The sequence below is a fragment of the Sarcophilus harrisii genome, chromosome 2 (assembly GCF_902635505.1).
Source record: "Sarcophilus harrisii chromosome 2, mSarHar1.11, whole genome shotgun sequence".
In the NCBI taxonomy this organism is placed as follows: Eukaryota; Metazoa; Chordata; class Mammalia; order Dasyuromorphia; family Dasyuridae; genus Sarcophilus; species Sarcophilus harrisii.
Window position 1 is genome coordinate 648,956,050 of NC_045427.1, and position 72,089 is coordinate 649,028,138.

General features: G+C 40.1%; 1 long non-coding RNA gene across 1 annotated transcript; it reads right to left on the reverse strand.

Moving 5' to 3' along the window:
- Window positions 1–6,861: 6,861 nt before the first annotated feature.
- Window positions 6,862–46,984, reverse strand: LOC116422001. Its single transcript, XR_004232608.1, has 3 exons — window positions 46,580–46,984; window positions 34,072–34,136; window positions 6,862–7,148 (listed from the first exon to the last, which is right to left on the reverse strand). It is a non-coding gene; the product is annotated as an uncharacterized LOC116422001 (long non-coding RNA).
- Window positions 46,985–72,089: the final 25,105 nt, after the last annotated feature.

Here is a 72,089-nt window from a genome sequence, read left to right on the forward strand (position 1 = left end):
TAAGTATAAGACTTTTTATTTATTCTTTTAAAAATTCACTTTATTTAAATAGGCACAATGTATTAGGCTCTTGATTTTTTTTTGTTGAAGCAATTGGGGTTAAGTGACTTGCCATGGGCCACACAGTCAGGAAGTGTTGTGTCTGAGACCAGATTTGAACTCAGGTCCTGTCTTCAGGGGTGGTGCTCTAGGCTCTTGATATTTTTTTTGAATTCTGACTGCTCCTTTGTATGTTAGCTCTCCCTTCCAAGACTGTATAATCTATAAATCTGATAAACTTGCCATTTATATTTATATCCAAGTCATAATAATAAATGACCCAGCATCAAGTCCAGGTCTCATGGAAACTACACTGGACACCTACTTCCAAACTGGCATCAAAGGATTTATGATTATCCTTTGGGTCCTTCCATTTAACAGTGGCAAATGCATCTTCATTATGTCCTAATCCGTTTGAAGAAATCTATACCTTTTGGTCAATCAGCTATAGCAAAGTAAAGAATATTTTCCAGATATTACTTGGCAAAGAAGAAAAGCCCCCAAGTTTGACCTGAATGCAACCTTCCTCACTGCCCTATTTTAAACCTTGGTCCAAGCCCTCAAATCAGGATGTTTCCCTCTGCTCTGCAAATTGACTTTTGAGGGGAGATGAAGTGGAGACTCTCGGTTTGTTTCCTGTTATGTTTCTGCTAAGACATAATAACAGCCCATTTGCTCCTGCGGCTCTATGGTCTAGTGAGAATTTTTCTTATCAATCTTCTAGGGGAAAAAAATCATACAAGAGTTTGTTTTTCCAATAATTATGAGGGAATTCAACATCCTACATTCTCACAGATAGCAGGAAATAAACTCCTTGGCCACAGTCCTAATCACTAATCTGCAGATTCCTTAAAAGCACTATTATTTTAACTACCATCACCCCACACACCCTCCCCCCCAAAAAATGGCTAGTTGTAGAAACCTCAGGAAATACAGGAGAATCATACAGGAGAACTGCCACTGAAAATGGTTGACAGAGTAGAGTCTCAGGACAATTGATTAAGGCATCATGAAATTATGTTCACAACTTAGTTTTTTACTCCTCAACTTTTCTTTGTTCATAATTCAATGAATATTTATAAAGAAATAATTTCCTTTACAATACAAATTAAAATGAAATACTATTACCCCCATACACACCTGTCTACCACACGGATACCTAGGCACATAGCTGAGACAATCAGCTGTAGTTCAACTATATAAAGATAAAAGAAAGTGGAGAATTGAATCAAAAATATAGGTGATTCAGATTTTTAAAAATTGCTTCCAAAACAGACATGGGAGGGCCCTTGATCTTGAATTCTCTATACTGATGAAGAGGTGACTTAAATGAATAAAATCTCCCCTGAAAAGAGTCAAACATTGAACATATAAATGAAAAGTAAAATCTTCCATAAGGATTAGTAAGAGTTTGCAAAGATCAGGTTTTGCATCAGGTCATAACTAGAATGGCCATAACTAGATATGGGGCCACAACTAGATATGACAATGAGGGCTTTGCCCCAAAGTCACAGAATTTGAAGTGTACCATTGAAAAGTACTCAATGGCCACACCACAAGTAAACTTATCCTTATCTGCTTCCTTCCATCTTTGGCAAGACCAGTGCCATTGTGGGTACACTTTTCCCCTTTGTACTCCATTGACCTTTCTCCAACTCCCTATGCAGTTCCAGGCACAAATCTTAACTGTTTCTTCAGGCAAATGAAAATTTTGATTAACTTTATGTGCTCTATGTCCTGAAGGATTTACTAGTAATCCTGTTTATAGCTTTAAGTACCCAAGAATATGAGTCAGGTGACCAAGTTATCAAAAAGAATTAGTCTCATAGGATCTCCCAACTTATCTTGTACAACAACTCCAAATGGGTTAGCGTCGATAAAATTGTCCATTCATTCTGTAAGTGTTAAATGGCTCCCTGTCTCCCTAACTAACCCAGCACCTCCTGCAATTCCATACTATTTGTCCTGTGCCCTTATGGGCAAGGACTCCCCTACACTCCTTTCCAGCTCACTTGTTTCTGAGCCCCTAGAGACAAAGCTGAACTATATGAAAGTAATGCTCAGTGACTAAGGTACTCTCGTCCCATCAGTCCCCCATATCCCAGTGATTCTAGCTGTCATTGTTCCGATCCCTTTCTTTGTCTCTCATTGCCCACTCCCTTTATTTCATTACCCTCAACTCACCCCGCTCTTAAAGCCTCTCCCTCTTCCTTTGTGTTCTCTGGAATGCCTGTTCCATAAGTAACAAGCATGATTTCATCTTAAAATCTTTTCTATTCTCATTTCTTCCATCTTCTTACACTCTCTGAGACTTGGCTCCCCACCCATGTACAGCCTCTCTGGCCACCCTTTCCCACACTGACTGCACTTCCACTCATACCCATAATTCACTAGTCATGAGGGGAGAGTTGGAATTCTCTTCACTTGCCATTTCTGCTTCCAGGATCTCCCTCAACTCCCATTGCTCTGTAACATCTACTCCTAGGAAGTTCATTCAATCCATATCTGTTACCCAATAAAGATTTTGAGAGCTGCTCTCCGTTGACATCCAGGATATCCTTTCCTCAAATAGCTCTCTGTATCACAGTCTCTCTCTCTTTCTCAATTCCTGCCTTCATACAAGGGCACTTCACCTTTATATTGATACCATATTTCTTCATACTAGGGGATGTCAAGTACATATTGATGCTATATTTCCTCAAACAATTCCCAGCTCACTAGCCTCCTATTCCTCAACTCCCTCATTTTTCATGACCTACTCCTTCTATATACCTTGATCTTGCCATGACCCACAAAAGTTCCCCTTCTATTTTCGTGAACTAGGGAATTCCTTTATGTGATCATAATCTGTTGTCGTTCCATCTCTCCCCGTCCTATAACAGCAAACCCTGCTCTTCATCACAGTGATTTCTAATCCCATCATCACTAGTTCTTCCCCAGATGCTCCCCTGCCCTAGCTACACTCCCCCCCTTCCTCATGAGGGGAAAGTACTTGGAGAATCAGTTCAACTCTACATATCCTCATCTCTCAAATTCCTTGGGCCTCCATTTTATTGAAGACATAGACTTGCTAAACTTCAGCTTGGATTACACCCTCCATCTATGACCTCTTCTCCTAGTCATATGCTACTTGATAAATCCAGAGGAAATCCTGCAACAGTACAAAATGGGTTGACTGAAAATGTGTTCCATAATTTCAACTGGGTTCTGATTACAACAAAGCAATCCTTTTATACCTCCCTAATCATTTCACTCCCCCACTCACCAAAGCATCTTTCCCAAACCTGCCGTGGCTTGACCCATACCCTCTCTTTCCTACCTGAAAATCTCTTCTCATATTTCAACTGAAAATATTGAGGCTATTCTAAGAGAGTTCCATCTTCTTTGTTCATCTCACAACATTCAGACGCCTTTGGCCACTATCCTCTCCTTCCCTTCTGTCACACATAATAAAGCTGTTCTTCCTCTTGTCAAGGCAAACCCTTCTACACAAACACATGAGCCCACTACATGTCGTCTTGTCCAGCAGACTCTCCTTCTACAATCTCCATTCTCTCATTTATCATCTCTCTCTCCCTGTCTACGGGCTACATCCATACGGCCTATAAATTTTCCTGTATTTTTCTATCCTCCAAAAAAAACTCTCTCCCTGGTTCTCCATCCCCACTAACTGTCATCTTATATCTCTCCTCCTGTTTGGGGTCAAACTCCTTTAAAAAGTCTATCCATAATCAACATCTCTATTTCCCTTCTTTTTCTTTTCTTCACTTTCCTTGCAGTTTAACTTTCAACTTCATCATTTAACTGAATCCACACTCTCCAAAGTTACCAGAAACCTCTGAATTTCCAAACCTAATAACATTTTCTCAATCTTTATCGCTCTCTGGGGTCCTTGATGGTGTCAAGTACTCTCTTCTTATTTCTTCTCTCATCTATATTTTTTTTGTTTTTCCCAAACAGTAATCTTTACTGCTTCACTCCCTGCTTCACCCCTTGGCTACATGACCACCCGCTCCTTCTCAGGGTCCTCTGCTAGATGGTTACCCAGGTCACATCTACTAATGAGAAATGTCTCCTAACTCTCTTTTCTGTGCTCTGGAGGTGAGTCAGAGGACTAGGAGAAGTCAGTGTCATAAAAACCTGGAGAAAAGAGTCTCAAGCAAAAGAAGGTGATTGATAGCATTAAAGACTACACAGAGATTAAAAATAAAAACAGGAGATATGAGGAGAAGAATAGTTTTGTCCAATGAGAGTTCATCACTAATTTTGGAAAGAGAGTAGGGACTTGTTTGTTTGTTCACATTTCTTTGTCTTTCCAACACTTAGAATAGTGTCTATCACATTATATAGACTTAATAAATAAATACTTAAGCTCTGGAGATATGAAGAAAAAAAGAAGAACATCTCTCTATTCCAAGAAACAATTTATATGATAGATTTTTTTTATTGGGATGGACAGTCCATCATAATGGACTATGATTTCATTAGTTAAGGGAATTACCAGGAAGGAAATCCCCTCTACTAAAGGCAGCGCAGACTAATAATTATTCTGAAATATTAGTCTTAGAGAGACTCCTGGGGGAACCAAATTAAATGGATTTCCTTGGAGTCACATAGCTACTATATGTCAGAGCAAAGACTGGAACTTTGGTCTTCCATAAGCTGAGACTAGCTCATGGTCCACTACGTCAAATTATAAAAATATAAAGTAGTTTCAAGGTAGAATAGATGTTAGCACTAACATCTGGAAGGATCAATAAAGCCTTTTGTAGGAAAACCGTCCTCCTTCGGCATAGGGAGGGAAGGCTCTAGAGAGGGATTGATTTACACAAAGCAAATAATATATAATGGAAACAGGAAGGGCAATGATTTGAATAGGTTATTGGGTACATGATTCACATACAAAAATCACATCACTCTGTAAAGGAAAGTTAGAACCAAAGAGAGAAAGGCTTTCATTCTAAAGGGGAAGTTTGCCTTTATCGTAGAGGTGATAGGGAGTCACGAAAACCTCTTGAGAGGTTTTGGCAGATGTGCATGAAGGATTCAACTCTGGCCACGGTATCAAGGATAAATTTGAGAAAGAAGCAACAAGGGATGGCAAGACCAATGGAAAGGCTGAAACCAGAGGAAAGGAGAGTAAAAGAGGGATCGTGATTTCATGCTCAGTTCTATTGTGATTGATCACACCCTTTTTCCTAAGGGCCCAGGATGGGACAAAACAAGCCCAAGTCCCCTTGACTCAGAATTTCTTCTTCACTTCTAATTAAAGATTAAATAAGCTCCATATCTGACTGTAACAACAACCTTACAAACTGTTCACACTTGTGGACAGTGAAGCGAATTCATGACGACTCTCAGCTTGAATCAATATTTCTCAATCACACCATCCAACTCAGGGGCAAAGCTCTCTTATGGCTTCAATTTTTCACAGATTTCTTTTTCTCTTGATCAAAGAAAAACACAAAGAACTACCAAGATCTCAGCCAATATCTCTAATAAACCACCCTCTACTGAGTTAAGTTTTCATTTTCCTCCAAACCTAATTATAATGATTAGCCATACAATGTGGTTTACATGGTGGTAGGAGAACTGAAGAGCAAACATCAACACTCAGCAAATTCATGAAAATCCAATCAGAAATCTATTGAACTAACACCAACAAAGGCATATTTAGCACAGAAGGCTGTCAGCTGGCATTCGCAGCTTAACCATTCATTTTCATAATTGCTGCAAAAAATTAAAAGATTTGGTTTAAATATGTGGTGTGTAATCTGTTCCTTATTTGAAGTTAGCTTCAAACAAAGATAACTAATATCTACAACTACAAGAATATCTATATATATTTTATTGTGTTTTTTCAGTCATTTCAGTTACGTCCAACTCTTCATGACCCCACTGGGAGTTTTCTGGGCAAATTTACTCGATTGGTTTGTCATTTCCTTCTCCTGCTCATTTTACAGATGAGGAAACTGAGGCAAACAGGGGTAAGTGATTTATCCAGGATCACACAGCTTGTTAGTGTCTGAGGCCAAATTTGAATTCAGGTCCTCTTGACTCCAGTGCCAGCCCTCTACGTACTATGTCCAAAGTATATGCCAGGGCTTCTTTTTTTTCTCAATAGCATTTTATTTTTCCAAATAAACAAAGATATTTTCAACATTCATTTCTGTAAGATTTTGTGCTTCAAATTTTTTTCTCCCTCCCTTTCCTAACTCTCCCCTCCCCAAGACAGCAAGCAATCTGATATAGGTTAAACATGTGCAATCTTTTAAAATATATTTCCATATTTGTCATATTGCACAAAAAAAATCAGACCAAAAGGAGGGAAAACCACAAGAAAGAATAAGAGGAAAAGAAAAGATCATATCTATGCTTTGATCCATATTCAATCTCCACAGTTCTCTCTCTAGAACTGGATGGGATTTTCCATTCCAAGTCTATTGGAATTGTCTTGGATCACCACATTACTGAGAAGAGCCAACATAATCTTGTTGTTGTTGTGCATAATGTTCTCTTGGTTCTGCTCATTTCACTCAGAATTAGTTCATGTTGATCTTTCCAGGCTTTTCTGAAATTAACCCGATCACTTTTATGGAACAATAATATTCCATTACATTCATATACCATAACGTATTCAGCCATTCCCCAATTGAGGGGCGGCCACTCGGTTTCCAGTTCCTTGTCACTACAGAAAGGGCTGCTAATCCATATCAGGGATTCGTAAACTTTTTCCACTCAGGACCCCTTTTTGCCTGGAAATTTTTAGGTGTAAGTATATGAAGTAGGTTTATGATAAATCATAAAGCAATTTATTTTAAAAACAATTCTTTGGTATACACATAATTTAGTCAGTTGTGAGAGATGAAAGCAAACTTACATATAAATGAGATTGATGTGCTTGTCTATTTATACACAAAGAATTAAATCTTGTCAGGATATTTGCTACCTTTTACTGTTACCACATTTTTATGAGCTCCTCCCTCATTCAGTTAACGTGCTCCACAATTGAAGAATTACTGACTTGGAGTGCAAAGATGAGAGGCTGTTGATGTTTGAATCATAACAATATTTTCGGACTATTCCCCCAGCCTTCTGGCAGAGCTGATCTAAAAATAAGCAGAAAACTCAGGCATAAAAGGGCAGAACTTGAAAAATTGGTAGAATATAGAAAATAAAAAATAGTGGCTGCAAAGAGGGATCTTTAGGCTTGAGGAAAAGAAAAACCTTATAACAGTCAGATAACTCAAATGGAACGGACTAGTTAGAGAGACAAAGGATGCATCCTCACTTGAGAACTTCCTAAAAGGGTTGGTTGACAAGGATATTGTAGTAAGGATGGTAGTTCAAGTATAAGATGGACTTTGTCAAAAGTCCTTCCCAACAATAAAATTCTATTATTTTGTGAAAAGTGTCCCCATAATTTCCATTCCCATTAAAAATAACAATTAATTTATTATTAAGAATTACCCCCCCCAAAAAAATTAAAAAACAAGGTATAGAGTTGTTGATCCAGATTCTAGGGGCAGCTAGTCGGCACAGTGCAGAGTGCTGGATCTAGAATCGGACCTCAGGCATTTACCAGCTCTAGGACCCTGGACAACTCATTTCATCCTGTTTCATCTTCTTTCTTTAAGGATTTTTAAAAACCGAAACGAAAAAGAAAGGAAAGATCTTGATCAGGGTCAATGGGAAGGAAATGGAAAAGGCAGAAGCTGATCCCTTTAAGCACACTGCTCCTCCTACAGCTTCCCCTTCCTTTCTGCCCTGGATTTCATTAATGCCATCCATATGTTACTATTTATTTTTATTTAATATTTTTAAATGTTTAATTATTTTAATATATTATAACATATAATATGTAATATTATTATATTTATTCAGTAGATATATACATGTAAATATATATGTTATATAATTATACATATACACAGTTTCCCCTGGCAGAATATATGTTTCTTGAGAAGATTCTCAGATTTTACAAAAGTACTTAGTATACAGTAGGCACTTAATAAATGCCTATTGACTGACTGACTGGTTGCTAAATTATCTTTTTTGAGAGCATGTTTACTGCAGCTTTCTCCAGTGAGAGGCAAACCACGCGTCTGCTTGTCATGGAGCTGAGATAATCTGAAGGAGTCATCTGGGAAGACGGAGGATGGGCTAAGGTACAACATGCTCAGAACAAATTTGAGGGGCTGGGTAGGAGGAGCCTGTGAATAGTTGGGTGGAGGCAGCACTGGACAAGGAAACGACCTGACAGGCAGGAAGTACTGTTCATGGTCCTGGACCAGTTCTTACTTGTGAGGGAAGGGGCCGAGGAGGTTAACCAGGGAAGAGCAGAGAGGGATGACGGCCAGCCCAAAGAGTGGGGTATCACTCTGCCTAAGCCTGGGGGTAGCAGCTTCAGGTCCAGATAAGGAAGCAGGGTCGGGGCTATATTCTGGAAGCCCAGGGGTAACGGGCCGGAAGATCAGATGTCAGCACCCTGAGACAAAAGGTTGATTATCTCAGCCTAGTTCCATCTTGGATCGCGTTTTCAGATTGTACACTTTACAAATATAATCCTCAAACTCCCCTGTGGGATAGGTGCCATTATCCCCATTTTACAGATGGGAAACTGAGGGAGATACAGGTTAAAGGACTTGGTCAAGGTCAGACGTCTAAGAAGTCTCTTAAGCCCCATTTAAGGTCAGGCATTTGTGACTCAGGCCCCAGTCTCCATGTACTGTGCCATGTAGTAAAAAGAGCTTAACTTCTTGCCCACTCATTTACCCAAGAGAGTGGGCAAGATGCATCAGAGGACCCCTATGACCGTGGGCTCCTAACTGTGATAAATCCGCCAGGGGAGACAACGTAGAGACCTGAAACATTGCACCGGGTAACTGTTAGACCCAGGACTAACGACAACTGAAAATAAAGCGCGCACATATTTCACACATTTCCATGGCTTCTTTATCAAGAAGAAAAATAAAATGCCCAGATGAAATCACTTTGTCTGCAAGAACAGAATAACAGAGATTTTGTGGCCTCTTAAAAACCTAATCCTAAACACTTCAAGTCTTTGAAAACTGACAAAAGGAGGTCCGGCTTTTTTTTTTTTTCTTTTCTGGGTAACAGCATCTCGGGGCTGTGGAGTCAGAGCAGCTGCTGGTAATGATTTGTGAAATGAAAAATTCCTGCCCACCCAGTTCTCAGACAGGGATGCGCCATCCCTACTGTGCTCTGCTCTTGGCAGGCCTTGGTGCTCAGATGTTGCCAGGACCCCAGAGCACAAAGAGGAACCAGCACATTCCTGAGCCCATCTCCTGTGTGTCACTGCACACACACACACACACACACACACACACATACACACAAAGTACACAGACCCACCCGTATTAAGCACGGAGCCAATCATGCAAGCTTATTTACCCATCAAACAACCATATTTTTTTTCCTTTGGCCTCTGTCTTCCTTTCCTTTCTACAGCTGATGCCCAAAGGACTGGCTAATGTCACTTAAAGTGTCCTCCCTCCCCTCCAAGCCTTCCAAACCTCCTCCCACTCCTACCCTCCACCCTGCAAATAAATAAATAAAATAAATAAGTCCTACCCAGGTGGTTGAAGGAGCCATTTTGCAAGTAGCTCCTCACTGGAAGTGAGCAATCATGCCATGGGACTGGATTATTAAACACTGAATTTCTTTCTCTCACTGGATTCTTCTTATTCTGGAGAGGGGAGCCAGGACCGATCCACGATTGTCAGACATATGGTTGTTGGGTTTGTTTGTCGGGTAGAACTGAAGCTTTGCAAGCATAGGCTACGAATGAACTGACTGTGCAGGACAGTGCTGGTCTTAAAGTTGGGTAGATCTGATCAGAACTCTACCTCTCACACTTTCCAGCCATGTAACCCCGGTATATCCTCATTTGTCAAGTAGGAGCGATGCTTAAAAGCACAGTTGGGGACTAAGGTAGCCCAGGGAACAGAATGCTACGGTAGAGTAAGGAAGTCGAGTTCAAATTTGACTAAGCTGTGTGACCCTGGACAAATCATTTGACCTGTTTGCCTCAGTTTCTCTACTTGTAAATGGGGATCATAATAGCACTACCTCCCAGAGTTGTGGTAAGGCTCAAATGAGAGCATAATTGTAAAGTGCTTAGCATAATGATTGGCACAAAGTATTATATAATTATATTACTATTGCTATTGTTTTCCCATTTCAGGAAAGATATAGATGCTGTGTAAATGTCCCAGAATCACAGAATCTCAGAATTGGAAGAGAGGACTTCAGCCCTTTTTTCCTGGTTCAACCCATCCCTGAGAGAGAATCCCCATTGCAACCCCCGATCTTCATCCAGCAAGTGGACTGCCCACCCACACCCTGCCCTTCTTCGGATGGCTCGTAGTTGTTCAAAGCTTTGTTCACATCAAGCCCAGATTTACGCCTTTTTGATACTGACCAAGTCCGCCATTTCTCTGGCAGGAGATGGATGTCGTATCTCATCTTCTCATTACACAGGCAAGAGTTCTAAAATCTCTCAAAGCCATTTGTCTTTCTGGTATAATCATGTCATTTATAAACTGTTCTTCTGACTTCATTCTGCGTCAGTTCATAGAGGGCTTCCCAGTTTGCTAAGTAACCCTCCATTTCATCATTCCCATGTCTGTGGATCACAGCCAATGGTGCAATAATATTCTATTACATTCATATGTCATAATCTGTTTAGTCATTTCTCAGGAGATGGCTGCATCCTTCATTTCCAGTCACTTCCTACAACTGAAAGAATGATTATAAACATCTTTTGTGCACAGGGACCTTTTTCCTTTCTTTTCTCTCTTTGGGTTATAGACTCCTCATTGTGGAGTCATTTCATCAAAGAATATTCACAAATGAATTACTTTTGAGAACTATTTCCAAATAGCTTTCCTGAATGGCTGAACCAATTCATGGCTTTACCCACAGTGCACTAGTGGAACTGTTTTCCCAAACTCTTTCCAAGTCTTTTCTGCTTTTGTCAACTTTGCCAATCTAATGGTTAGGACCTCAAAGTTTCTTTAATTTGCATGTCTGGAATAATTAATGATTTGGAGCATTTTTTCATATTTTTTGAAACCTTAGATTTCTTCAAAAATTTCTTATTCGTGTCCTTTGACCTTTTTATTGGTCAAAGACCAATATTTTGGTCTTTATTGGTAGAGCTTACACTGTAGTGGGGGAGAAGGCATGTATATGTACAGGTAAAATGACACAAAACTGGTGACAAGTCCAGGGAGTCTAGTCTGGGAGTGGCTCAGGCTCTCCCTCTTCTCCTTCCTCTCAAGAGGAATATAGCTTTGGCCTGATGGGGACTAGATTAAGTCTCCTCTAAGATGGAGGAGTCGGGCTCTTTTTGATGTTCTCTGGCTCTTTTCATCCCACCCTGGAGCTTCAGGAGAACCACTTAAAGCTTATGTTTGGCTCACATCTAAGGTCTACCCTTAAAAAAGGAGCAGAAAAGTTATAGATCAGTTTTGGGACAGTTATTTATTTTCTCCAAGAAAAAGAAATAGTTTAAATACAAGTTAATGTTAACAAAAATTTAAACATTAAGTAAATATTTATTATACTTTATAATAAATTATTATATTCTATATATTATAAATCACTTTATATTATATTATAATAGTATTACATTACTATTATAAATTAGTATTATAATATTATTATAAATACTTCCCCAAGAGGTTGACAACTGAAAACATGAAAACACAAAACAGGCTCTTGAATAGATATTCCATTCTTTCCTTCTCTCTATCCTTCAGATAACTCTCTCTCTCCTTCTCTATCTTCTGGCAAGCCAGGCCACAAGTGGTTTTGCTCATCTTCCTCACTGTGTGACAAGGGACAAATAATTTGTCCTCTGTAGGACAAATAAGAAAGACTTTGGGCTAGCTGACTTCAGAAGACCCTTTCAGGTCTCAATTCTATGATTCTAAACTACATGAATATAGAAAAAATCATTAGCTTCAATACCAAAAACTTGGAGAGTCCCTAAAGCAGCTCAGAGCAAGTTCCCAGATAGCAAATGACTTAGCTAAGACCAGAACAATGGTTCCCAACCCCCAATGTTCTTGATCTGTTCCATTCTAGGAGACATATGACCAAAGTCAGATGTCAGTGACTAATCCCCTTCACCCTGCAGACACCCAACACCTTAGCTCACTTTGAAAGATGATGTGGAGATGAGTTAAGGGAAAATTAATGTCAGTTCCTCGTAGGATTTATTTTTAAAACAATTCTTTTAAAATGCACCCACTTGTATTTGTGGGAAATATGTCCTTTGTTTTACTTCTAGATTAATATAAATTAACTTATTATACAATTCAAAAGTTGGAGAATCAAATTTGGAGGAGAGCTATGGAGAAAATCTGTTTTTTGACATGGTGGAAGAAGAATCAGAGGGAATATAATGCAGTAAAAATAGTACATATGAGTACGCCTGACTAAATGTTGCCCATCAAATTCAATCTCTGCCATTTTCTCCTAGTGTGACTTTGGATAAGTCACTTTCTCTAAGAAATATGGGAAGATTTCTCATCTTCCTCATCAGTAATTAAGAGAGTAGAACTAGATAGATTGTGAGATCCCTTCCAGCTCACAATATGAACCAATCAGCTTCCTGTTCTGGTCCAACATGTCTATGATGTCCTTCATGAAGCTTCTCTGGACCAAGTCTTCATTACACATTGTGTCTTACTCCTATCCAGAATGTACTTTTGCATCATTTCAATCCAAGAAACAAAGAATCATTGCATCATGCATTCAATAAAGTGATGGACTATGTACTAAAGCACTGGATTGGCGCTAGTGAAGTTAAAATCAAAATGAAACAGTCCCCTGGACTCAGGATTTTACATTCTATTAGAATTATCATTCCATGGAGATACTGAACTGGTCTAGTCTATTGGGGGCTGAACTTGAGTATCATCTCAACTTACTGAAGATTTACCTTTCCCCAAGTGAAATTCAGACTAGGTTTGTTCACTGTGTAGTTTGAATTGCTGGCAAAGCAATCATTAATATTAAATTAATATTAAAATGTAATTTAGATCAATAACTAAGAAAAGTCTTGATTCACTGCTGGTGCCCTTCTCATTCTTTAAAGCACAAAGACCAAATTTTCCTTTTGGTGTTTCAAGGCTGTAAACACGTGGCCTTTTTTTCCTTGTGGCTCAATCTCGAAATGAAAACCATATGGCTATAGCAAAAACCACTAAGAAAAGTAATTTTCTTATGATAAATTGTAGGAATTAAAAACTATCTGCATTAACTTAGAGATGCAGAATAGTGTTAAAAAAAACCCCAGCCCTGCCATTTGCTGAGGTCTTGATTTCCTCATCTGGAAAATGGGGGCCCTGTTACTTGGCTCTTATCCGTCTTTTGAACCCGATTTCATGTCAGCTCCTTCTCTTCCTCCTCCTTCTCCTCCACACACACAAAACTCCACTCTCTCTTCCTCTCCCTATCTCTCCTTCCTTCCTCCCTTCCCTCCACCCTCTTTCTGTCTCTGTCTCTCTGTGTGTCTCTGTCTCTTTCTCTGTCTGTCTCTCTCTTCAGATTTGTTAGAAACAAATAGGGAGCCACTGAAAACCCTACTACGGAGCAGAGATTTTGTGATTATAATGATCATGCTAGATCTGGGAGAAAAGATGTGAAAAAATGAAAGCCATCAGCCCCTGTCAACACGCTGATCAGTTTTGCTGAATCGTTAGGGTTTTTATGACGGGTACAAGAAAAGGGAAGGGATTCAAAGGGAGGAGGGAGAGATACTAAAGAGGGAGAGCTGGGTGACGCAAGTGGGACCACTAAGTTTAATATTAGGGAAGGGGGAAGGAGGGCAAGAAAAAGGGTTTTTATTCTTTGGGACTTTTTGGAAATAAATGTTACATACAAATAATAGGTATGGATAAGATTTTTTAAGTAGAAAAGAAACAATTATTACTGGAAAGACAACGGCATTGGATTATACATTCAAGGTCTAGTTGGGCAAATCTGGCTATAAAACTCCGTGAAATTCCATGTTCTAAAATAGAGAAAGAATAGAGAAAACAGGAGCTAAACATGAAAGGGATAGTGACATCTCAAATGTTCTCTTCAACCTTAGGGAAAGGAAAGGGGAAGAGAAGGAATCAGTGAATGCAATCAAAGACTCATCTTGAAGCAAAGGACTTAGAGATTGCTGCTACTCCATGGCCAAAGGGAAGGGTCAGCAACATGTTCCCACCAGCCTCCTCTCTATGAGCCAAAAGGAGAGGACAGAAAGTGAGGTAAAGAGCAAATATTGTAGAGTCCCAGTCTCCTCGGGCCATATCTTCACTGTTATGTGTACTCCAGCAGGAACCAAAGCTATGGTTCAGCTTCTTCCTTCCCCCACTCCTACCATGGGATGTCTAGGAATATTGGACCTTCCCTCAGTGAAGAAGTTAGTTAGTCTTGAAGGCAGCTTGACCCCACCAAAGCACTGAGGGAGTTTGCTTTCCCACTAAAGGAGTGGAAAGCAAATTCCCTCAATCTGATCCATGTGACGCACTACAGGCCATAGGACTAAATCAAGAGGAACTCACACCAGCTTATAATGCAAAGCCATCCCTGCCATTCTATTACCTGCTTGGGGAAACATCCCTCTCCATCCTTAGTCAGAAATATCAGTTGGCATTGATGACATTAACAAAGCTGGGAACAACTCATCATAATGGGTGATCAAAGACTCATGAAAAGGAGAATGAGTAAATGAGAAATTTTAATATGACTTGAGTGTAATAAATAATGCCAAAGCTGATAGAAGCTCATAAACGATTAAAAAAGGAGCTGGGTCATATAGCAAGAATGAGAGGTAAGAGAGAAACAGTATGAGAGCTACCGAGGTGCCTTATTAAATATTCATAAAAACCAGAGTAGCATGCTCTGTGAAGTTTTCGTAAGGGAAAAATATGACTGAAAGTTGCTTTCAGTGGGACAGTATGGATAGATGGATTACAAGATTAATTTATGGAGGGAAAACCTCTGAGATGATAAATGCCTGAAATCATTCAATCAATTATTCAATAAATATTTATTAAATGCATACAGAGTGTTTGCCAGATCATTTACCAGGTGTTGCTATACAGACAAGAGTGAAATAGTACACCCCCAGTAAGTTCAGTCTCTTAAAGTAAGGGAGCAAAAATCACACAGAAACCATCTCTAACACAATCTCAGCTCCCACTCTAAGCTGTCAAGTCAAGATCAACAAGCACTTGCCAAGCGCCTACTAAAGCTAAGCACTGGGGAACCAAAGAAAGGCAAAAATGGTCCCTGTACCCAAGGGTCTCACATCAGAACGGGGAGATAACACGCAATAGCCAAACGGAACAAGAATATACTCCTGTAAGCAAGAGGTAGTCTCACAAGGAAGGCACCAAGAATATGGAGGACTGGGAAGCTTCTTGGAAAAGGTGAGACCTAAGACATAAAGAAACCAGGAGATAAAGATGCATCTCAGACACATTTGCAGCCAGTGAAAATCCACCCCAAGTTGAGAGAGGGACAGTCTTGTGCAAAGAACAGCAAGGAGACCTATGCTGCTTCATAGCAGAGTACCGGCAGGGGAGGGGAGGACAATAATGTAAGAATACTGGAGATGGGGCCATGGTCGGAGCTTTAGAAGCTAAACCGAAGCTTTAACATCAAGGTATCTTCCAACCATTCAAAGAATACCAAAATCATTCAAGAATCCTTACAAAATATGATGATAGATACCCTGTTTAATGGCCTTCTGTCAATAAATATTAATGGAAGCATTAAATAAAGTGTGTACTTGCCAGAGGTAACTACCTCTGATGGAGATAAGGTCTCTTGGATGACAGAACTGATTCTCTTTGTGGATGATGCTGTGTTAATTACATTAATAGAAAATAATATCTATCTATCTATATCTATCACTTAATTACATTAAGTGATAGATATAGATAGATAGATATTATATATATATATGCAAATCTGGTACAGATTATATCAGATGGACAATGAGTTAGAGCTACAGTTGAAGAGGAGGGGAAGAACAGAAAACGGCAAAGCTCTGTACTGGCTCTAAGCTTCCCATGAAACCCAAAGGCCATGTTTTCAATACTGTCATTCTACCTCTGCTATTCTATTTTAGGGAGACATAGAACACCACTCTCTCAAAGGATTAAAAATAGGAAGAGAATAGGATGAGTAGGAGTGGGATACCACATATTATTGGGAGGAACTCTGAAGAACAGGAGGCAACATCAAGGAGATAAGGTCACATGCAAGAGCAGTGGAAAACAGGTGATGGCCTGAATATTCCATTCGTTCCTTTGCAATGTTCAGGGGGAAAGGCTGGCCACCAACAAGGTGGCTCCATATTCTGTCACTAGCTTGGACAAGAGTCACATTGAACAAATAAGCATGGATGGGTTGCAATCTGAAGGAAATCACAGTTCCAACTGAGGATTTATCCAGGTCTGCGAAGCCTCCAATAATAGTTCAGATCATCAGATCAAGATCCAAATCAATACATAGAAATATGATGCTGTTATTATGTGGGATATTTTCTTCATCTTCCTTACTTGTGCTCAGCAAATCTGTAGAGGGAGCTTACTTGACAGAGAATGGGGGTAATATGACCTCAACTTTCCTCATCTTGGAGACTTCCTGGACATCATCACCAAATTGCCTAATGTGGAAATTTATGTGAGCCTTTGTTGCTGGAGGATGACACGGGTCACATTTGAAAGCCAAGTCTTAGGTGAAGCAACACTGGAAAACCTGAGTCCCCCGAACATGTCCACTATTTGGACATCTGGTTCACCACTTCAAAAAGGGACTATTAAACGCTAGCCAGCTTACCTCACTGTTGCAACAGAGGACTGATCTGCAAAGCTACTTGGAATTTCTGTAATTTGAGAAAACTGAGGCAAGTCTTCCCACTTAAAAAAGAAAATAAAAGATGGGATGAACAGATTAGAATAGCTAGAACAAGGCAAAGGAGACCACTTCCCCCAGCCCAATTTAATGGTAACTGCACAGAAACCAAAAGAGCAGCATAAGCCATGGTTGGCAAACCATCAAGAATATTGTCTTCGAAGGTTTACAATTGGGAGACACAAGTGACGGCCTTCCGGGCTCATTGACCCTTGTATGAGCAGCCAGAATAAGAAATACTCTCCCGGCAGTTTGCCCATCAGCTTGAAGCAAGCACAACTACTACGATGGTGACAGTTCCTCATTCTGTGTCGTGCTCGAGTTTGCAGAGTACTTCACACACAAGAATCATGAGAAGCCGGAAATCTTATTTTTGTCTAAGAAACTCCAGGCATGGACACTCCCTCTCCACATAGATGCAGACTGACCAATCATTTAAAAAGCTGAGAAAGCTACAGAGAGTCCTAGAATATTTTCTACCTTGCCCAGGATCATGCAATTAGAAGTTTGAGTGAAAATTTGAACTCAGATCTTCCTGAGTACAAGACTAGACTTATTCCCTCTCAGCTGGAAGTATGATTATCCTTCTTTTTCCAGACGAGGAGAAGGGTAAGTGAATTGCTTATGGTAGTAAAGAGAGTGTCAGAAGTGAAGTTGGAATCCAGGTCTTTGTCACTTCTAGGCCACTAAGCTGAGAAAACTCTGCCTAAAATGTAGCTTGTTGATGGTATTTACTGTTCATCCCATGAAGAACCTTCCCGGGTGATAAGATCCTTCAACACTTTGAAGGAACCAAAATTTCACTGAGCTGGGAACTTCTTCCACCACTACACAACATTGCCCATCCCCACCCTCCCCTCCCTGGGCAAAGCTACTCCACATCCTCAGAAAACCTCCCTAAAGGCTCGATTCAGGGCCGAGGCCTTTCTACTGGTCCTTTGAATATATCATGGCGGCATGTTATGTATAGCATGTATCTATAGTATATAGCATGGCAGCAAGAGGCAAACCTCAGAGCTCAAGCAGTTCCCAAACGAAGAGAAGAGATATAGACAGAGAAGACTTAAATGATCTCCAACAAGTGAGTATAAGTGAACATGAATTTCTTGTTTTTTCCTTTTTTTATAAAGCTTTTTTATTTTCAAAACATGTGCACAGATAATCTGACAACATTGACTCTTGCACAGCCTTGTGTTTCAGATTTTCTCCTCCTTCCCCACGTCCCCTCCTCTAGATGATAAGCAATCCAGTATATGTCAAACATGTTAAAATATATGTTAAATCCAAAATGAATAAAAATATTTATACAATTGTCTTGCTGCACAAGAGAAATCAGATCAAAAAAAGAAAGTAAATGAGTAAGAAAACAAAATGCAAGAGAACAACAACAGAGTGAAAATTCCATGTTGTGATCCACACTCAGTTCCCTCAGTTTTCTCTCTGGGTGCAGATGGCTCTCTCATCACAGGATCATTGGGACTGGTATCAGTCATCTTATTGTTCGAAAGAGCCATAAGAATTGATCTTCGTATAATCTTGCTGTTGCTGTATATAAAGATCTCCTGGTCCTCCTCACTTCACTCAACATCAGTTCATGTACATCTCTCTAGGCCTTTCTGAAATCACCCTGCGGGTTGTTTCTTACAGAACAATAATATCCCATCACATTCATATACCACAATTTATTCAGCCATTCCCCAACTGATGGGCATCCACTCTGTTTCCAATTTCTGGCCACTACAAAAAGGGCCGCTACAAACATTTTTTACATGGGGATCCCTTTCCTTCCTTTAAGATTTCTGGAATATAAGCCCAGTAGTAATATTGTGGGATCAAAGGGTATACACAGTTTGATTTTTTTTTTTTTTTTTTTTTTTTTTTTTTTTTTGCTGAGGCAATTGAGATTAAGTGACTTGCCCAAGGTCATATATCTAGGAAGTGTTAAATGTCTGAAGTCAGATTTGAACTGAGGTCCTCCTGACTTCAGGGCTGGTGCTCTACCCACTGCACCACCTAGCTCCCCCTGTTTGATAACTTTTTGAACATTGTTCAAACTGCTCTCCAGAATGGCTGGATCCCGTGAATCTGAATTTCTCAATTGACAAGTTGAGCAATGCCCTAAGGAATCACAGTTTGGCTTTCATCCTGGACTGTTTTGAAATAAATGTTCATCATCTTGAATTGAATTTTGAGAATTTAATTTGGAAATTGAAATAGAGAAAGGCCGTTCTGAAGACTCTTATTTCAGCAAAAAGAAAAATCTCCCTCAAAGAATTAGAGGAAGTACAGAAGAATGCCTCTAGAAGATAAGCAATGTAAACAAGAAAATATAGGCTCGAGACTATTTTCCATCAGTAATCTTATAATAATTAATTAATAATTAAATGAATTTAAATTAATTTTAACTGAATGACAATTATAAAATTTGAGTTGGAGATAAGAGAGTCCATTGAGCTCAATCTTTCACATGCTAGGACAGCCCTGAAGGATCATAATCTCCTTGAACACTTCTAGTGATAGGGAACTGATTACATCAGGAGGCAGCAGCAGCCCATTCAATTCCTGGACAGTTCTAATTGTTAGAAAGTTCTTCCCTATAGTCAACTTCACCTCTCTTATAACTAGAAGGAGCCTCAGGCTTCCTCATCCTGCCTTAGGAAAATACACACCATATCTTAAATCTCTCTTCTATATAACAACTTGACAAACATTTGAAGAGTTATTGTGGCCCACCCAGAATCCTTGTCACACTAAATGGCCCAGCTCCTTCCATATTCAGTTTTGCATCATAATTTTCCGGGCTCTGATCATCCCAGTTTGTTGAGTTTGTCTACATCCAGTTGAATGTAAGCCCCATGCTGCCCCCGACTTCCCAGAACTAACCGGAGCATCTCAGGTGTAGTCTAAACAAAACTGATGGAAACCAATGCAATTCAACAGTTTCTAAGTACCAGAGGTGGCTCCTGCCAGAGACAGCACTGGACAGGATTGGTCTCAGGTTCAGAAAAGATCTTGATTCAAATCTTGATTCTGCTAAATTGTGGCTCTATAACTCCACAAGTCATTCCACCCTCAATGAATGAAGGAAGGGAATAAGCATTTATTAAGTACCTACTATATACTAGGCAGTGCACTAAGTAGTTTCAGAAATACTGTCTTATTTGATCCTCACAACAACACACATGTTATTAATATCCCCATTTTACAGTTCAAAAAAATCAAGGCAAACAGGGTTAGGGGACTTGCCCCTGAGTCATAAATGAATGAGATCCTGAAGCCAGATCTGAACTCAGTGCTTCTTGATTCTGGGCCTAGAGCTTTCTGCTGCCCGCCAGATGTCTCATGGAGCCCTCCAAAATGCCATGTCACTTGTCAGGGGGCTTCTTCGTGGGGACATACAGGTGGAGAAACGGAACCGCAGCTGCTAACGTGAGGCTGGGTTTGGGCCCATTTGGGATGTAGCCATCCTCAGTCATTCATGGTGTCTGACTCTGTGGCCCCATTTGCGGATTTCCTGGCAAGGACGCGGGGGGGGGGGGGGGTGTCATTTCCTCCAGTTCATTTTATAGAGAAGAAACTTGAGGCAAAAATGATTAAGTCACTTGCCCAAGCTCATAAATGTCTGAAACTGGATTCAAACTCAGGAAGACGAGTTTTCTGGGTTCTAGGCCTTGTACTCCGTCCATTGTGACAACGATGACAGCTACATAAATCTGGAATTCATCTGAACAGTTGCTGCTTCAATACACAGGAGTAAAAAGATAGAAAGACAGAGATAGAGACAGAGACACAGAGAGATAGAAACACACACACAGAGACAGAGACAGAGAGAGACACAGATAGAGAGACAGAGAGAGAGACAGAGAGAAACAGAGACAGAGACAGAGAGAGACAGCGACACAGAGAGACAGAGACACAGAGAGATAGAGACACACACAGAGACAGAGACAGAGAGACAGAGAGATAGAGAGACAGAGAGACACAGAGACACAGAGAGACAGAGACAGAGAGACAGAGAGAAAGAGACAGAGACAGAGAGAGACAGAGACACAGAGAGAAACAGAGACACAGAGAGAGACAGAGACACACAGAGAGAGACAGAGATAGAGAGACAGAGAGAGAGACAGACAGACTGATGGCATTGACCAGACCTAGTCAGAACCATGCGACCCTCAGGGGATGGGGTAGGGACTGAGAGATAAAGAGGATGGATGATGAGACAATAAAGGAGACTGGAGAATGCTCAGAATCACTGAATCCTGTATTCTGAGCTAGAATGGACTCCAGAGTTTTGCAGATAAGAAAATGGAGTTTCCAAGTGGCTAAATTGTCCTCACTCAAGGTTATACAACTAGGGAGTAGCAGAGTGAGGATTTGAACCCTCAGCTTCTCACTTTAAATGGAGCCCTCAAGAGAGCAACATCTCAAGGGCTGGTGGGGGATTAGGGGAAGAACTGACAATCCTATAATCCTATGAGTCGCTATGAGGAAAAGGGAGTTGACAGGATCAAATACGGGACAGTGAGGTCAAGTAGAATGGGAGCTGAAAAAAGGGGTACATCATCAGACAGGAGAATACCGCTAATATTCTACAAGAAAGCAGTTTCAGTAAAATGGTACAACTGAGGCCAGACTGCAAGAAGTAAGAAGGTGAAGAGGCAAAAGTGTTGATAAGAATGGATCCTCTGTCCTTCTGCCTGACTTCCCTGTTTCTGTTCAAACACCCGGGGTTCAAACCAAGCCTCACGTTAGCATCTGGTTCCACTTCTCCACCTGAATGTCCCCACGAGGAAGCCCCCTGACAAGTGACATGGCATTTTGGAGGGCTCCATGAGACATCTATCAGGCAACAGAGAGCTCTAGGCCCAGAATCAAGAAGAACTGAGTTCAAATCTGGCCTCGGACTCTCATTCATTTATGACTCAGGGCACGTCACCTATTTCTGTTTGCCTTGATTTTTTGAACTGTAAAATAGGGATATTAATAACATGTGGGTTGTGAGGATCAAATGAGATAGTATTTCTGAAACTACTTAGTGCACTGCCTAGTATATAGTAGGTACTTAGTAAATGCTTATTCCCTTCCTTCATACATCGAGGGTGGAATGACTTGTAGCGTTGTAGAGCCAGACACCCCAGACCACAGCTTCGGTCCCCTTCCCTCCCACCCCCGCCCAAAGCCAATCAGTCACCATCCCATGGCCAATCTAGCTCCACAATGCTCCAGCAACATCTGTCCCCTTCTCTCCCCTCCCTTGGCCTCCAAACCAGTATGAATCCTCATTCCCTCTGACCGGGAAATACCCCAGCAGCGTCCACTTCCTCCCAGGTCAAATCCATCCTCCACACAGCAGCCAAGATGCTGCTCTTAAAAGCACATGTTGTTCTGCCGGATGCTGATGCTGGAGAAGCTTCAGCATCTCTCCTGCTTCTGAGGGAAGGTGCGAGCTAACCCTAACCCTAACCCTTTGCCATTTAAAGGCCCCAAGACCGCAGCTTTACCCTCTCTTTTCAAGCTAATTGCAGGCCCCCACTCCTGAAATAATCATTCCCCTTATGGCCCCCACTTAGTTAGCCTCAAGCTTATTTCCAGCGCTAGTGATTATACAAAGCATTTCTTGATTCCCCTTTGTTCCCAAATAGTCAGAAAAGGCAAAATGGAAGCCCTTAGCTGCCTCAAATGAACCGCTATCAGAGCTGGATTGGGTTCAATCAGTAGAAATAATATTACAGTGGAAGCATTGAGAACCAGGAAGCTCTGGCCATCTGACCTGCCCCTGAAACTTATTTGTGTTTACTCCATTAAAGTGTCAATAGTCAATCGTCAATCAGCATTTATTAAGCACCTACTGTGTCAGGCATGGGGCCAAGCATTAGGGGTTCAAAGAAAGTCATAAAACAATCCGTATTCTCAAGGAGCTTACAATTAATGGATGACACAACACATTTAAAAAAAAAGCTGAAAGGGAGAAGGGTGGAATAAGATTCGGGGAGGGGACAGGTAGAAGGACGCTTTTGGGGAAGGGACAGGATGAAGTCCAGGAGCCAGATGGGAAATGATCTGAGGAGGTGGGACCCACAGAGCTGATTTCTTCTTGGGGAACAAGGAATTTCTGGAGATCCTGAATTTCAGGAGGTCAGTGATGGGAAATGACGAGGTGAATTCCAAGTCCCCTTTATAAAAGAAAAAAGATTTGGGAGGAGCTCTCCGATGTCCAACTTCCACTCTGCTGCCAGAGATGGGAAGGACCCTTTGTGACTTTTTGGAGGAGAAAGTCTGTCTCCTCCTTGCTTTTCTTTTAGAAACCCGTAGCACTTGTCACAGTGCTAGGTTCTTACATAGGGTGTGTGTATATATATGAACCCCTTTGAACCCCTAATGTTGGCCTCATGCCTGACACAATAGGTGTTTAATATATATATATATATATATGTATGTATATGTACATATATGTGTATATATATTGCTTCTTCCCTCTCTTCCTTCTCTCTCTCTGTCTCCCTTTTTTTCTGTCTCTGTCTCTGTATCTCTATCTCCCTCCCTCCCTTCTCTCTCTCTGTCTCCCTTCTTTTCTGTCTCTGTCTCTGTATCTCTATCTCCCTCCCTCCCTTCTCCTCCTCCTCCTTTCTTCTTATTCTCTCTCTTTCTCCCTCTTTCTCTCTGGCTCTGTGTATGTGTGTGTCTCTTTGTCTCTGTGTCTGTCTTTGTCTCTATCTCTCTCTGTGTGTCTGTGTGTATCTCTCTCTGTTTCTGTCTCTGTATCTGTCTCTCTGTCTCTGCCTATGGAGTACAGGATGGAGCAGCAGGGAGAAAGTCAGGAAGATGGTGTAATTTCTAAAGGCAGTCTTTTAAGTCATACTTAGTCCAGCCACCTCTTGTATTTACAGTAGTAGAATCAGCATCTATAAAAGCACTTCACAAATATCCCACTTTATTCTCACAACAACCTTGGTGAGTAAATGTAATTTCTCCATTTTACAAAGGAGGAAACTGAGGCAGCATTTAAATAACTTGCCCTGGTCATAACTAGCAAGTGTGTGGGTCTAGTTTTGAGCCAGGCCTTCCTGATTCCAGGTCCCTGCTATCTGATTGAATCAAAACTCATGAAATTGTTCCCCCGAATGTCTCTTTCCTGGTAAGATCACTCCAACTTTTTAGGCACCTGAAGTCAGCCTTCAGTCTCATCTGTGACTAGTCCCTCTCCAGGCCTGGTTTCAATCAGTCACTAATTCTTGCCCATCCTACCTCCACACCATCCCGATGCCCTTTTTTCCATTCACACAACCACAAGCTCAGTTCAGGCCTTTATCACATCTGGCCTGAACTCTCCTGATCACCCCACGGCTGGCCTTTGGGCTCCAGACTCTCCCAGCGCTAATTCATCCTCCCCACAGATGCCAAAATAAGCTTCCTGAGGCACAGGCCTGACCGGGCCTCTGCCCTCCTCGGAAACCTTCAGTGATGGCTCCTCATTGTTTTGTATAATAACACAGGACTTCCTAGGCTGGGCACTTCTAGGCCTCCACAATCTGGCTCCAGCCGAGCCTTCCAGCATCATTTCACACTGCTCCCCTTCATGCACTCTGCATTCCAGCCAAATTGGACTAATAACCGTTTCCTGAAGCTGACATTCTATCTCCGGCCTCTGGGCATTTGCATTTCCCTATGCCTGGAAAGCACTCCCTCCTCCGAATACTTATTTCTTTAAGACTCAGGTCATGTGCCAGACTGACCAATCTTATTTCCTTTTTTTTTGACAGAGTAAGGAGCTCGGTGCATGGAGACAAAATATCCTGTGATTTCAGTAACGCACCAGGCCAAGCACCGCCATCCCAAGCTGGTGGAATTACCAGTGTCTGAGTGGCCAGCCGCAGCTTGGTATATGGTCAGCACCTGGAGCCACAAAGACGTGTCTTTGTCACTGGACGCTCAGAATTTTGATCAGTGACTGGGGGAAGCCATAAATCACAGGCTTGTCGGAAGTACAGATGACACAAAACTAAAAGAGTAATGAATAACAATCGAAAAAGCTTCCTCTCCCCCTTCCCCCTCAAAAAAAGTGCTCAGAGCTCTAAAACGAAATATCTAATGAGATTAAATTTAATAAGGATAAATCTAAAATCCTGACTATGGGTCCAAAAAATTATTTCATCATTAAGGCTTTTAGTGATGTAGTAGATAGAGCACTGGGCATAGATTTTGGTAAACCTAATTTCAAGCCAAGTTTCAGCCACCTGTTACCTGTGTGATCCTGGACAAGTCACTTAACCTGCCTCAGTTTCCTCTGTAAAAAATGTAGATAATAATGGTAACTTCTTTTCAAATAAAGTTATATTTGTGAAGCTATTAGTGCTTCATAAATTCTTGTTTCTAGACAACGTTATGAAATGCAAAATGGATAGTTTTGATTATATTAAAAAGGTTTTGTGCAAACAAAATCAATGCAGCCAAGATTAGAAGGGAAACAGAAAACTTGGGGAAAAATTATATTTAAGGGTTTTGATAATGGCCTAATTTCTAAAATATGTAGAGAATTGACTCAAATTTATAAGAAAACAAGCCATTCTCCAACTGATAAATGGTCAAAGGATATGAATATATAATTTTCAGATGAAGAAATTAAAAGCATTTCTGGTCATATGAAAAAAATGTTCTAAATTACTCTTGATCAGAGAAATTCAAATTAAAACAACTCTGAGGTACCACTTCATACCTCTCAGATTAGCTAAAATGAGAGGAAAAGATAATAATGAATGTTGGAGGGAATGTGAAAAAAAACTGGGACCTTAATACATTGTTGGTGGAGTTGTGAACTGATCCAACCATTCTGGAGAACAATTTGAAACTATTCCCAAAGGGCTATCAAACTGTGCATAACTTTTGATCCAGCAGTGTCTCTACTGGTTCTGTATCCCAAAGAGATCATTAAAAAAGGGAAAAGGGCCCCTATGTGCAAAAATGTAGCAGCCCATTTTGTAGTGGCAAGGAATTAGAAACCAAGTGCATGTCCCCATTTGTTGGTATATGAATGCTATGGAATATTATTGTTCTATAAAAACAATCAGCGGGATGATTTCAGAGAAATTTTTACATGATTTACATGATTTACATGAACTGATGTTAAGTGAAGTGAGAAGAATCAAGAGTATGCACGGCAACAAGATTATGTGATTATCAATTCTGATGGACTTGGTTCTTTTCAACAAGGAGGTGATTCAGGCTAATTCCAAAAGACTTGGGTTGGAGAGAGTCATCTGCCTCCAGAAAGAGGACTCTGGGGCTGAATGTGGATCACAACATGGTATTTTCACTGTTTTTGTCGTGTTTGCTTGTTTTCTTTTCTTTCTCTTTTTTCCTTTTTGATCTGATTTTTCTTGTGCAACATGACAAATGTGGAAATATGTATAGAAGAATTGCACGTTTAACATTTACTGGATTACTTGCTGTCTAGGGGAGGGAAGTGAGGGGAAGAGAGGAAAAAAATTTGAAACACAAGGTTTTGCAAGGGAGAATATTAAAAACTATCTTTGCATATTTGAAAATAAAAAAACTTATTAAAAATAAAATATAGGTAATTGCAGATTTGTATGAAATAAAATCCTTTTAAAAATAAATAACTAGATAGGTAAATAGATAAATAAGTTCTGGTTTCTGTTCTTTCTAAAACACTGAGATATGGCTAGTGAAATTTTCTTGGAAGAACCCACTAACTTCTAGGGCAGCCCATTTGTTTTTTCAGAGAGTACTAATAATTAGAGTTCTTCCTGACTTTAAGTCTAAGTTTTCCTACTTCCAACTTCCTCTCATTTCTTCTGGTTCTGTCTCTGGGACTCAAATAGAATCACTCTGATCTCAGTCCCACAGGTAACCCTTCAGATGCTTGAAGACTGTTGTCCTGCCTTCTCCACTCCTGACTAAACATCCCAGCTCCTTCAATTGATCTGCATGAGACATGGCCTCCAGATCTGTCACATCCCAGCTGCCCTGCCTGGAAGCAGCAGCTTCTCAATGCCCTTCTTAAAATGTCATACCCAGAACTGATTGACCTTTGGCTCATAGTGATTCTGCAAAGCCCTAAACACACAGAATCCTTTTTTCAAATGAAATGTGTTGTCTAGCCCCTCATCCCTCACCTTACGCTCAAGAATTTTGCTTTTTGTTTTGTTTTTGAAACCTAAGTTAGGGCTACATTTTCATTAGTTTAGATCTCAGTTTAGGAAGAGTAATCAAATATCTGTTTCCACCCATCCTACTTCAATTAAATAAACATTTATTAAGAGCATGTTATGTGCAAGACCCTATGCTAGACAAGAGAATTCAAAAACAAAAATGAATCGGCCTCTGATCTCAAGGAACTTGGAGGAAAATCAATCAATCAATAATCAACCAAAAAGTGTTTATTTATTATGGTATCCACAATGTGCCAGTATTGTGCTGGATATTGGGGAATACAAAGAAAACAGTCCCTGCCTTCACAGAACTTAGTAAGAATAACTACATATCCCCAGCTAAGTCATTATGAAAAATGTATAAAGTAATTTGCTATTATGCCAGTGGAGAGATTCTGCAAATTAATGAAGATAGTTAATTCATTTGCTTACAAACCTTCATTTTGATTCCAATCACAGCTTCTTGAGTATAAAACACCTACAATAGCCTATTTATAAGACAAGCCTTCTCCCCTCCTGATTCCGTGCAGTTGCATGGGATCCTGGACAGGACACTAGATTTGGAATCAAGAAGGCCTAAGTTCAAATTTTAGGGCAACCCCTTGAGATCTGCATAACCTTGGCTTCTCAGGAACTCCATTTCCTCATATACATGTAATGTGGTGATGGGGAAAGTAAGAGAGTAAAATAGATCCTTAAACTGTCCCCCAGCTCTAAATCTATCACAATATGAGCCCATAAAAATGTGAATTACTCTTTCCAGGTTAAATTTTAGCTCAGATAGCCAAAAGAGACGCTGAACTTCACATCCAGTTGGAGAAATCCCCTTCCATAAAATACCTTTTCAAAGAGTCTACCTTTGAAAATGACATTCTTCACCTAGAAAGTAATGTTGATTTAATGATGCCAAAAAATGGAGTTTGGGGAAATACCAAGAATAATTTCCTCTTTGAGATGAAGCTATTTCCCCAAATGGCATTGATTACAAGTGGACTTGGCGCCTTAGATATTCAGATTTCTTTAAAATGGCTTCATTCCTCAATCTCTTGAGTGGGTTAAAGCAAAGATGGGGAGTGGAAAAACTTTACCTGGAATCCTTTTCTACAAAGGACTTCTGACTAGCCTGATGCTGGTCTGGCTGAAAGGCGCCTCACTACACAGTTCCCTTTATGAAATACTATATATGGAGCCCCTGTCTGAAAATTGTGGAAAGGAGGTGAGCAAGTCTTTAAAGGTGGCCAGGGGGAAAAATAATATTTTTCTGATGGATTCAGTTGGTGTTTTTCATTCAGTCTTTCTTTTTAATTCAAACCATATAATAGAGAAATAAGCCAGGATAGGAATTTTAAGGTCACCAGGACTCTATTCCCCCAATTTTTTTTTCTGAAATGAACCTATGAGTCCATTGGCATATGGAGCTCTTCTACTGAGGACTGGTACCAGTTCTGGAATTTGTCATCTAAGGAGTAGAGTGGAGCACTGAGAATGTAAATGACTTGACCAAGGTCACTCACACAGACAGTATGGGAACAAGCAAGCAACAACAACAAAAAGCTGTGAAAATCCTCTGCTTTGACCCACATTCATTCAGTCTCCATAGTTCTCTCTCTGAATGCAGATGGCTCTCTCCAGCACAAGCCTATTGGAATTACCTCATTATTGAAAAAAGCCAAGTCCATCACACTTGATTATCACATAATCTTGTTGCTGCTGTAGACCGTTTTCTCTTGGTTCTACTCCCTTCACTCAGCACAACTTCAGATAAGTCTCTCCAGGCCTTTCTGAAATCATCCTGCTGATCATTTCTTATAGAATAATAATATTCCATAACATTCATATATCATCACTTATTCAGCCGTTCTCCCACCGATGGGCATCCATTCAGTTTCCAGTTCCTTGCCACTACAAAATGGGCTGCCACAAACATTTTTGCACATGTTCAAAAGGATAAAATCATTAAAAAAAATTTGTGATGAATAATTTCATGCTCCTGGTCCATTCATAATCCACACTGAATTGAAAAAAATTAAATGTATTGGGGTTTCTATATTGTAATGTATCTCTGATCTTGTCTACACTGGCAATCCCTTCGGTGATCAGATTACACCATCCATGCCTTGCATCCTGAGTGAATCTAGTCTACGTCCATCCACGGTCCGAGGAGAGATAACGTCCTTCGGTTGTCTCTGGCTCGGTTTTTTGATCGTACATTTTACATCACTTGAATATCATTTCTGGCAAAATCCATACTCTCTGTGACTTCCAAAAAGAAAGGGTATTTAAATGTTCTGTACGTCGTGTCCCTTCCTTCAAATCTGCCTCTTCCCCAAAATCGATAATTACAGCACAGGCCCTCAATTCCGAGGCACTGAGGGCAATGACAGCTTCGTACGCTTGTGCGCTGTAGGAAGCACACATAACAGCACTTACTGTCCCACTTTTGGTCTCCACAGTGCAAAGTTTCTAGCTGGACTTTCAGCAAACAGAGGAAGGTTACAGCCTCATACTTATTTATGGACGTTCTTGACACAAGAAATAAAGGAAAGCTTGGCTGACCGCTTGCCCAGCATGCTACGGGGGGATTCTCGGTCAGGTACAGGAGGAATTAGATGTCGGCTGATTCTCTTCCTCTTTGGTGGTTTTATGGTTAGACTGTTCCCAAAGGTCACACACACATGGTTTTAGAGGCTCAACAATTGTTCCAAAAAAACGATTCCTGTGATTGAATGATACGCTTGAGTTCTGAGAGGTTTAACCACCAGGGGGCACTGCCGGCCAGCTAACCGACTTCTATGACAAGGACCCAAGTCCTTGGATGTCCCCCAATCACCTCTGCCCCCAACTGAAGTCAGAGAGCAATGGGGGGGAAGGGGAGGTTGCAGGCTCTCTGAGGCCCTTGGATGACTGGTGATCTCGAGCCCTCATCAATCATCCCCAAGATTCCTCTTCTTTAGGTCCTGTGAGTGTAGTTGACTGATTGACTGACTGGCATGGGAGCATGGCGTGCCCAGAATTCTCAGCTCCACTCGCAGGCATCCTCCCCAATCTGAGAAGTTTCAATAGGCTTAAAGATGGCGAGCAGGGCTGGGCCGTGTGTACGGTGTTACACTTGTGGCCATAGACTCAAAAGAAATTTATTCCAATGATTCAAAATAGCCACTGCCCAGGCCATGCTCCTGGATTTCTCCCAGTCATAGGGGACCCCAAATATTCCATTCAATGGGCACATTCTAAAGCCAGAATTCAGGTGTTTAGTTCACACTCTGGGCATTTGAAAAAGGCCTTTCCCCTCCCCAACACAACACCCCAAAGCAACAGTATCTGGTCTTTGGGGCAAGTGGGGCCTGAGCCCCCCATGATCACCATCTCCTCAATAGTAGCCACTGAGTTCTCCAACCTTCCCTGCCTGCTCCTAGGACCTGGCTGCTCTGCTGTCCTCAGGTGCTCTGCCCTTGAATAAAGGAGCAACTCTTGCCCTTCCTGCCTCTTCTTCCCTGGTGCGGCAGCACTTGGGGCCACTTGCAAACCCCATCTTTTGACCCCTTTCTTTTCTAAAAACACACTAAGCTTAGGAAGTTTTATGGGATGGGTTTATCGGCAGTACAGGCCCAATCTGGAGCACTAACTACATAACTACCACATAAAATCAAAACCAAAAAAAGGAAAAAAAGGGGGGGAAAAAGCTAGGTTAAGTGATAATTAAATAAATAAATGAATAAAATATTTCGAGGAAGAATAAATAAGTGATAAATAAATAAAAATTAAATCACAGATTCTCACATAATTTGGAGCTGTTTCAGAACACTCCAAGAGGTTCCAGAGTCAGAAGATCTGGGTTCTAATCCGTCCTCTGATGCTTACTGGACCTCAGTTTCCTCATCTCACATATGAAAGGAGTCAAACTAGATAGCCTCTAAGGTATTTGAATTATTAAAACTCTTTTCCTCGAAAAAGGGCAGAAAATTTGTTTCTGATAATAGAATTATGAAATAAAGATCTCATGAGTTATTCATTTTCCTGGCAATTCATGCATCATTAAATAAACGTTCATTTTTGAGGAGCTTCCATTCTTAAAGTAACTGGCTAAACTTAAATGCTCTTCAAATGTGGATCAGTAAGATAAACTAGAAATGCTTATTGGCTATAATCAATCTTTTTCAGACACATAATATGTATTCTTTTATCAAACATTCTTTTAGAGATTATTTTTGAAGCTATATTAGGTTTGGGGGAAGATTCAAAGCTTAGATAAAACAGTCTGGGACCTCCATGACCTTCTACTAGGGAAATAAAACAGTCAGAAATAAGAGGCAGTAATAAACATCACTTAAGTCAACTAACATTTAGTAAGCACCTATTATGTGCCAAAGACTGTGAATGTGTCTGAGAACCACCAGCAGGATATTTATCATATGTGATCTGAGGGAAAAGGTCATTTATCACAGGGAGATCAAGGAAACCTTCATGCAGGGCATAGCATTAAATTAAACTTTATCAGCATTAACTAATGGGCAAAGAAGGGTAGTCTAACCATAAAGCCCCAAGCAAAAGCCCAAAGAGAGAAAAGTGAAAGATTTATTTCAGGGAAGAAACAAAGTCATCATTTTTGGCTGGAATGGAGAGTGTCTAGAGGGAAATAGCAAGAGGCTCTCATGTAACAGGAGGCTATGTGTGATGGGTCTCCCATTTTTCTGAACATACATTTTTGGATGATGCTCTTTATTGCACGTTTGCTGTGAAATTCCTTGGATGCAATGTGCTTGGGTACAACGTGGCCAGTGGGAAATCTCAAACCTCTCTGAATTTTGAAAAACTAATTCCAATTTCCACCTTGGGGCTTTGGAAGAGGCCATACCCTAAGTCTATAAGAGGCTCCCACCTAAGATCTTCTTCCTGTGAGGTGCGAAATGTTCAGCAAAAACATTTTCTGCTCCTCTTCATTTGTTACTGATTGCTCCCTCTTCAGATTTCTTTGCATTATTCTGTTTATGTTTTATTTTTCTCAGGCTTATATAAGTTGTATCCTCCTGGTACCATGTAAACTTTTCAAGGGTAGAGATGGCTCCAATTTTTGTACCAAGCTTCTTAGTATTGTGCCTTTACATAAGAGGGTTCATTTAAATTAAGTGGGATATCATAGGTAAGGCACTTTGCAAACTTTAACATACCATGCAAAAATGATGGTTGTTCTTATTAGCCTAAGTAACACTAAATTATAGTTGACTGGTAATGTTGGCTTGGAATTTCCTGACTATTTGACCGAATTAACCATTTCCTGGGGCATTAGGCAGACACCCAGTCTCAGTCATTGCCTGATGGCTCAGGAAATTTGATTATAGAAGATCTAAATGGAATGTCAGATGGATTCATCAGTGGAAGAGTAATCTATGAGTTTAACAATTCTGAGAAGAGCCATGAAATCCATTCTTAGTGACTCAAAAAGCTGAGCTCATAATGGTTCAAAGTATTGTAAATTACAAAACCAGATTTCATTAACTGTCTCTTTGTTTTTGTAGAATGGGACAAAATGTAACTAGAAAACAAATATCAAAAGAAGTTAGATCAATCCTTGAATCAATTTGGGATTTTTTTTTTGCAATTCATAATGATATAATGTTAAATTATCTCTGGTTGCATCCTTCCTGATCTTTCCTTTGTTTAATGATCAAAGGTGTATCACCCTAAAAGAAACATCTTTCAGGCTATTTTAGTTACTTGAGTCTTTAAATGTATTCTCTTTCTTGCTCCATTTCTTCTCTTTTTAGGCTATCATCTCCAATCTGACTTAGATCACAAAACATGACTTAGAGTTGTAGCAGCTTTAACAGTATACAAATGAAGCACCGCTAATCTAATAAGGAAGGAAAAGTCAGAGCTATGAGTTTGGCCTTGAAAGCAATCCTTCCACGAGAAAATTTGATGTATGAATCACGCCAACTCTGTGGTTTCCCTGTATCCCTTTGTCTTTTCTTATTCTACCTTTTAACTCTGTGATTTCTCAGTATTTCTTTTGTCCTTTCTTATTTCTACCTTTTTCAACCCACATTTCTTTATTCAACCCACATTTATTAACCAAAGCCTACGATGGCTACAACTTGTTGGGGGCAGGGTTCCTGACTGCCATCTGATAAAAAATACTCTACACTAAGCAGAGTTCCCTAGGGCTCTCATCTAGATAAATCAGACAAAAATGTGTATATGTGTGTATATTCATATAAAAGTAGGGTGTATCACATACAATGTATTACACATATATGTGTTGGCTTCTTGTGTAGAGATGTATGATTATACACACGTGTGTATGATACGCACACGTACAGTGTGTTTTGTAGCTAAAAGGTTTTATACATTTATGTCCCATGTAAAAAAACACTGTATTGTCTGTTACACATTTGCATGCATGTATGTACAGCATAAATATGAAGTTGATAAATTAAATATATACAAAGAAATTGGATAGCAGGGAATTCAGGGAGGAGGACAATAGCCAGAGGGGTGTCAGGAAAGACTTCATCGGGGTACAAAGGCATTAGAATGAAATAGGGAGCTCTGTGATAGAGAAACAAAGATAAATCTGGTGTGGCTGAATTGTCGTATTCCCCAGGGAGAATGCTAGCCAATGAAGTGGGAAACCTGACTAGGGCCAGGTTGTCTTGAAAGCCATTGGTGTTGCCTGAGTGGAGTCCCATGGTCAGATCCTTGTAAGATGTAAGGAAAATTACTTTAGCAGCTTTGTGATAGGACAGACTGAATGTCAAGTCAGCAAACATTTATTAGGCACTTTCTGTATGCAAGTCACTCTTGTTGTTGTTTGCCCTTCATTCTCGAAGAGGGCCATGGCATCAGGGAAGTGATGCTATAAAATGCAAGTGAATTGGATTTAAGTGAGGGAGGGATGAACAAGGTCACTTACCTCACTTTCCCCTTCAGACCCATCTGGGTCCCGTGGCAAGATGCAAATCAAGATGACTGAAGACCCTGATGAAAAGAGAGACTTTAGTCTTTTTAAGCTAAGGTCTTCAATAAGTCTGAGTTTGCCTGAGGCAACACTCATTCAGTGGTCAAAGCTAAGAAGCAATGAATGCAAAGAATAGCCACTTTCACCTAGTCCAAAAACAATGGAAATAAATGGCTGAATGAATCTGGGAAGGGAAGACTAACAATGGGAATATAAACATAAACAAAAAGACTACCTCTGTGTTCAAGGAGCTTACTTTCTAATGGAGAAAATATATTATAAAGGGATCTAAAAGATAGAAGAAAGGGAGGGAAGGAAAGAGAGAGAGAGAGGGAGAGACTTGGGGGAAAGGAAGGGAGGAACCAAGAAGGAGGAGGGGCAGAAGTGGAATTGTTAGCAAAACATTAATAATGCCAATTGCAAATTCACTTAAAAGTATTTCATGCCCACATTTTATTTACACTTTGTTTTTCACCTCCCAAAGTGCCAGTTGTTAAATATTTACTATTCCTCCATGGTCACAGCCTGGTGGCAAAGTCTAGACTGTCCAGTTTTGGATGAGGAACACAGCAAGGTTGACCTGATCCACGCCATCATAATGGAAGTCTTGAGTAGCCTCATCAATGGGAGGAGGAAGGTGAAGGACTGAAGAGATCTCCCAGGCTGAGAGGCCTCAGGGAAAGAGGGAAGATGGCCAGGTCTTCATGGAAGACCATAGGACAGAGGAGATCTTCCAAGATGAGAAGGTCTGGAGGTCTGGAAGTGGAGGCTATAGACTCAATCAAGGGTGACCCTCACGGTGACTGGAGCTGGCTCCCGCTGGGTCACAGGAACAGACTGTTACCTTTCAGTGTGAGCACCAACATGCTCAAAATGAGCAAATGCTACAAATCAGGGGCTCTAGATCGAGTCTCCAAATGATGGCCTTCAAGCCAAATCCAGCCTGCCTTTTGATTCTAAATGGTCCATAAGAGAAGAATAGCTTTTATGTTTTTGAAAAACAACTTGGTTGGTTTTAACATGCAAAAACTGTTTCTCCCTTGTCAGACGTGGCTCCTGGGGTATAGTTTGCTGATCACTGGTCTAGACTTGAAGAAGTGATACCAAAAATGTCAATAACCCAAATTCACTTCCAAGTGCGTTGTACTTACATTTTGTTTTTCACCCCCTTCAAGAACCAATTGTTAAATATTTACTAGGATGCTTTTGCTTGGGGTCACCTGAGCTACTGACACAACAGAGAGCCACACACTAAGGGAACTGCATGAAGATTCTATAAAGAGAGCAAAGACTTTTCAGACAGAAGTCAGGAGAACTCTTTGTCACTCGCACTATTATAGACATGTCTCTCTCACCATCTGCATAGTTGATGCTCCAGTCTTTGCTACCCAGGATCCCTGTGAAGCTTCCCTGGCTTGCTTCATATCGAATGTTCTTTCCATGCTATTATGTAAACCCCATTGCTAAAAATTAATAGAGACAATTGGTTATTAGACACCCCATTCCTTCAGGATTTCCCATAGAACCAGAGGGAAGAAATGCCCAATCCTCACTCCAAGAGCCCCAACCTGGGAGGATGAGTGCAGCCCAGAGCTCAAGATAAAGGAAAAAACCAGGGTTAGCCTTGGAGAAGACAAGCCTTCATGGGGATATAATTACTATTCTCTCTTATTTGAAGGAAGATCACAGGAAAGAAGAATTAATCTTGTTCTGCTTGACCTTAGAAGGCAAAAATTGACAAAATTGGTAGAATATTTAAAGGAACAAAGTCAAGTTGGAAAGGAACAGTTAGAACGATAATGAAGTAGAATGGACTTGCTGAAGAGAAAGTAGCTAGCCCTTCCTAAGGTCTCTGAGCAAAGGCGAGCTACCCATCTATCTGTGCTCCTCACTTGTCTGAACCGTTGTACTGGGCACTGGGAGACAAAGACAGAAAAGAGAGTCTCTGCTCTTGAGGAGTTTATAAAGTCAATAAAAAAAGACAACGTGCATGTAAATATATAAGAAATAAACAGAAGATGCTGGAGAGAGGGCATGAACAGTTGGAAGCAGGATCAGAAAAGACTTTGGGTGGGGGGCTTTGAATTTGACTTTTGAAGAAAATGGAGGCTTCTGAGAGACATGGGTAACTAGGAAAGGCACTCCTGGAATATGGGACAGCCTGGGATTGTTGAGCCTGGGAGGCAACAAACAGCTGGACCACTTTGTCTGGAAAGAAGGGGACGATCATGAAATCATTTAGGAAAGAACTCTCAGTTAAACTTCTTGTTTAAAAGATCCAATTCTCTGAGGGAAAACAGAACCTGAGCAGATCTGCATTTCTTTCTAGTGACGTCCATCACATTCATCTAAAAAGCATCAATCTAGGAAATATCTTAGTCAGAAGAATGGCTCTGAATTTCCTTTTTATTTATTTTCTCCTAAGTGACAAAAAATGTGCCACAGTTAAATTCTGGGAAGATCCTGGAACTAGATAAAACAATTCATTAAACACTGAATCACTGTTGAAGAGCACTCACTCAGAAACCCAGAGACATCAGAGCTTCCTTCAAATCGACCACAACATTTTTTCAAACCATCTCATAAAGCAGGGACAAACTAAAAAGTAGGGAAAAGAAGGCGGACCGATGGGGGACAAAGAAGAGACAGTATCTGCCTGAAAGTGGCTCAGAAGAGAAACGAGTGTATACACGTGTGCATTGTGCACACACACACACACACACACGGCTACAGATAAGACTATATACTTTAGGAGCTACATGGTGAGGGATGACACCTCAAGCACAATCATTGAGGGCACACTTGGAGATCCCAAATACAAGGATAATACAAAAACCAAACCTACAAAATCTCTTTTTATTTCTCTCTGATCCTGATGGAAAATCTGAAATCCGCCGGCTTCTCAAACTTCCCTAGAACATTTGGGCTGGATCGCCCCTAAGCCCCGATCGCCTTCTGCCTTCTTGGAGTACCCAGCTGTTGCCATACGTAGAGTCAACTCAAGCACCATGGTTCTCATCTCTTGGTCACATGCAGGGGTTTGGGCCAATCCTCTCTTGACCTACTGCAGATCACAGCTCATCTTCCCCTCCCTATTCAGTGTTTTATTAACATCCTCTAGAAGCTCATCAAGAGAGTGAGTGCCCCCAACAGGCCTTTCAGGCTGTACCTTTGGCATAATTCCTGTGGGAGACTGAAGTATATAAACTGTCCTTTTCCTTCAAAGTATCCAAAACAGAGCTGTTTCCTTGCCTTCCATGGCTTTCTCCCCTTCCACTTCTTGGAGGACATTCTTTATTATACTTGTGCTGTGCATTTTCTGGTTAGAGAGTGTTTCAGCCTCTTTCCTCCTGCATCATTTCCGTTGCCTACTGGTGATTTTCAGTTTCAGATCTTCAGGGAGCAGCGACGTTTATGGTGCACAGTGTGGAACACTTTGGGTGTTTAAAAAGGTGGAGTGGACTTGTATATACTAGGTTCTTAATAAATGTTTACTAATGTATTTGGAAATTAGAGAATAGATGGTATATGAGTAGAATGGCACATTACCATGCTATAAAAATGATAAATATGAGGAACTCAGAGAAAGCTTGGGGAGCTCTTTTTTATGAATAGTATTTTTCCAAATACATGTAAAGATAGGGATTTTTTTTTGTAAAACTTTTGTGTTCTAAATTTTTCTTCCTCTCTCCCTTAGCTTTTCCCCCTCCCCAAGACATCAAGCAATCTGATATAGATTAAATATATACAATCCTTTTAAACATATTTCTATATTTGTCATGCTATGCAAGAAAAATCAGACAAAAAAGGGAAAAAAAAACAAGAAAAAAAAAAGCAAAAACACCGTGCTTCGATCCACATTCAGTCACCATAGTTCTTTGGATAAAATTGTCATTTTCCATCCCAATTCTATTAGAATTGCTTTGAATCACTGTATTATTGAAAAGAACCAAGTCTATTACAGTTGATCATCACATACTCTTGTTATTGCTGTGTACAATGGGTCTCCCGATTCTGCTCTGTAAGAAATGATGAGTAGGCTGATTTCAGAAAAGGCTGGAGAGATCTATATGCACTGATGCTGAGTGCATTGAGCAAAAATATCCCATAACCTTCATATGCCATAACTTATTCAGTCATTCTTGGGAAGCTTTTTATAAATTAACGGCAGGTGAAATAAGCAGGATCAGCAATCTACACAGTATCTATAATTATTAAAGGAGAAGGAAATACTTCTATGTAATTATCAAAATCAGTCTTGGTTTTGATGAATAGATAATAAAATATATTTCTTTATAGTTAGTAGCAGCATAAGGGGTTAAGGGGAGCAGAATATCACATACACCGGCAGACACAAGCAGAATAGTCACTTTTTTGCTAATTTTTTTTTATTATATGAGGTTTAATTTTAGAATGAAAGTTATCCAAAAATGCCTGTAGATACTAAAGAAAAAAATAATTCTAAAAAAAAGAAAATTTAATGTTTACCAACTATACTAGTAACTATATATTCTCCTAACACATTTATGCTGATGTTGTATCAGTTGCCTCAAACCAGCCAAGGGATACATAGGGTTAAACCCTACAGGCCTGTCTTGCTTCTCAAAACTTTAAACACCATATCAATATGCTTTGCTAATTGAAAGCATGCTCTCCACAAACTTCAATAAATTAGTATTTTATTTGTGCAACAAAAACATGTTTTTGCTTTTACAAATTGAATTATGGTGTTCTTTCTGAGACCACGTATCTAGGAGAGAAGTCATTTTGGACTACAAATCCAATGAATGAAACGGTTAATAATGTGGCAGTCAGGAATGCTGCAGCAATCTCAGGCAGTTTTAAGAGAAAAGTATCCAGATCTAGGGAGATGATCTCACTGGACTGTCCCCTGGTCAGACCACAGCTGGACTGTCATATTCAAAGCTGGCTATCAGGGGTCAGGAAATGGCACTAAGAGACTAAAGTACACCCAGCTAAGGGCAATCTTGAAGTTGATTTATATGAAGATCAGCTAAAAGTAAAACTGGGGTGCTTAACCTGAAAAAGGAATATTTAGAATGGAAAATAGAATTCACTTTATGTATTTGAAGGATATAATTCAGGGATTTAAACTTATTCTCGTTGACTTTAGGGGGGAAAAAGAATCCACAATGAGGATTCCCATATCTCAGAATTTCTTGAAAGGAATGTCAATGACCATCAAGCCCAACCCACACTGAAAAGTGTCATGGATACACACCTGATAATGGATCTGAGAAGGGAGGCAGCCCATTCCATTTGAGGCTCTGTTGGTTTGAAGTCTCCCCCTTATATCAGGTCTACATCAACTTCTTGACAACCTCTCCCCATTGGTCCCCAAACTATCCTTGAGTGCTAATAGAAAAGATCTAACTCCTTCTCATGATAGTCTTTCAAATACTCAATTTTCCTGGCACTAATGAAGCGTATCATCATCAAGCTCAAAAGGCCTAGTTCCTTCCACACATTATCTTACAAATTCATTATTTCAGTTGTCCTCACTAGCATTCTCTTGTGTTTCGCAAAGGTCTTCCTAAAATATATACTCAGAAATTAAAACAATGCTTCCTGATCTCCCAAGGCTGCATGTGGTAGAACAATTATCCCTTTATTCACAAACTCCCTGCTTCTCCTAATCCAGCCCATCCAGCTCATGTTAAGCCTTCTGTCCAGTAAAAGCAAGATGGCACCTCACAATGGCATCCCAATATTGTTCTTCTATTGGTTTTTGGAACAAAGACTTTCCATTTATCCCTATTTGATTCTCATTTGATTGAACCTGCAGCTCTCAACTGTCAAAATCCTTCTGAAGTTTTGGGATTCTTGTCAATCTGGCTTTAGGTCATCTGCAGATTGTATAAGGGGACACCCTATGCTGTTACTTAAGCCTTTAATAAAAATGTTAACTAACACAGGGCCATGAAGAGATCCATGGGATTCTACTCTGGTGCCTTTCTTCCAAGTAGAAATCAAACCATTAAAGATGACTGCCTATTAAGTCAATTTCAAATCCATCCACTTATTACTGTTGAGCTCACATTTTCCCGTCTTTTCTATAAAAATAACATAATATTTTATCACATGCCAAACTATACATAACCACAGCATTTTCTGATCTATTAGTCTACTTAATTAAATACAATTCAATTTTAATTACAGTACCTGATTTGATACTGATACCTAAATTTAAAATATAATTAAATAAAAGAGATACAAGTATACATATATAGAAGTAAATGGATTTGAAATTATTATTTAATTTCATCATTCATTCAGCTGTGTCTAATGTGGAGTCCAATGTAACTCCATATGGGGTGTTCTTGGCAAAGATATTGTGGTGGTTTGCTATTTCTTTCTCCAGTGGATTAGAAAATGGAGGTTAAATGATTTTTTTAGGGTCATATAGCTAGTAAGTGTCTGAGATCACATTTGAACTCAGGTTTTCCTGGGTACTCTAGACCCAATACCTCAACCATCATGCCAGCTAGCTACTAGATATGAAGTTGCAAAGTCAAATTGAATCAATGAAAGGAATAAAGGTCATAAAAATTTTGATTCTCGGGAAGAACAAGGTGCTGACATGAGATACTGGAATTCTATTTTTCTGGAATTTTATGGGAACACTACACTTCAGACTTTAGGAAAGATGTCTCCACAGGGAGGTCCAGCATGGAGAGGTCCGGTGCAGGAATTGAACGGGAGGCTGTCAGTCAAAATACCAAACCATTTCAGGTTCAGAAGTTCAGATCACTAGTGAGACCTCCAGTGTAACCAGAGAAGGCAAACTGTGAGTCCCTAAATCCCAGCATAACAGGCAGGATTTGGCCAGGCTACTCAGCCTTGGGGAGAAGCCTGCAGCACCAACCCCAGGGCAGTCAGAAAGAAACCCCTGTAGCCCTGCAGAGGAAACTTGGGACAATCTTTCCCATACCCTAGGAGCAGACATCAAACTTTAAAAATTAGGGGAAAAAAAAACAAAAAGATCTCTGACTATAGAGAGCTACTATGGAGGCAGTGAAGATCAGAATACAAGCCAGAAGAAGACAAGAAAGGCAGACTGCTTTCACATGAAATCTCAGGATGGAGATATGAATTAGTCTCCACCTCAAAAAACTCTCTTGGAAGAATTACAAAAGGACTTCAAAAGAGAAAAAGAAGAAAAATAGGGAAAAGAAATGAGAGCTTTGTGGGAGAATTATGAGTTTTTTTTGGGAAAAGCCAACACGTTGGAAAAGGAAGCACAGAAACTGACTTGAAAAAAAAACTCCTTAAAAACAAATTTGACAAAATGGGAAATATATACATATAGGGGAATATTATCCTTCAGAATTGTAAAGATTTCAGAAATTAAATATATGTATATATATGGGAATATTATCCTTCAGAATTGTAAAGATTTCAGAAATTAAATATATATATGAGAATATTATCCTTCAGAATTGTAAAGATTTCAGAAATAAAATCAAGTTGCCTAAGAAAATTTCCAATTTATTTTCTTTTTGCATTAGAAAAAATGGCAACAAACTACTTTGAGATTTCACTAGGATATATAAATAAAGATAGGTAAAGGCAGAGCAGGTGCAACTTGGGGAGAACTACCATAGGATATTATCAAATAACAGACGTTGTAATTTGTTCAGCTGCTAAGCCATCCGTATTTCATTCAAAAACAGTAACTGATTTATCTAATAGGTAAACCTGATGCATCTGAAGATAAATTGATTTCTATGAAGTTTATCTGAAGACACTAAATCTTGAGTGGTTGTAGTTTGTGTTCCTGAAAAGAATGTTCATACCAAAGATGATGGTAATGGCGGTAGTAATAACAATAATAATTTCCCTTCTCTTTTCAGAAAAAAGTTTGAACTCAAATTATCTTTAATAAGGAAGGACATATGAGGATCCTTTTATAGGGAGATCTCCAAACCCTCTTTTTCTTAAAGAAAAAAGACCAAGGGAAAAAAATTCAATAGTCCAGAGTCACCTGTAATAAGTTTTTACTTCTCCTCACTTCCACCCTAATTATTTACCTCAATGAGATGATTTCATATTTACCTATCTAGGATGGCCCTGTTTTTCCCTAATAGAATGTGAGCTCCTTGAGGACAGGAACTGGTTTGCCTTATTGCCTATTTTCAGATAGTTTGAGTTCAAACTATCTGCAGATACTTTATGTTTGTTAAATAAACTAGTAAAATAACTAGTAAACAAAGAAATGTTGAGGTTTTTTTTTTTTTTACAATGTCATGAAAGATTTAAAAAATGAAAACCAGTGCCCAAGAAAGACAAGGCTAGAAGTTCTTCATTTTTTTTAAGAAGGTGAGGAGTAAGGAAGCACTATTCTATCCACATTCTTTCAGGAGGCTTAGTAGTCCTAGTTGCCTTCTGCCCTCTGAGCCCAGACTGGAGGAGCCCACCTAACCCACTGAGCAAATATAGTGTACTTAGACCCATTTTTGTAGCTGCTACTTCTAAGAGCATAGCCACCCCAGCCCCATTCCCATACTGACACCCTAGGTCACTGGCAGAAGGAAGGCACTGATTAAGCATGGCATTGATGAATTATTGTAATTTGTATTGCATTAAAGAGAACAGAGAGCAAAGTTCAGCCCAGAAGCCCTGAACTAACGCTCTTCAATCTCGACTTTCCCTTTTAACTTTAAGGAAAAGTCAAAAGGATAAAGGGATGAAATGTCTGAACATTGATCATGACTTCTAGGCCTCAGTGACATATTCAGGTCCAATATCACACAAAACTATGCAGTGATATTACCTTAAAAATTGGAGCTTAGTGTGATTATCATCTCTAAACACAAAATGATTTTGCTAAAAAAAAAATCTTTCAAATGTTATTAAATTAGGTGTTTTAATTTATGAAATAAAAAAAGTATTTCCATAACATGGTACAATTTAAAAAAAGATGATAGTACGTACAACTGTGAAATTTATGTACAACTTACTATTCCTTTCAAATATACATCATCATGTAAATTCTCTTTTTTAATTCCCTTCCCCTATCCCGTCCTGGAGATAGCTATCATTAGGCACAAATTGGAGAGTGCATATGTATTTAGACATCATTTTACCCAACCTCCTCATTTTATAGATAAAAAATAACTACAGCCCATATAACTACAGAGGGAAATAAATGGATGAAAGTTACTCAAAGAGTATAACTGGAAAAGAGACTCAAATTAGTTCTGACACTAAGCTCCATGCTCTGGCTCCCATATTCCACTGTTTCACTTACTTTTGAGCCCAAGATTTCATCAGTGCAATTTCTGAAACCAATTGATTCCATTAAAAATAATTTCATGCTACTTGGAGCTTACATTGAATAAATGAATCAATATCAGATGGAAAATGAAATCTTCATTATTACTTTTTAATTATTACTGTTGGGCTTTGTTATTTTTGGAGTTTTAAATATTACTGGAGCTCTAATACCGTTCATACTTAAGATGAATCAGAAAAGCAACAGGAATTCAGGAGAAGACCTGACTCGAGTTCAAATCTCAGCCTAGTAACTCTATGCCTCAGTTCTCACATCTGTTTTACTTTATTTTTTAAGGGAGGTTGAGCTGGCAGAGCCAGCCTGCCAGGGCCCTGCTAGCTCTCACTCCATGACTCTGAGCCTAATAATAACAAATATTTCCATCGCCTCTTAAGTTGCGCCAAACACTCGACACATCATCTCATCTGATCCTTATGAGAGCCTTTGAAAAAAGGGGTGGGCCCAAGGCTGCTGCAGAGGAATGGAAAGAAGGCCAGGAGCCCTGATTTGTCATTTCTGAGCCGGCTAACGTTCCAGGAGTCCATTAAGCTCTCCCAGATTCATTCTCCTTCCTTGTGGAGTGTATGATGTATGTTTGTATGTATACATATATTTGGATGTATGTATGTCTACTTTATATGTATATTCATGTATATGTGTCTAGAGATAATGCATGTTTATATATCCATATCTACAGATTGTACATGTGAATGTGTGTGCATATAACATGTTATGTATATGTATATATATATATTTTTTTAAATAAATATATCTGTGACTTTATATGTCTAGGGAGTTCCTGATCAGTTACTCTTTCTAGTAATTCAAATAAAAATCGATCTCCCTCCTGTAGTCATTTGTTCATGGTCCCCCAAACTCAAGGTTGCCATTTCCTAAACCATCAAAGCTTCATCAGTGTGCAGCTGGGAAAGAGCTCAGAGATCATCTCTTCTGATCGTCTCCTTTTTTAGATGGGGAAATTGAGGATCAGGAAGGCGAAAGGACTTGTCACCCAAATGGTAAATAGCAAGGCAGAGATTTGAACCCAAGTTCTAGTTCCAGCATCCCTATCACCAGAATGTTTCTTTATGTTTTAGCAGATCTCCCAACTGCCTCCGGGGTCATCCCCAGCCTCCGGATCTGGATCTGGCCACTGGATTCAGATGGCTCAGGAGGGGAAAGTGAGACAGGTGACCTTGCACAGCCCTCCTTCCTACAATCCTGACCTCCCTGAGGTCATGGTCTTTTTCAAGAAAGAAGAATAAAGCACAAGGACAAATTTAAAGCTGAAGAAAGAGCATGTCCTAGCAGCTCAAAGGTCATTTAGGAGGGCTCACCATTAACAAATCCAGGTTCAGTGACTCTCAGTTGTTATTCAGCTTTCTCTGATTCTTTCTTATCAACAGTAGGATTGGGGTGTTCTTGGCAAGATCCTGAAGTTCTTCCCCAGGGGACTAAGGCAAACCACGATAAGTGACTTGCACAGTCACACAGCTAGCAAATGTCAGAGGCTAGGCTCTGTGTTCTAACTACTGAGCTTCCCAGCTCTCCCAGGGTTCTTCAGTGCAGCTGAATTAGTAGATGGGCTTGCCTCAATTAAGGGCAACTGCTTAAAAGGGACAAAATCCCCCCTGCAGACCCTTTCTGCTAAGCATTCAGTTATCGACATTCAAGTGCTTTTAGAGAATAAACATCCTTTTTTTTTTTTTTTTTTTCTGCTCTGCCAAAGGACAATTTGGGACAACAAGGAGAGTCCTGGTTCTCCTGGAAGCTTCCCCATAAAAGACAAGAATGATGAGCTACGGCTCAAACACTCTTGCCTGAGCCCAATACTGTCTTACTGACGAAGCCCGTTTGAGGTATGTACGGTGTCGCCATATTTGTTGTGCGTTAAAAGCTTGAATTGGCTTAAATCTGCACAAAGACTCCTGGGAGTCCCCGTATAAGCACTGGATTATAACCAAAATAACTCACAAAAGCAAAAACCTGGGCAGAACTGCTGAAGAAAGGCTTCCACGGGTCCCAGGGGCTGCCCCTACGCCACACGTTATCATCCATAACTGAGAAGCAGAGGCCCAGCTCCTGCAGGTTAAGGGCACATGACTCGAGGCAGAGCCTGGGAAAGGGTTTCCCATGAAGCTGGCCTCTCCCATCCTCCTTTACTGTGGAGGGTTTCGGGGCAATCAGTCAGGCCCATCATTTCCCGGGAAGTGATTTCCATGCTGCGACCTCTGCAAGCTATGATAATTATGGGCATTTGTAAACTTGTTAATGCCACAAGCAGGAACTTTTTCACGGTCAGAGCCAAGGGGACCTCACTCCTGAGCTCTGCTCTATCTTTAGGAAGGAGAGAAGGGGGAGACTGGGAGGGGCATCATTGGGCAGTCATGACCCCCCTTTCTCTGTCCTGGGGTAATTGTGAAGTTGGCACACCCAGGATGTTCGGGAGAGCCATCAGCCAGAGACTTTTGTTGGTTAAAAACATCCTTTCTTGGATTAGTGTTGTGAATATTTTCATATTTATTTTTTTAATATGTGCTCTTCCCCCCTCAATAGAATGCAAGCTCCTTAAGGTCATTTTATTTTTTGCATTACATTTGCAATTCCAAAACAGAAATTCTGGTGTAGAGTAATTGAAAAGAAGGGAGGGAGATGAGGAAAGGAGAAGAGAGGGAAGGAGGGGAAGGAGGAAGGAAAGAATGAAGGAGGGAAAGGAGGGAAGAGAAAATAGGAGAGGGGAAGGAGGGGAAGGAGAGAGGGAGAAAGAGTGAGAGCCTTCTATTTTGCTTACTGATCCAGCAGCTTCAATAGATACCCTGAGACCATCTCTAAGCACATCATTTTCTGATTAATTCATCCCCAACCCTCAAAATCTCACATTTCCAACAATCTGCTGGACATATTGAACTGGATGTCTTATAGATGCCTTAAATCTGGCTTTTTCAAAACTGAATTTTTGGTGTTTTCAGCAAATCTGCCCCAGCCTCCATCACCTTCCCAAGTTCTTTGTCACCACTGAGGCACCTCCCTACTGCTAACCCAGGCTCACAGTCCATCTCAGGGGCAATCCTCAGCCTCTCCTACTGCTCACAGTTGCCAACATGCTGCCAAGGGCTTTCCATGTTGCCTTTATAGAACATCACTTGTAAATGCTGAAACTGTGCCCACCTTGGTACAAGCCTTCCTCATCCCATGATGACTTTGGGGTCTCCACTTGCTCTTCCTTCTTCAGATCTTTCTCCTCTCCAGTCCTTCCTCCTCTCAGCTATTCAGCACATATCATCCCTCTACCCACCAAAGCCCAGTGGTAAACGTTTACCCCCAAGATGACGCTCCATTTGGCTTTGAAAGCTTCCTCAGTCTTCCTTCATCACTCTGCCTCCTGACCTCCTCCAAGTCTCACTTTCGGCAGGAAATGTTTCCTGGCCTCCCTCATTGCTAACCGCCTTCCCTCTGAGACTGGTTGTCTCCAGGTTGTTCTGGACGTGTTGTCTCTGCACAGAGCTTTTGCCTCTCCTTTAGGTAAGGAGGTAAGAAATAGTTCCCCCTTTATAAATCTTAACACTTGGGGAAATGTCCAGTAATTCAGTCACATCTGACTCTTTGTGACCCAAAGGGGTCAACCAAATCACGGGGGTTTCTTGGCAAAGATCCTGGAATGATTTGCCATTTACTTCTTCAGTTTGGGCTGTTGTTGTTGCTGTTCCTGTTATATTTGTTGCTCGTTATTCAGGTAGGGGTTAAGAGACTTGTCCAGGGTCCCATGGCTAGAAAGTAAATGAGGTTAGATTTGAACTCTGGGCTCTCTGACTCCCCACTAGCCCTAGCCATGGTACTACCCATCTGCTCTATAACCACATAATAAGTGCTTAATAATTAAACTAACTAGTCTCCCTGTTAAATATACTTAATTTCTTCAATCAATCCTGTGGGTGCCCTCCTTGTTCTTCAGCTTATCACCAGCCTTAGTATCCTGAACTGAACCCAATTTCCCCAGTGGGGTTTGACCAGTGCATAATTCAGCATCTTTGTCACTTCCCTCATCCCAGACACTATTCAGTAACACAACCTAAGATTTAAGGGCCTTCACAGCCTTTATGTTACTCTGCCTGGCTATGACCTATCCACCTTGTCCTTGTCCTTGTGAAGTTAACTTTCTGCACCCAAACATAAAATTTGACTGGGTGACATTTCATCTTAAAAGATTTGACCCGATATTCTCCCTTGTCAAAATTGTTTAGAGATATCAACTGTCAACCAGAGTTCTAATTATTCCCCCAACTTTTTGTCATCTGTAAATGTGAGCCAGACATTTCAAGTTAGATTCAAATTGGTATTTAAAATATCCAGCAGCACAGGACAGCCTACTTCTGGTCTGCAACTCCAGAACCCCTCTTAGTAACCAAAAGATTCAGTTTACTTTTCCATAGCATAAATTATCAAGAAGGGAGAAGCTTAACACAATGATCTTTCAAAGACTTGGGAGGTCATGAGTTTGAGTCCCATTTACCTGAAACAGTATAGATCTAACTAAAGCTTTCTACAGCTGAGGAAGAGCCTTCAAGAATTTTAGTAGTCTTCACACTTCTCAAATTGGCTAAGATGACAGGAAAAGATAATGATAATTGTTGGAGAGGATGTGGGAAAACCAAGATGCTAATGCATTGTCGGTGGAGTTGTGAACTGATCCAATCATTCTGGACAGCAATTGCTGAGGAATTGAGGTTAAGTGAGTTGCCCAGGGTCACACAGCCAAATGTCTGAGATCAGATTTGAACTCAATTCCTCCTGACTTCAGGGCTGGTGCTCTATCCACTGCGCCACCTAATTGTCCCCCTCAAAATGGCTTTTTCTCACTTACAGGTGAAGAGGGACAATATTCTAGGATCCTAATATGGCCACAGCAGACAAGGAATGGATAACTGAATTTAATTCCCATTCATTTCAACTCCACATAAATTAAGTACTTATTAGGTAGGACCAGGCACTAGGAAAACAAGAACAAAATCAAAGGGGTCTCTGTGGGACAGTACTCCAAGCGGAGGTGAAGGCACCAAAATAGGAGAGCAAATGTTGAATTTGGGAAGAGGCAAATAAACTGTATCTAGAGAATTTCGAATAGCACTTACCGGCGTTGACTCAAATAAGAGGAAATTTACTACGGATGAATATTTAAGTCTTACATGAAGTTCCAAAAATAAGTTAATGTTCCAAAAACGACAGAGGGAGTTATGACAGGACTGTGGCTTATGAGGAAAGACCCAGGAGCTCCAGGAGATTTCAACAGCGAAAGACAGCAATGTGACATTCTGCCATGGATGTCAATATGATCTGCTTTTAGGAGAGATTAGGGTTTCGGGCATGAGAAAGCGACAAGTCCATTGGATTCAACCCAGTTAGACCACCTCTGGAGTGTGGCTGCTTATATTTTCACACTGTATACACATGTGTGAATAGATATCTATATATCTATAACTATATATTCTTATAAGTACTTTTCTCTCCCATTAGAATATAGGCTTATTACGAGCAGAAATTGGTTTGTTGTTTTGTTCTGTTTTGTTTTGTTTCTTGTTTTATGTTTTGTTTTGGTTTGGATTAAGTTGGTTTTTTTGGCAATTATATTGTCAATGACTAACACAATGCCTGGCATATGGTAGGTGTTTAATTAATACTTCTTTATTGATTGATTGATTATTTCACAGTTCAGGCTGACTTCTTTTTGAGACAACAAAGAATTGGAAATTGAGGGGATGTCCATCAATCAGGGAATGGCTAAAAAAGTTGTAGAGTATGATTGTGTTGAAATAGGATTGTTCTGTAAATGGTATAAGAAAAACCTGGCAAGATTTATATGAAATGATACAAATGATACCTGGCCAGAACCAGAAGAACACTCTGTGGAGTTAACAGCAATATTGTAAGATGATCAACTGTGAATGACTTAGCATTCTGATCAAGGAGTGAGACAAAGATCCACAATTCTAAAGGAGTCATTATGAAAAATGCTATCCACCTCCAGAGAGGCAAGTGATATACTCAACAAAGCATACTAAAAAAAATAAAAAAATAAACTTTGTTTTTCTTGCCCTTTTTTCTTTTGCAACATGGCCATTGTGAAAAATTTTGTGTGACATTATACATGTAACAGATATATTTCTTGCCTTCTCACTAGGAGGGGGCATTGAAGGCAGGAAGAGAATTTGGAGCTGAAAATTAAAGAAAATATATTTTTGAAAGATACTCCAGGGCTCCAGCAACTTCCCAAGTTGACTACTGCAGTTATCTCCAATTAGTCTCCCTACTTAAAGTCTCTCCTCTTTCTAATTCAGCCTCCACATAACTGTCAAACCGATATTCCTAAATAGGCTTGCTAAACTCATTCAAAGGGACGAGAAATCTAGAATAGCAAGGGAAATAATGGGGGGAAAGTAGGAATGAAGCAAACAGCACTTCAAACAATATTATAAGGCAGTAATCATTAAAACTGTGTGGTACTGATTAAAAATAGAAAAGTTTTTCAATGGAACACCTTAGAGAATGAAGAATAAGAAATAATGATCCAGTATTCGATAAATCTGAAAATATAATTTACTTAGGAAAGAGTTCTCTATTTGACAAGAGCTGTTGAGAAATCAGGAAATTAATCTGGCAGAAATTGGATCTAAACAATTACCTTCTTTAATATATTACAATGAATTCAAAATATATGTGTGTGTAGCTTTATTATTCTAATATTAAAGATGTAGCATTAAGACATTAGAAAACAACCAGGTCAGATAATATCCACAGCTATGGCATGGGGTACATTCTTAATCAGTCAAAGGAAATTGGTAATTACAAAAGATGTAAGAAAAATCCAGTTACCAGTTGAATTACTTTTGAATTCTCAAAATTGAATGCAATCATACTAAGAAGGGAATAAGTCTTCTGGAGGGAAAATATTTAAGGGCTTGATATCTAAGATATTAAAAAAAAAACCCTAATATAAATGCGTAAGACCCAAGGCATTCCCTAGAATAGTTCTCCCTAATAGTGGTCAAAGGATATGAATAAACATTTCTCTAAAAAAAAAAAAAAAGAACAGCAAATTATTACTTGTATATAATAAAAGAAACACAAATCAAAATAATCCTAAAATTTTATCTCACAGACTGCAAATTGGTAAAGATAAATTAAGATGAAAATAGTTATTATGGATGAGGTCGTATAAAAACACAACAAATGCACTTCTGAGAGAGTCATGAACCCTAGGCTGCAAAATTATGAAAATTAAGTGTCACACATCTTCTATAATTTATAGAATAATATAATTCTATATTATAGAATAGAAAATAATGTAAAATAAGATTTATGCATTTCACCCTAGCATTTAAAGCCCTACACCATCTAACTCCCCCTATTATCGCAGAACTTTCAGTCAAACCTCTTCCCAGAGACAACATCCCATCTCCCACTTCAATGAATTTGTCTGTATGGGTTATTTGTGCCCGACTCAGTAGCTACAATCAGACACAATATATCTCAACCCTGACATAGTGAGGTCATTTTGGTCTTCTCTGAATATTAAAATTAACAACCATTTCTAGCACCTAATGAAGGGTCCAGAATAATATAATTTTACAAATATTTTTGGAAATAAATTGATTTTTTTTTTCCTGAGGCATTTGGGGTTAAGTGACTTGCCCGGGGTCACACAGCTAGGAAGTATTAAGTATCTGAGACCAGATTTGAACTCAGGTCCTCCTGAATCTCAGGGCTGGTGCTCTATCCACCGCACCACCTAGCTGCCCAAAATAAATTGGATTTTAAATTAAAAATCAACAAAGGTCAAATTTCTACTACAATCTTCCATCATCCCTCTTCAGCGGGTTGTAGTAGATTGAATACAAAAGTCACAGTCAGAAAAACCTGGATTCCAATTCTGCTTCAGATATGTGCTCAATTATATAACTATAAGAAGAATAGCTGGGAGAGAAGTCTCATTTTAGAGAAGAAAATGAAGCAAAGAGGGATTGGGATTAATTGACTCCCCAGGGTCACACAGCCAGTAAATTTCTGAAAGCAGATTTAAACTCAGCGCTTTATCCACTAGGCCACCTGGCAACATCAGAAAATTTAACATCTCAGGTCCTCAATTGTCTCATATGGAAAAAGAGGGCTTATAATGGCACTGATTTCTGGTTTGTTACGACGTTCCAATGAGATAAAGGATGCAAAATAATTTTCTTTTTTGAGGCAATCAGTGTTAAGTGACTTGCTCAGAGTCACACAGTAAATTGTAAGTGTCTGAGGCCGGATATAAGTATTTTTCAATCCTTATTGTACTATATAAATGTGAGTCATCATCAACTACATTTGTGCATCTTGTGGATACATCAAAATTGATGGCTGGGATTTACCAAGACTGAGGAGGAGATCCATTTCCTTTTAGGGAGGGGGGAGAAGTTGTACTTTTCCAAACGAGCTAATGAATTCTTTATCCAGACTTCCTTATGACAGCCTTTATTCAACTCTCACACATGCCAGGGAGCAAAATGTTTCCATGCACTAAATGGATTTCCCATTAAGTCAAAGCCATCTCCAAAGACGTTATCTACTCGTCTAGGGTTCTGTTCAAGGTTCCCCAAACTACAGCACAGAGTCAACAAAAATCAAAAAGCTGCCAGGGCTACTTAAGATCTTTGGCTCTGCTTTGATATTATTTAAGGACCTAGGATGGTAGTGAGACAGACAGAGACAGAGACAGAGACAGACAGAATCTGAGAGGAGACAGACAGAGACAGAGAGAAGAAGGAGGAGGTAGAGGAAAAGGAGAGACAGACAGAGCCAGACACAGAGAGACAAACAGAGACAGAGACAGACAGACTCTAAGAAGAGAGAGACAGACAGAGAGACAGAGACAGATATAGACAGAATCTGATAAGAGAGAGACAGAGACAGACAGAGACAGAGACATACAGAATCTGAGAGGAGAGAGAGACAGACAGAAAGAGACAGAGAGAAGGAGAAGAAGGAAGTAGAGGAGGAGGAGAGACAGAGACAGAGACAGAGCCAGACACAGAAAGAGAGACAAACAGAGACAGAGATAGATAGACTCTGAGAGGAGAGAGAGACAGAGACAGAGACAGATACAGACAGAATCTGAGAGGAAAGACAGAGACAGAGAGATAGAGACAGGGACAGAATCTGAGAGGAGAGGCAGAGAGAGGGAGAGAAAGTACATCCATCAGCAGTCAGCGGAGCCCCGGACGTGCTCAGAGTTTCTCCATTCCCGCACACACGCCACCTCCCGATGTAATTAATCTAGCCCAGATGTTCTCTGTATCAGCGAGACTTGTAGCAATGTCTATTTCAAGTTAAATGGAATAATTGAAGCCAGAGCATCACAGCCTGTATGAAGTAAATCAAAGTCCATCACAGTCATAAAAAGGCAGACCAGGGAAAGCATGAATGGGAAAGATCCATTATGAAAAGGAAAAGCAAAACGCTTTGATTAAAATTTATCATCTCACACAACACTGATCGAAATCACTCGGTAACCACTCAGAGCCCTGACGCCAGCGCTAGGGAACGGGCCTGACTGGAAATTAGGCCGGGGTCAGGGCTTGTTGTTGTTGTTGTTGTTCCTTCGGATAATGACCTTTCTCAACATGACAGCTCGTAGAAAACAATTCCTGGTCCGGATCGCCGCGGCCTCCGATGCAGAAACTCCGGCTAATGACATGAGACGTGGGCCCACGGCACAATCATGTTGCTGACATCAGGCCCCAGACGGAGGTATTAACAAATCAAGGCTAAATTAATGATTGATGGTAGGAAACAGAGACAAGGTTTTTAAAAGTAAACTGAAACAGGAAAGAATATGTGATTAGAAAAACTCAAAGCAGACCATAAGCCATGCAAATTAATAAATATGAACACTCCGGGACCCACGTAGGGAAGGCTGTTCACAGCATAGGAGGGGGTCCCAGGGCACCCCAAGACACTGCCTCAGGGACAGGTGCCAACTGGCACCTAATACCGAGGGAGAAGGAGACTAGGGGTAGTGCCTTTTGCAGACGGGGAGGCTGGTGGCAGTATGCTGAGATAAGATGAAGTTTAGAAGTGCCTCAGATCCCAAACTCAGGCAGATTCTCAGCTGTAGCTTCCAGCCCAATGCAGAGAATCTATGGCAGGAAACCTAGAGCCAGGCTCTGAAGCAACAGAGCTTTCCAGCCCCTTTCCAGCAGGGCCAGTCTTGGAGCATCTACTCTCATTCACACTCAAACATGTGACGTTCAGACCAAAGCAGGGCAGCCATCAGATTGTGCCCTGGATCCATCTCTTTCAGGGAACTGAAAGCTCACGTGTTCCCATCCTGTCTCTGAGATCAGTACTCAATGCCCCCTAGGAAGCGCCAATAGGACCAGCCTATACTTCCTACTAGAGGTCCATTAGGACTTACTATACTTCCCTACAGAAGTACCACAGAGCCCAGCAAACATCCAATTCAAAGTCACAAAATAAGCTGAAAGAGTGGACCACCTAAAAAGCAAAGCCACAATAACAAATGGCAGGCACTCTCTAGTCACAAAAGCAAAACAAGAGAACGATTGTAAATGTCTCTACCAAAACCTTGGAGAATAACACAGTTTGGGCATAAACTTAAGTAGAATTCATGAAAGAGGAAGAGGTTTTTTTTAAAGAGTTTCTAAAATGAGAGAAAATTTTAAGAAATGAAAACTATGGAAGAAAAAATTGAAAGGAGAATTAATTAACACTTGTCATGATATATCAAAGCAACTAGCTTCTTGAAAATTCAAATTCAAACAATGTCCATAGACTGAAAAAAATAGAAGAAAATGTAAAGTATCTCTGGGTAAAAATAACTGACTGGGAAAACATGTCAAGGAGAAAACAAACAGAGAATGACTGGTCTACCTGAACCAAAAGAAGAATCTAAACATCCTGTTTCAAGAAATCATAAAACAAAACTGCTTAGATCTCTTAGAAGTAGAGGGATTAAGCAGAAATAGGAAAAATTCACCAGTTACTCTCAGAAAGAAACCCCAAAATGAAAACTCCTAGGTATATCATGAGCAAATCCAGAGCTTTCAAGTCCAAGAAAAAATATTGCAATCAGCCAGAAAGAAAGAATTCAAGGACCAAGGAACCACAGAAAATCACAGACAAATTTAGCAGCCACCACTATAAAACATCAGAGAACTTGGAATACAATATTCCAGAAGGCAAAGAATATGAGCTTACAGACAATAAAACTTACCCAGCAAAACTGAGTCGAATCGTAAAAATCGGGGAAAAAAAATGAAACTTTAATGAAATAGAAGGCTTCCAACCAAAGCTTCCTGATGGAAAGACCAGAGCTACAGAAAATCTTTGAATTTCAAACAGGAATTCAAGAAAGATATAATGAAAAAAAATTTAAAAAGGACTAAAAAAAGATAAACTGCTTAAATTCACATATGAGGGAGCCATGTGTCCCGTCTCCTTTTAACATCAGGATTCATAAAAGGAGTTCAATTAAACAAGATCTGGAAATAGTTCTGCTATAACTTGATGATCTTAAGAAAAGAATAGAAGGAAAGGGGAAAGAAGCTTAAGGAAGATTGTCTTACATAATCAAGTATGTACAAGTAGTTATCTATATAAGGAAGGACGAGGGGTGGATGACACTCAAATCTCTTTCTTAACTGTACTAGTCAAAAGATGGGAGAAGATAAAGAGATACAAAAATTCATTCTATTCAAGAAAATAATAGGAAAATGAGAGAAAGAAGATAAAGTGGTAGGAGGCAGAGATTAAAGGGGAGATGTATCCTAAGCAAAAGCAACTCTAAGTATGTGCAAAAATATTTGTGACTTTTGTGATATTATTTTTGAGGTGGCAAAGAGTGGGAATTTGAAAGGATATGTATAAATAATTTTTATTTGTATTATCATATTTAGATATATACATATTACATTTATATATATAATCCATATTAATATGGATTTTAATGCTGATAGGAATAGAATTTATTAGATATAAAAAATAGACTGAAAATAAATTGAGGCAAGAAAATTAAGGAAAAAGGATCATCTTTGTTTTGTTTGGGCCTGGATCTATAATTTCATCAAGTGTAAGAATTCTATGTATATTAATGCCTTTCACCAACACAGACAGACAACTCACCCATGACTCATCTTGACTTAGGGTTCTAAAGAGCCTCTAGGCACTTACAACTTTAGGTGACTTTTTCATGGGCATCCAATAAAGTGAGTTGAGAGTGAGGTTTGAATCCAGTTCTTCCTATCTATAAAGTCAGCCCTTTATCTCTAAGAGTATGCTGCCTTTATCTTATTTACTACTTCTGCTGGCCAAATTGGGCTTTTAAAGACCAACAAATGGTCTTTAAAAAAAGGTACAGAGATGACTGTAGGTATTACAAGGAGAAATAAATTGTAATTTTTAAGTGAAAGTCAAATATTTAAATGTGATTAAAGTTAAACATGTACATCCATTATATATATAATGTGGTCAGAAATTTTTGTAACAAACAATTAATAAAGAAAGCTTCTTATGTATGTTAATTCCTTCCACCAACACAGACAGACACCTCATCCATGACTCATTTTGACTTTGGGTTCCAAAGAGTCTCTAGGTACTGACAACTTTAAGTGATATTCTTTTCCAAGGCTTCCTTATGGTACAAAGATGCCCTGGATTCTTGAATGGAAGACATTTGGACACGTTTTCCCAAACTGGAAAAGTTTTATACGTGGACTAGGTGATGGCTCAAGAATTTGTTGTGCAAGGACAATAACAAAATTTTAATAAATGTTTGTTGAATTAATAAAAGTCATGCTATCTATCATCTTAAAGGTGTCTAAGAAAAGAAAGGGGGATGAATGTTCAAGAAAATTTGTGTATGTTAATAGAAAAATTAAGCTTAATATTTCTAGTAAAATGCTGTAGACAATGAGATGTCCTGTCTCCTTGCAACATTTTAATGTTCATCAGAAATAGTTTATAGCATTAAGCTATTATGAACATTATTTCAAAGAGATATTCCCTTACGAGACTGCAAATATGGAGTCTGCAAATACTGGAACAGAAGTTGTAAGAGTGGCAACATGATACAGACTAGCAGCCCTGCTTCCAGCCCAACCTCAAAGCCATCATCCCAAGAACCAACCCACATCCCAGCCAGCTTCTACAGGTGCTAATGGAAAGGCAAATTCTTGATGCTAAAGAGGCTGGCCATGTCAGATGGTTCCAAATCAGAGGCAGATAAGATTTTATCAGTGAAAATTGCATTAAAGAAGATTCATTATCACCCGCCTTGCTTCTGCTCCAGTAGGCAACACGATAGTCTGTGGTAAGGACTGAACAAAGAGGAGCCATGTCACTTGGGGGGAAGGTTGCCAAGTCTACCATTGCATATCACGGCTTAAGATCCCCTTTGGCCAGGATGCTAAAGAAGGAAGGACTGCTGCCTGCAAAGGTAGCTTCCTTGGGACTGGCCATCTGTTGGATAAAAGGTTTATGTTGTTCAGAGAATGAAAGTGAGACCCAAGGAAGTGAAGAAGAAGGAATCTTTGGGAAGGCACATTTCCATGATGCAGATGGGACCCTGCCCTGTGGTCCCTCTTGCTAAGTAGGAGGGAGATAGGGAGACAGCAGAGGTTTCTGCTCTGGATTGTTGTCATATTTTGGCAGTTCTTGTTTCTAAACATTTTTGTTCCTCTCCAAACTACTGTCCAGGCATCCTCCCTCCAAAACTTAGAGACCTCTTCATTCTGGAAGCTCCTTCCAGCCTTGGGACTGCCATCGACTCTGCCGGCTCTCCCTCTGAACGAATGCCTCCTCCCAAAGCCTACACTTTCAGAGAGAGCCTGGGATAGCCAGATCTCCTTCCTTTCCAGACTGCAAAATGGCCTTTCTCTAACTTTAACATCCATTGCTTGAAACTTTGTGCCCTCTCACCTTTTCCATTTTCTGTTGTGTTTTCTTCCCCTATTAGCATGCAAGCTCTTAAAGGGCAGGGCTGTCCCTTGCTGAAATATATTTGCATTACCAGAGTTTAGTTCAATGTCTAGCATATAGTAGATGTTTGATGCATGCTTCTTTACTGAATTACTGACTAATCTGGTAAAGGCCAGGTTTTATTAAAATGCCTCTCTAATACAGCACCAGTTCTGAGACTATGTACTGGGATCCTAAAGACTTGCTTTGAGAACCCACATGTAGCATCAGTTATCAATGAATGAGAGCAGAAATAAAATTTAATCTCTGATTTAGTTGTGGGATTAAAAAAAGATAGGAAGGAAGGAAAGAAAAAGAAAAAAAAAGAGAGAAAAAGACAGAAAGAGAGAGAGAGAGAAAGAAAGAAAGAAAAAAGAAAGAAAGAAGGAAGAAAGGAAGGAAGAGAGAGAGAGGGAGAGAGGAAGGAAGGAAGGAAGGAAGGAAGGAAGAAAGAAAGAAAGAAAGAAAGAAAGAAAGAAAGAAAGAAAGAAAGAAAGAAAGAAAGAAAGAAAGAAAGAAAGAAAAGAAAAGAAAAGAAAAGAAGAGAAAGATAACATAGATGTAAGGTAATGCAATCCAATGTTTTTCCAACTTGGAAAATCAGTAGAAGGAAATAGAAAATAACAGAAAAGCGCTTTTCTCCATCCACATTTTTTCTTTCAAGTTTGAAGAAGGAACTGGGAATAAAACCATATGAAATCCAAGACTTAACACATCCTGAACTGACATCAGGATGCCAATACTGGGTGTGAGGCCAGTTTCTAGGCATTAAAATGAGACTTCAGTAAAGCTGCTGAGGTCAAAGGAAACGTTAAAGTTTTACTAAGTCCTTAGGCCAATTTCTAACATTTCCTTATTCACTTCCTCCAACTTATGCCAATTCTAGAATAAAAACAACTCTACACATCCTATTTAAATAAGCGAGGTACACAATGCCAAATCTTTAGGAAATTAAATCGGACTCTTCCTGGAGGCCATGAGCCTTGGGCAAAAATAAACTTCACTTCCTTCACCAACAGACACGTTAAACATCTTCTGTGTCTCATGATATCATGAAAGGAATAGAGTTCTTGGCCCCATGTATTTTAGTGAGAAGGACAAGATAGAGAATTAGAGAAATTAGAGAAACAAAGCAAGTTCATGATATCAAACTCTCATAGGATTTTAGGATGTGGGCCTGGATGGAATCTTTGATTCGTCACATCCAACGATCTCATCTTACAGAGAAAGAAACTTCGATAGAGAAAAAAAACTGATGTGTCTAAGGACACAGAAACCAGAGCTAAGATTTGAACCCAGATGTCAAAGACTCTTTGTTGTCAGGAAGCACTAAGGGAGGGACTGAACCCAGTGAAGTGAGATTTCTCAGGAAATAATGATAAAGTCATTACTTCCATCTCTATCCCCATCATTCTGGCAGCCACCAGAGACCTCATGAGGATGCCCTCAGTAAGTAGAGAGAAAATACACTTGAATCCCAATTCTTTTTTGGAGTAACCAAAAAAGGGTATTTTATCCAACTGTACAATGATCCATAAAGAAGAGACTTATAAAAGAGAATGGCAATGAGGTGACTCATTCTAATAAGGTTTGTTTAATCTAGTTTCTATCCAAGATGAAGAGAACTGAACTGGTGATGATGATAACAGTCGTAATACTAATAGTAATAATAGCGTAGTAGTCTTAATAATAAAAGTGAAAGTAATAAAACAATTCTAATAATAATAACAACAACAATAATAATCATAGAATAATAGTGACCATCATAATAGCAATAGTAATAATTGTAGTGGTAATTTAACACCAATAATAACAGTAATAACAATAACAATAGCAGTGTTGGTAAATGACTAAAGAGCTGGTTGTAAGTTCAGGCACCAGGGCTCCTGACCTCCCCGCCTACCTTGATATACCTTGTCATGGACCCCATGTACATAAATTCACTTTTCTCTCCTCACTTCCTCATGTGTCAAACAAAGATAATAGCCACACCTGGTTCTTATCACAAGATCATAGCGAGAATAAAATAAAATAAAATAAAAATGTAAACTATCTTATGAGCTCAAAAGTACTGGTATCAATTTAAGCTCTTATTATCATTTCAGTCTTCAGGTATCCATCCTTGACAAACCTTACTCTTCCTCTTGTGCTATTGACCCCATATTCTCCATTTTCCTTCAGAAACTTGCCTTATTGGTTATTCCCTCTAGTTCTTCCATTTTCAATCTCTCTCTCTCTCTCTCTCTCTCTCTCTCTCTCTCTCTCTCTCTATCTCTCTCTATCTCTATCTCTCTCTCTTTCTCTCTCTCTCTCTCTTTCTTTCTCTCTCTTTCTCTCTCTCTTTCTCTTTCTCTCTATCTTTCTCTGTCTCTGTCTCTGTCTCTCTCTCTGTCTCGCTGTCTTTGTCTCTCTCTCTCTCTCTCTCTCTCTCTCTCTCTCTCTCTCCTGCTTTCTTCCCTTTTAGTTATAAATATGCTCAGATGTCCCCAATTTTTGAGGAAAAAAGGGCTACTTGTGAACTTTTCATTGTCTCAATCTTTTGCTCTCTTTCTTCTCTTTTAACTCTTTTAATGGTAAACTCCTAAAAAGAATTGTGTCCACTTGTTACATTCACTTCCTCAAATATATTTCTCAAATGCCTACTTCTGTCTTCCATCCACAACATATTTCCACATCTCAGATCATTCTAAATGTGATCCAACTCCGATCTTCCAGAAGGTGGATGACATTCACACATTTAAGAGGGCTGGATGGCTTGATTGGAACTCCAAAGACAGAAAACAAAAAGCAAGGTGATGTCCAAGTCTGTTGAACAATGGTAAATCCTGCTATTATGAAAACATTCTCAAACAGTCAAGTCTCTCATGAAAGGAAAACAGTCTTTAAAAACAAAAAGAAAAGAAAGTTTCCCTTCTTCTGAGGTTAAAATAGGCATTCTATTTTTCAGAGTTTACCTTTAGGGATAATAAAGAAAAAAAAATTATACCCAAATATGCTTTCAAGTTTGAAAAAGACCCAAGAGACTATTGCCAGCACTGCAGGCCAGTTGGAATCTCCTTCAGATATTGACGGGGTCCTGTTAAGAATGAGGCACTTGAAGAAGCACAGGATTTGGTCTCTGGATTGTGTAGTGCCAAGTGACAATATTAACAGCTTCTATTTGCATATGATTTGGGGATTTAGAAATAGAATCCTCCTTTTATAGGTAAAGAATCTGAGACCAGGGCAAAAATAAGCAGGCAGTTGCTCAAGATTTCACATGAAATAATGACAGAGCCAGGATTCCAAACCTGGTCTTCTAACTCCAGAACCCGGGCTTTTTCCATACTAGAGGAAGCTGTTATTAAAGCTTCCCCCCCTCCAACAAACCTGTAAATCAGGAAGTATAAGTGTTACTCTCCCCATTTTACTGAGACTCATTCAGGCAAGGTTCATCACTTGCCCAGGATCACTCAACTAGCAAGTACAGAGCCTGAATTCTGTGTCCTCCACAGCTATCATGTCCAGTCTATGGTCAAAAAAGGGTTTTTCTAAAATCTATGTAGTAGAGGCCACCTTGCCTGTGCTCTTGGATTGAAGTCTTGTTATCTACTGAAGCACTCCATCCCATCCCACTCGGGGAGAGTTCAAATTGGTGGGAAGGATTTTTTGGTCCTTACCTTAAGCCTGGTTCTACCTCTCTATACATTCCTGCCAGAGAGATCATTGTTTGTGGAGCCATCAAGGCTGCCTCCTCCTCCACATGAAGGCACTTCAAATCTTTGACAATTATCACCTCTCTCAAGTTTCCCTTTTCCAGGCAAAACTTTCCCAGTTTCCTTAATTGATCTGCAAATCTGAAACGATGTCTCTCCTGATACCAGTTCCAGTTCTATTTCCATTCCATTGAATTCCTATTAACAAAGATAAAATTAGCTCTCCATACTCATGGAGCAGAACATGATGTGTTTGCTATTTTAAATGAGAGCTTCATCATATCCTATTTGAATAATAAATCACAGAATTGTTCCACCTCATGTACCTTACTGCTAGTTGTCAACTGAATCTGGTTTGGTGTCTAGGTGAAGTAATGCATTCTGTACCATACTTTTATTACCTTGCTATTGTTTTTGCCATACTTTTGACCAACAAATTATAAGAATACTCCATTTACAAATTCAGACTGTAACTCTCCAGATTTTGTCACTGGAAAGGCTTCCAGCCCATCACAAATACACTCACTGAAGCAGTGAGATTCAGATTTGTGAGTTCAAGGACAGAGGGAGTGGAACAGGAAGTTTTAGAGGGACAGAAAATGCAAGATGCTCATTGGGGCAGAAAAGGCTTATGCTGACCTGACCATGGCTCCCTTTTATAGTATGATACCTTTGGATCAGAAGTGAGGCAGGAGAAGCTGGAGGTCTGACCTGAGCAGAGCTGCTGGCAAAAAACCCAAACCAAAAAATAGCAATAGGAGCTTCTGTTCACTGTTATGAGTCCATGTCTTCAAGCAACAAGAAGGGAGATAAGTTCCTGAGCCAAAGGTCCTCTTCCTGTTATATATTATTTTAACCCCTTTAATTGATTTCAAGCAGAAAGAAGGGAGATAATTTTCTGAGTCCAAGTGCCTATTCCTATTATGTATTATTGTAATCCCTTTAATTGATGAAACGCTAAAGAATATGTGGTTTTCTACAATATCTGCACATCTGTTTGTTTCTGGCATGGTTAATGCCATCCTACTAAAGTCAAATAAAGACCCAGTTCAATATAGCAGGTTAAGGAGGTAGTAGGTTTCCTGTTGGTAGGAGCTCAACAACTAATTCTGAAGAAAAATCCAAAATAATCACAATTCAAAGATATTTGTGGCATGAATATAATCATCTGGCCATGAACAGAGCCAAGATGAAGAAGTCACCTGTTTACTGAGAACCAGGGCCACTTGGCACTCTTTTTAGACTAAGACAGACTGCAAAATCAGCAAAGGAGGATGGGATTTCCCAGTATCTGGTCCCCTTGTAAGGAAGATCAGGTTAGTGGCTAGCAATGCCATCTGGTGTCTACACAGGGAATAAAGCCTTATGCTAACTGCGAACATCATTAGATCAAAGACTGTGCACAGTTTGATGGCTTCTGAGAAATTATTTTTCCAGGATGGTGAGACTTCTTCAAAGCTCTTATAACTGTTTTCTTTATGATTCTGTAGTCAGCATGGGCAGCTAAGTGGCACAGCAAATAGAATGTCAGACCTGGAGTCAGGAAGACTCTTCTTCCTAATTTAAAATCTGGTCTAAGATATTGCCAAGCTGTGTGATCATAGCCAAGTCACTTAACCCTGTTTGCCTCAGTTTTTTATCTGTAAAATAAGCTGGAGAAGGAAATGGTCTAGCTTTGTGACCATAGCCAAGTCACTTAACCCTGTTTGCCTCATTTTTTTCATCTGTAAAATAAGCTTGAGAAGGAAATGGCAAACCATTTCAGTATCTTAGCTAAGAAAACTCCACATAGAATCACAAAAACATAACTAAAACAACTGAACAACAGCAAAAATTACCAGTTATACAATAGCTCACATTTATGTAGCACTTTGAGGTTGGCAAAATGCTTCACAAATAATGATCTCATTTGATCTATACAACGACACTCTGAAATAACAGAAGTTCAATGATTTGCCCAAAGTCTCATAGTTAATAATAAGTAATAAAAAGAGGATGGTTCTGATCTAAGGTCTTGCTGATTATAGGCCCTGCCCTCTGTCCACTGAGCCTTTTTGCCTCTTAATTTATAATGTTAAAAATAATATTCAGAAAAGAGGCTCCCAAGGCTCACCAGAGAAAATAATCTCCAGTTGATGATTTCTGTTGGAATCTCCAAGGCCAAATCCACCTCTGAGCAGGCCTGCTGACCTGCATCCTGAGGTGGCCTCAGGGACTCCTGGTCTGAGATTGTCCCATGCTAGTCTCTCCTCTGGGCCATACAGCAAATACAAGAGGACCATCTCCAGAAGATCACTGATAGAATGCAGTGAAGATGCATCAGAAGATTCCAGCCTGGAGGGATCCCTGGGATTGTGTCGGGATAAAGAAGATGTAGTCTGGGGGAAGGGGATGGATTACTAAGGTCAAACAGACAGTGGTTGGTAGCACAGCCAGGACCAGAGCCAGGAACCCAACCTAGGCCTTCACACACGTTTAGGGGGTCCATAGTTCAAGTGGGGCAACTGAGGAAGCCAAGTCCAGGTTGGAGCATCCTTTGGGCAGTGCCCAGTGATAGCATGAGCTCCAGGAACATGACTTCAGATGAGGCAGCATACAGTGGACATCAGCAGGAGGACACTGAACTTGAACTTTATCACTTTCAGTTTGGTTTTAAGGCTAAAGGTTTTAGCTGACATACACTGCCCTCCCCCTTATTATAGATTAAGGTATTACAAAAGTAATTTACTCCAACGGTTTTTAACCTGGGAGTTTTGAAAATATATTTTTAAATATCATGATAATGTTTCAATTTAATTGGTTTCTTTTGTGATCATCCACATCTTATTTTAACAATTAAAAATCTCATGCTGGGAGAGTGTCCACTGCCAAAGGGGTCCATGATATAGAAAAAAGTGAGTAGCCCCTGATCAAGCCCAACTTCCTTATTTTCTAAGGGATAAAACTGAAACCCAAGAGAGGAAGGTGCTTTATCCAAGGTCTTATAGGTAGAGAGTGACAGAGGCAAGATTCAAACCCAGGTTTTCTGACTGATCAAACCACAACGGAAGCACTGGGTTTCATTTTCTGGATCCCATGATTTCATAAAAACCTTGGTAAGCTGAAGAGTCCAAAGATCTAATGGGATGGTGAAATGGAGAGAGGTTAGAAGTTCCAGAGGTGCTGAGGCTGGACAGAGGTATGGTTACCTTCTTCCCAAAGACTGTCATGGGCAAGAGGCACCAGAGCAAGGAGAGGAGCTCGCAAAGATTTGGCTCTACATCCTCCTGACATGTTGGCTTGTCCCAAAATGCAGTGGGACGCCTTGGGAGAGAATGAGCTCCTGGTGTCCTGAACCCTACTCCTGTGGAAAGGCCGAAGCAACAACTCGACTCTGAGCATGGCCTGGATTAGGGAATCCCTGAGATCCCTGTGATCAGGCAGCCCCAAGGTCTCTTCCAGCCAGAGATTCAGGCTTTCAAGGGCCCTTAAAGCCTTGTGCCCTCCTAGTCTAGATCTCTACTGGATGCAAAGGCAGACTGCAAAGCTTGAAGAAGGTATTAACACCGTCTTGGTCTAAATAAACCTCCAAGCCTGCATCAGAGCAAGGATTCTTTTTTTTTTTTTTAATTTCCTGCTGTGTGTGACCTGAACTCCCCACAGAACACATCACAGACCTCCCTGAAGCAGAGCATTCTATGGAAATGCGGTGTTTGGGGAGCCTCAGAGGGCCCTGATAACACTGCAGAAATCCCCTGTTGAATTAGCAGAACTCTGAAGATGTGGATGGGGGAGCCCCGCCAGAGACCCCATCCTGTGACTCTCAGGTTGGTCTCTCGAGGCCCTTTCAGCTGGGAACTCCAAAGCTGCTTAGCAAGAGCTAAGCCTAGGCTCTGATGAGTCTTGTTCCCCACTAAGCTGACAGGTCATTCCACTGAATTAATGGACTCCTCCATGTTGATGAGTGTCAGGGAGCTCTAGTCTTTATAGAACTCATTCTGGAAAAGAATAAAAACAATACCCGTCTTCAAAGCAGCGAGCTTCTGAAAGGTGGAGCTCTGCTCTGGTCACGGGTTTGGGTCTGGAGCCACGGTTCCTTTCATGCAGCTGCCTGGCCATCTCCCTGGATGACCATCAAAGCCAGTGGGGGCAGCTGCCGCTGACTGCCTGGCTGAGGGCCAGATGGTTTTGATTTCCATGAAATGTTTGTGGAGGGTGGAGTGGGCGCTGCCTGAAGATTCACAGCCTCTGAGTGTGCAGACAATGAATGAAAACAGACCTGCCTTTGACTGCCCATGGAGGAGCTGAGCCATTGTGGATGGGAAACGACCAACCCATCATAATAAAAAAATCTGTCTTGTAAACACAGCCCGGGACTGCAGCCTCAGGAGAAAGCACCCAGCACTTCCTTGCTCTGGATGCATTTTCCGATTTAATTGTGCCCGTCATACGAAAGGCAGTGGGCTCCAAGGCTGGACCTGGAAGGTCAGGAAGACCCGAGTTTAACTCATCTCTCAGACAGTCTCTATCAGGGCAACAGCAAGCAAGTGGCTTAAGCTCTCAACATCTTGTGCCTCAAGAAGCTCTAAAACAACATCCCACAAGGCTTAATAATATGGAGAAATACAATGTTCATTCACTCGATAAATACTTATTATTCTATCTGAGTGCTGGAGATACAAAAATTAAGGAACTTAGGAGGGATGAATGACGACACAAAATATATGACATGGTCTTTGATTTCTTTGTTCTCCTAAAGAGGAAATGTCCCTTCCCAAAATAGATCGGCCCCTGTTGTGAGGGACTGGGGACACTGAAATGTTTCATCATTTCCCTAGGGTCACACAGCCAATAGGTGTCAGAGGAAGGATTTGAACTCAGGTCTTTCATACTCTGCAAGTGGTTTTCAATCAGCTACTCCAGACAGAGTCTCAACATAATACAGGCGAACGCCTGCAACACTGCATGGACAGCTCCAGACCACCATAAGAAAGCTAATCATATACTAAAGTGAGCCATACAAACTTTCTGGTTTCCCAGTGTATAAAATTTATGTTTACACTACACTGTAATGTAGTAAGTGTGCAATAGTATTATTTCTAGAAAAAGAATTTTAATTTTAAAATACTTTATTGAGAAAAAATGCTAACAGTCACCTGAGCCCTCAATGAATTGAGATCTTTTTGTTGTGGAAGATCTTGCTTAACTAATGGGGGGGGGGGAGAGGCTGGGGTGGCTGAGGCAGTTGCTTAAAATAAGACAGTTAAAGTTTGTTGCATTGACTGGCGCTTCCTTTCATGAAAGATTTCTCTACAGCGTGTTTGAGTGCATTTTACCCCCACAATAGAACTTTCAAAATTCAAATCAATTCTGTAGAAGTCCACCCCTTGCTTTGTCACTAAGTTTATGTAATAGTCTTCAGTATTTCTCTGTCTCAGAGAATAGGGAGGCCTGACAAGAGGGAGATGGGGGAATGATGGCTGGTAAAACAGTCAGAACAAGCATTTATCCATTAAGTTCACCATCTTATACAGGTGCAGCTTGTGATGGCCCAAAGCAATTACCATAGGAACATCAAAGATCACTGATCACAGAACATAAATGGATATAATAATAATAATAAAAGTTTGAAATATTGTGAAAATTACCCAACATAACACAGAGACTGATGGTTCACTGTCTTATACAGGTGCAGTTTGTGATGGCCCAAAACAATTACCATGGGAACATCAAAGATCATTGATCACAGATCACCATAAATAGATATAATAATGATAATAATAAAAGTTTGAAATATTGTGAAAATTACCCAACATAACACAGAGACTTATGGTTCACTGTCTTATACAGATATGGTTTGTGATGGCCCAAAACAATTACCATGGGAACATCAAAGATCATTGATCACAGATCACCATGAACAGATATAATAATAATAATAATAATGCTAAAAAACTTGAAACATTGTGAGAATTACCCAATATCACATAGGGACTGATGATTCACTGTCTTATACAGATGCAGTTTGTGATGGCCCAAAATAATTACCATAGGAACATGAAAGATCATTGATCACAGATCACCATGAACAGATATAATAATAATAATAATAATGATAAAAAGCTTGAAACATTGTGAGAATTACCCAATATGACACAGAGACATGATGTGAACACATGCTGTTGGAAAAATGGTGCTATAGATTTATTTGAAGCAGGATTGCCACAAACCTTTGATTTGTGTTTTAAAAAAAGACTCAATATCTGTGAAATACAATAAAGCAAAGTACAATAAAAAAGGTATGCTTGTATACACAGACACACGCGCATAAACCATGTGTATGTATGTATTATGTATGTATGTATATATTAACACATACATTTCTATAATTTTTGGAGGGGGAGGGAGAGCTTTGGTGAATGGAACAATAAAGATGAGTGCTCTGCAGGAGGCAGCCCTGAACAATCGTCAACTCCTTGAGGGCCAGAGCTGTTATGTCCTTTAGTCTTTGAATCCCTAGCACAGTGCCTTGCCCCAAAAGGTGATTAATAAATAGTTATTGAGTTGGATTAGATGGAGCTGGGCCAGATTAAAATGGGGACACCAATGGCACCTACTCAATTTCTTGTCCAATCTGGCCACTTCTGCTTTCATAACATCTCCACATGATATTGCCTTCTCCAGGCATGTAGCCACTGCCAAATATAGTCTCCCATTACCTCTTACCTGGACTAACCCAGTCTTTTAATTGACCTCTGTGTCTCAATCTCCCCTCAGTCTGGTCCACCCAACACAGTGGTTTTCCAAAAGTACAGATCTGATCACATCAACACTGCTCTACAGTAAAGTTGCCCATTCCCTGCAGAATCAAACATAAAGTAGACGTCTAAAGCCTCCATGACTTTGCTTCCTCCTACAATTGTCTCACACTTTAGTTCCCCTGCTATTGGTGCTGCACAATGATGTTCCCCCAGACTTCCTGCATTTGCAATATTGTCCTCTGGGCCAGAATTCTCTTGCTCTTCTGCTTTTGTTGCTGTTCCCTTGACTTCCTTGAAGATATAACTCAAACCTCTTCTGCAAAAAACTCTTTCCAATCCCTCTGTGTTCCAGACTCTCTAAAATCAATTTCCTTTCACACTGACTATATCTTGTATGAATCTGCACATTGTCTTCCTCATTTGAATAAGCTTCTTGAATACAGGAATCGTGCTTTTGCTTCTTTTTTTTAATCCCTAGTATTTAGTAATGTTTGTAAGGCACATAATAAGGTCTTCATAAAGGTTGATCAGATCAATGAAATCATCTAGATTTTGGTGGATATTTTATTAGTGTGCCACAATTGCCCCCATCCTAAGCATCCATCAACACTAGCCTAGCCACTCTGAGGAGAGAAGGGCTAAGGTGACTAGTGTCTGACACATAGTTGGCACCTAGTAAATACAAGTTTGTTGGCTAATTAAAAGACCATTAGTTTACATCAGTCTTATTTATGGACCTTGTACAAATTGATTCTCCTTTTAACTTAAAAAGTTTCTTGATTGTTTCCTCTATGTGATTTGTCTCAGGCTCTTCCTTCTACCTAAATATCCTGCATTTCCATTTCTGCCTCCTGAAAGTATGTCCTCCTTCTACTCTGACCTTATTCATGACCACTGAGCTACAAGTTACAAGCTATCCTTCTTGCTTCTAATCTAAGACAAAACTCCATAAAAATATCCCTTCGTGAATCTTATACTATTTCATTTTCTAGAAGTATATTATGAACCCCACAATCATCAACACACAGAAACAGTTCAGTATTAAAAGAAAAAAAAAAAAGATTGGGTAAGAAACAATGAATTATTGTTAAATACCACTTGTGTTAAAAAAAAAAAAAAAGTTAACAAGGCAAGAACCAATTGCTTCACTTGTGTCTCCTTCTGGCTTCCTTTTTCTTTCCTTCTATGCATTTTTAAATGTTTTATTGATGTTCCTTTCCTGCTTTGGAGGGGAGAAGGGCTTGATGATGGTGGGGAGAAGGGCATCTATTGCTATAAACCAGTTCACCCTTACCCTACATACAAGTCTCCCTTTAAACAAATAAATGAAATCAAGCAAAAAAAAAAAAATTCAAGACATTGGCCATCTACACATTCAGTCTTATTCTGTACCCCAAGTGTCTCTCCTTTCTGCCTTTTCATCACTATTCTGCTGAAGTCATGACTGGTCCCTGAGTCAATCAAAGCTCTGAAACCAATCAAAATTGGTTTCCTTTATGTTGGTGAGTCCCACCCAATGCCAGCCCAGCAGCACAATCCCTGCAAACTGCTCCACGTCACAGGATAGGGTTTCAAGAGTAGCTGCAGCCAGCTACCAATTCAAAAATGCAAATGTGTGTGTATATGGGAGTGGGAGGGAAAGAGAGGTTACAGTGTTATCAGTGGCCTCCTGGGCTACATTTCCATAGAATACTGCCAGGGGCACAGAGTCTGGTGATGTATTCTGAGACAGTGGGGAGCTTGGGTCACAGCAAGCGTCAGAAAGAGCCTGGCCTGATAAAGGCTGGGAGAATAATGCAGACCAACACATTGTTCACTTCTCCAAACACACACTGGTGAAATACTGCCAGAGGATCCTGAGCCCCTTCAGGATAGCCGAAGGCTAAAAGATAGAGACAGATTGTTGGAGGTGAAGGACAAAAAAAGCAAGAAAATATAAATGCCTGGAAAATAATTCAAGAAATGATTATTTAGATATAGAAACACTCTATATGGCTCCTCCAGTGCTAAAAACCACCCTCAGATATTGTTTCTGTTTTATTTTTAAACCTATTCTTGGAGGGTTTTTTTTTCATAATTATAACTTTTTATTGACAGAGCCCATGCCTGCATAATTTCTTTACAACATTATCCCTTGCACTCACTTCTGTTCCGATTTTTCCCCTCCCTCCCCCCACCCCCTACCCCAGATGGCAAGCAGTTCTATACATGTTAAATATGTCGCAGTACATCCTAAGTACACTATATGTGTGCAGAACCAAATAGTTCTCTTGTTGCTCAGGGAGAATTGGATTCAGAAGGTAGAAATAACCCAGGAAGAAAAACAAAAATGCAAACAGTTTCCATTCATTTCCCAGTGTTCTTTCTTTGGGTGTAGCTGCTTCTGTCCATCCTTGATCGATTGAAACTGAGGTAGATCTTCTCTTTGTCGAAGAAATCCACTTCCATCAGAATACATCCTCATACAGTATCATTGTTGGGATATATAATGATCTCCTGGTTCTGCTCATTTTACTCAGCATCAGTTCATGTAAGTCTCTCTTCTTGGAGGTATTTTATCTTATACAGACCAATCAAATCAGAAGATGGTCTGTTGGTCAAAGCTCACAATTGTAGAGTAAAATAAAGTGGGAGAAGGGAAGAGTCCTTGCATGCTCATGTCCCCCAGCATTTCACAAAGTTAAAAGATGGTTCTACAAGTTTTCTTTTATTAAAGGAAGTGGGGTGGGGAGAGGAAAAGGAGTGGATTTTCCAGCAGGCAGGCCCAGGTGCAAGTCCTGCCTGGCTGTGTTACCATGGAAGCTGCTTAAACCTCAGTTTCCTCATCCACCAAATGGCAATAACAATATTTGAAGTATATACCTTATGGGAATATTGAGACTGAAATGAAATGATACAAGGGACTGTCTAAACACTGGCTACTTTTAAGTTTCCCTTCTTGGAATGAGCACTATGTAGAACAAGCTCACTTAAAGCCCCCTGGGTCTGAGTCTGGTCATCTGTAAAGGAAGGGTACTAGAGTCAAAGACCTCCCATGGTCAATAAGTGGCATTGGGGTTGAGTTACCCAGACCTTTACATGGCTTACATGGTGTCTTAGACGACAGATTTGATTTCTGAACATGAACGCCCAGTCTTATTCTGAGTCTCTAGTGCATCACGCCTCAGTCTGCTTCATCACTCAAGGCCCAGAGCTGTGTAGAGGCTTGGAGTCAGAGGCAAGATTTGTGCCTAGTTCTCCCCTAATGATGGGTCTGGTGTGCCATCCACTGAACCACACTGCTTTCCTTGATTTTCCATCTCTGTATGCCGGGTCTCAGTTACCTCATCTGTAAAATGAGATGGCTGAAGTAAATGAACTCAAAGGAATAGGCAGAGTGAGGTTTCTGTGACTTCCCTGAAACATCTTTAAGGTATCGGCCGGCAGTGTTCCTCCATAAATCAAGAAGGCAGTTTTTAATAGAAATAACTTTCAAAATTAAAATTCTTCACACTTGCTTCCATAAAATACTTTCTGGCAGAACGGTAAAGTAGCTCCCAAAAAGTCAAGAGTGGATTCCATGGAGAAACCAGAGACAAGGGAAGCAGGGAGCCGCCCCGTTTGCTTTCCAATGGGGATTTTAATTGCCTTTCCATTTCATTTTAATGAGGGTGAGGAGTGCATGTGGAAATGCTGGCATGGTCCTGATTACAAGTGGGACGCCATCCTGGCTGAAGGAGCAACCAGTTTTGGGATACACAGCTTTGTATCAGTGGCTGCAGCCACTCCGGAGCCCCAGCTATGATGTGATGTCTCCTGTCATGGTGTGCATCACTGGGAACTGCCACTGCCACGCAAGGCCTGTCTGTCTCCTCACAAAAGCCCCCCGCTCCCTGGGGAGCACCCAGGCAGTCAGCAGCTCCCCCCTTTTAGCAGACACTTAAAGGTCTGTTCTTTATTATCTTTGAAAGAAAGGACACAGGTTTCCCCAAGCAACTTGAGCTTGTATCAGGCTCAGGATCAGAGCAGACAAGGTTCTTGGGACCTTGGCCCCTCCGCTTGCCCCTCGCTCAAAGTTAGCTTCCCACACTTGATCCTTCAGACAAATTTGTCTTTGCATCCATCACTTGGAGTGCGTCTCAGGCTGGAGTCGCAGGAGCGTGGGAGAAGGAGGACTATTGATCGTTAAACAAAAAGCATGAGGGAGAAGGCTTCCTGAACTCCACAAAAAGTGATGAGGAGATAACTGAGATAACA